The 72,089-nt window shown below is 40.4% G+C and overlaps 1 protein-coding gene across 1 annotated transcript; it reads left to right on the forward strand.

Annotated features, from left to right (window-relative positions):
• Positions 1-5,619: 5,619 nt before the first annotated feature.
• Positions 5,620-50,589, forward strand: insyn1 (inhibitory synaptic factor 1). Its single transcript, XM_080508126.1, has 2 exons — positions 5,620-5,706; positions 49,766-50,589. The coding sequence occupies exons 1-2, from the start codon at positions 5,635-5,637 to the stop codon at positions 50,585-50,587; spliced, it is 894 nt and encodes a 297-aa protein (XP_080364252.1). The 5' UTR covers positions 5,620-5,634; the 3' UTR covers positions 50,588-50,589.
• Positions 50,590-72,089: the final 21,500 nt, after the last annotated feature.

The following is a 72,089-nucleotide window of genomic DNA, read 5'->3' on the forward strand; positions in this document are numbered from 1 at the left end:
TTGCTGACATGTTTGGAGGATGTGTGTGGAGGATTTTCTTTATGGTCTCCCTACTTTAGCACAACCCCAGAGAAACTGGAAACAACAGCTAGCCTGACTCTACCCCAAGGACAATAACTCCTGGATATGTCTGCTGGTTGCCTGGCAACCTCAAGGTAATGAAAGGACTCCAGGACTGAACCTATCAGGGAAACAGAAACCCTGCTGTGTTTTGTTACCTTTTCTATACATATGCAATATCATGCATGATGGTGGACACCATATCAAATATTGTTTTGCAACACAGTAATAGAGTTTAATTCTTCAAAATGCTGGACTGCACCAAGAGGCTTTGGTAAGCCATGGAGGTAGGCATGTGTAGTCATACATTTAAAAAATGAGAAATTACAAATTAATCAGAAATGTTTTTATTTTTATTTTCCAGACACTGTTTTATTTTGTCTTTTGTTCCTCCCTTGGTCTTGTACTTAAAACTAAACAGGAAAGCGAGTGCCTATTCAAAACCAAAATGTACAATTTACTAGGCCATGAAGCTTTTGCTTCCTGACTGCATTGTAGAAAATAAATCCTGTGATTTTAAAGTGAAGTGAATCCACTGGGGAGGGCAGCTGAATAAACCAAACCAAACTCATATCTATTGTGTTAAAACTGATTAAGATGTAAACTTCTCGGGCGAAACACAATGCAACTGAAAAAAATAATTGTTCTCATAGTAGCAATTCAAATCACCACTCTGGCTGCTTCTCGATAGAAATGCCTCGTCAAATATGTGTGTATGTATCTGTAAGTCAATGTCTCTGTGTGCTTGTGTGTATTGCAGTTTATGCATCATTGTGCTTGTTTGTCAGCCTGTGTCCAATGAGGAGAGAGAAAAAAAACATTATACTTCCTATAAAGATTCTCTATAAATGACACACCACAATAAATCCAAAGAAGAAATATTAAGTGGAACCAATATCCTGCTGGACCCACTCCAGATTTATAGTAAAACTCACCAGTCAGGATGACCCAAGCATTAAAGAATATGTTTTACAGAGGGAAAATAATCCTATTCTGCTTCCAATGAAGGCCACATGAAGCTATCTGTGTTGTGCACCTGGGTGTTTCCACAGAGAGGTCATTCAGTTTACATGCTCTCTTTGAGGTAAAGCTGTCAAATACACTATGACTATCCAAGGCAAAAGTTAATTTTTCACCGTCACATAGGAAGAAAACAGTTGCTGAAAAAGTGCTACAAACTGTTGTGCACTTAAGAGGGAGCCTCCCATATGTGCAGGGAGACTAAGCAGAGAAGCTACAAAGGAAACATGCTCAAGGACACCTGTTTCTTGTTTGTGAGGCATGTTGTCTGTGCAACACTACAGCAGCCACGTGTAAATGAAAAAAAAAAGAGGGTGGGTGTGTCAGGATCCCTCAGCCATTGCTTCAGTCCACATGAAGCCACAGTGTGCTCTGAAGCCCGAAGATGACAGTTTGTGCGCTCAGAAAATGGATAGCCTCGGATGTGAATCGTTTCTTGTAGAGCCAATCACGATCAATTATTAATTAAGAAAAAAAAAAAAACGTTGAAAAAAAGAATTTACAAAACCACTAAATATTCTGTAAATTACATTTGACGCATCAGCATAATGTCTGATCCTGCATTGGAAACCACAGTGGACCCCCAGTACAAGTCATGTACATGAACTATCCACCTAAAGGTGCGAGATTTCCGGTGGTCGGAGGTGAAAGATTGGATCGTAGATGAATCATTAGAAAAATCTGTAGTCGTAGCACTAATCGGTGGCCGTCCATGTGCAAGGTTCACCAGACAGCCGAGTCGGTGCTCGTAAGCCTGTAATCAATACCGGACAGTGTGATATTTGAGGCGATCGTTGCTGTTGCTGCCACCTGCAACCTGTTTGTTTTATTTACCCGGGGTGTGTCTTGTTGTAAAATGACAGACCACAACAGGAACTGCTAATGTAAAATGCTAGTAGATGCTAAGAATTACTCGCTTCAAGCCCCCGTGACAACATTACCCTCCAGATTCTCCCCCTTTGCTGCTATTGGCGATTTCTTTCCAAATACATAAAAGCCATGACGCTGAGGTCCCATTCAAATGTTTTGGCGATTATGCGATCAGTCGATGGAATTACGCAATACGCAACCCATTCGGGCTGCGAGACAGCCTGTATTCATACGGTCTGCAGACATGATTAGTTACATTCGTCTCGTGTGGTGTGAGAGGCTGTGACTACTAAATATTGTTCAAATCGCACTGTGCGGCACAACACTTAACCTGAAACCTTACTGCATTTCTCTGTACAGTGATGCAGAGGAATGCGAGGGGCCTCTGGCTCTTCACTACTGAAACCTCCTTGAGGAAAGTGGCTCAAGAAGTTGATGTTTGAATTAGCCAAATCTTTGCATCACAGTCCTCCTGGAAGGGTTTATTCGAAGCCGTTGGTTATACGGATCCTGACGAAGAGGACAAGGTGGAGGAAAAAGTCCTCCCTTGCTGCACCTGTCTTTCAGTCAGATGAGGTCATCAAACACCAAACTGCTTTGTATATTAATGATGTAACAGCCAGAGATCTTTGGACACCCCGTCCCTAGAGAGTGCTCGGCTGGCGGCAGAGGAAGACTTCATCTAGATTTAAGAGAGAGATAACACCCCGGACAAAACTGTGACAAAGAGTAGATAGACAGTGTGAGAAGGAGATAGTGAGGGAGTGTCGACGCCGGCAGAGAGGAAAAGACAGGAGAGGAGCAAGGGGAGAGGAGGGACCAAGCGATAACACTGTGCCTTTAAAGTGCCAAGCTCCTCCTCCACAGAGCGGAGCGGAGGAGCCGAGTGGTGCTGGCAGGAGCCTGAGCCCCACGATAAACTCTGGCATCAGCTTCCCTTCATCCGGCAGTCAACGAGGACACAGTGAGGGTGCAGGGGCAGAGAGACGGGGACGGAGAAAGAGTGACAGAGAGGGACAGAGAGAGGGAGAGAGAGGGAGAGGGAGAGAGATTAAAAAACAGGCCAGTAGACAAAGAGGGAGAGGCTGTCATAAGAATCACACAGCTTCTTTTTCACAGCAGCGGTCCAAGCCTGTTCGGTCTGCCTGCTGCCTCCAGATGCGGGCGAGTGATGACGGGGGGGAGATGACGGGTAGCGGGTTTTTCAGCAGCGAGGTTATCTGAGTGATGGTCGCGGCGGCATCGCAATCCAAGGCAGGAGCTCCACTCACCGCTCTGGCTCTTAGTCATCCTCAGCCTCCTCTCTCCCTCCTCAGAGTGCTATCAGGGGCCATTCATCGTTCCCATCTCATGCCTCCTGCCTCCTCCTCCTCCTCCTCCTCCTCCTCCACAGCTTCATCCTCCACTTCTACTCCTCCTCTGATGAGCCACAGCCTGCGAGTGAAATAACCCTGCTGATAGAAGCTTCTCTCTCTGTCAAGACAGTAAGTAGGGGAGGACAGGGGAGGGGGGAGATAAGTGTGTGTGTGTGTGTGTGTGTGTGTGTGTGTGTGTGTGTGTGCGTGTGTGAGCAAGAGGGTGTGAGAGAGGGGGAGAGCTGGAAAGAACAGCAAGAGGAGAAGATGTAAGTGTGTGTGACCGAGGGACTTCTAAAGAACCTGCAGGTTGTGTGTAGCTTGAGGGATCCTGCTGTGCCTGGACAGCGAGCTCTGGGCATAGCAACAGCACAGTGGTGCACAGGAAAGGTGAGTAGGTGTGTGTCTCGGCAGGTGTGTGTGTGTGTGTGTGTGTGTGTGTGTGAAGGTGAGAGAGGCTTTCCACCTAGAGATAGAGAGAGAGAAAATTATCAACGCAGTTAGTTTCTGTCCATCTATGAGCCTTCCTCACTCGAGCGATGTTCCTTTTTCCCCACTGCCGAGACCCAGAAAGAGTGAGCCGCCGAGAGGAGGGCAGCATGGCACATAAAGAGAGATAAGTGATTGCTTTCCTTCCCCTCCTTTCTGACCAGGTGCCATGTGTGATTGGCCAGCGCACCCTGTGGCAGTGGCATCGCCCTGGATTTGGCGAGGAGCTCTCCCCACTGCTGGTTCTCCGGGGCTCCTTTGGGAAGCTTTCATGGGATTTATCTTGTCCTGCTGGATGGCACGGAGCTTTCTGCCTCTCTGATAGAAAAAAAAAAAAAAAAGGAAAAGCGAGTCCACTGAGAAAACATACACAACACGGATAAGAAGTAAAATAATTATCCAATCACAGCACAAGCAGGCAGACCGGGTTCCCTTAGCAACAACTGAAGGAGAGAAGAGAATCCTTTTCTCTTTCTGCTCCCTTGGTTTTTGGGCACACCCCTGTGGACTGCTGTGGGTCAGTGTTTCTCTTTTTTTTAATTCGAGAGAGGACTTGGAGAGCATCGTTGCATAAGACAAGCTGCCACCCGAAATTCCAGGGGAAGGTGTTTTTCTTTCTTTTTTTTGCTTGCTGGGACCCATTGTGTTTTCTTTTCTAATTGTTTTTTCTTAGTTTTTTTTAAATGTGTCACTGGCACCATGATTTTTTCTTTCATCCGTCCACATATTTTTCATCACAAGTCACGTTCCGCTGGCTTAGAAATCAATTCATGATGATCCCACGCCACTTGGAATGAGCTGTGTGTTTGGTGGGGGAGAGAGAGAGAGCGAGAGAGAGACTGGACGCTCTTTGAAAAGACCCACACCTACACTTTTCTCCCTTTTCATCAACCAGAAATGAAGGACGACGTGATTAGGGCATCATCTGCAGAGACAATGGATGTGAGGCAAAGTTTTTTCCAAGCAAGTTTCCAGTGAGAATCCCATTTTCTTTTCCCAGGAGGAGGAAACGCCACACTGCACAGAGGAATATTTCTTCTTCTTCTTTTTTTTCTTCCAACAGGATCTGACCTTCCTCTCTTAAAAGACAGTAGCACTTGCTGGAAGACTACAGTCAGAAGGCACATTTCTTACTACTGACCACCAATAAAAGAGACCACATCATTTTGAAAATTGAGCAACTACTGGAAGTTCTATTTTTCTATCAATGCTGGAAAAGGTTCTATATGACCCATTTTTCTGTTTCCCTTTTTGTAAATTAGTCCGCCATCATGTCACTGTGTTTCACAAGGCAAAAAGATTATAGAGGACGAGTGGAAGAAGGCAGAAGTGTTTTCTCCCAATAGACGGGCATTTTAAAACGCATCTCCAAAGGACCAATTTCAAATGTACACATTGACACATGTGATGAGTTGGCTCAACATGATTATGTAAGAGTTTCATGGCAGCTTGAGCTCATGTATTTTGCCTCTTCTTTTTCCATGGATTTACTGCGTTTGACTTCACCCATGCTCCTTTTCTCTCTGTTTTTGGACGCGTCTATCCGAAGGCATGGATGTCAGAGTGTGACCCTGTGCCGAGAGTACGGGCGAGGCAAGGTGTTTTGGCTGCCCAGGTGCTTTTAAGATGTTGAGGTCTCCCTGCGTGGCCGGGGCCCCTGTTCGGATCAGTAGCACTGAGGCTCCTTGTAGCCAAAGACATGGACCCCGACTCGGCTCCCCCACGCCCTCAGCCTGTTGGCCACTGGCCCCACGTCACCCTGTAAAGGATGTCCCTCAGCAGAGCTCCGGCCCGGGACACCTCTGAGACCCCCAGCCCGAGAGAACGCATCCGCAGCCACATGAAGATGGTGATCAACCAGCTGGAAGGAATTCTCACAGAGCTCAAGGATGTGGCCAAGGAACTCCGGGAGGTGAGCGTCAAAATGAGCTAACACACATTTGTGGAAGGGGATTCAGAAGAGGGGAATGTGGGGAGGAAAAGACGCAGGCAGGGACAGAAGTTGGAGCTGCCAGGTGGGTGTGCTTCTCGAGTAGGTTGCCTTTAATTAAGTGTAAAATTCCTCTCACAGCATGGAGATTCCGGTTAAGATTTGATTGTGATGAGATCTCACTTTTGTGTGTTTGTAGCAAGAACCTACTGTTAATAACAAGCCAAATGAGGCACATTTCCAATTAAAATGAACACTTGTGTATCGCTTTTGCAAATGTCTTTCGTGTGTTCAGTGGTGTCTTGTGCGAGGATACAATACATGTGAAGGGCTGCTGGAAGGCAGCAAAGCCAGGCTGAAAGGGAATCACAGACGCAGGCTTAGATAAGCTACAGGACTTAGTGCTGCAAGAGTTATATAACCATTTTGTTAAAGATCAGCCGGAGTCGTACTGTATTTTTGCAACTGCCATGGTAACACGGGACTATATATGTTTGTGTGTGTGTGTGTGTGGTTGAGGTTCATTTTCACTAAATGGTCTGAAGAAGGATCAGCAAAGAGAGACACTTGACGTGTTCCCATGTGCTTTATACAAATATGCATTGGTATGCATGTGATGGAGAGTAATCAGAGTATGTGCGTACACGTGTACAAGAGTACAGAATCTCTTCTGGATCTTGTCCCTGAAGTGTCCTCAAAGCTGTGAGCTGCTCTTGCAAAGCTTCTCTGCAGAATGCGATAAAGGCGAGATAGAGAGACAGAGACAAATGAAACCCAGAGCAAACAGTTGCGTCTGACCCATCCCACTTCCGCCGGGCCTGTCACATGATTAGCCTCCCACCTGCCTCTGATCAGGGATGCAGACAGAGTGTGTCTATGTGTTGGAATAAATGTGCTCATAGAGCAAAATGGTGGATGTTGGCGCATGTAATGACCTAAAGGAGAATAGAAAGGGGGATTTGCGGGGAAGTGGGCATTAACAGCTGGGGGTGAATCTTTTCTAACTCATGCAATCCCAATACAGGAATCATTTTAACCCTCCTAGTTCCTATTCACTACAGTCTACTTTATGTACTCGCACAGTTTGAGGGTGCAAGGGCACAACTCGCAGGGCACCTTCTCTTTGTTGAGCAGGAGAACCAGACTGGCGTGCAGGAGTGATTGATGATTATGGGACAACTGCAAGTGCAATAATGCAGGCTGTAGCTATTTATAAACAAAAACACTGGCCGTGCCTCTGCCAGCTCCAGTGCATATTACCATTCTTATCCCAGACCCCATTAGAGAAGGCTCTGCAAAGTGGCTCAAATGTCATTTTTTATTGGCACAGAACAATCCCACATATTGAATTGAAATGGGTAAGACCTCATGTTAGCTGCAGTGGCAGTCATAATGTGGGTATCAATATCCTGCAATTAACTGACCTGTGAGATAACGGACTGTATGAAAAAGAGACGACGAAACAGAATCGGTGAAGGGCCAGCGGATGCATGGAAGCCTAATGTTCCATAAAATCTCTCATTCTTGGCCACATGAAAGGCACACCACACGAGATAACAACTGTCACATAAATAAATGATGAATTGCCCTGTGAATATAACTGAAATAAATAACGTGGTGCAGCAGCGGTAATGACTGATTATCACCCACACGGTCTTTGGGGGACTGGAAATACTGCAGCGCTCCGAGGAGTTAAAGCTGACACGCCAAAGCACGAAACCGCCCCAAAATTAAGAAGTTCCATGTCTGTTACTAAATTTAACTTAACAAGACCACTTCTGTTGTTGGAGATTTCACATGGATGATGTCAATGTGCCAACCGTTCAAATTTGAATCAACACTCATGATTGAAAAATCTCATTTTAACTATTAGTCACTGCAAAACAATCTGTCTACATTCAATTTCTCAGACAAGAAACTGTTTATGTGTACTTTAGTGTTCATTTAAACTATTTTAAGCAGAAATAAGGTGAAAAACAAAAGACAAAAGTGCATCTTCTGCATTTTTAGGTCATTCGAGAAGAAGGAATAACATCTTCATATAAGTGAATTTACAAAGTTTACCAGTTTTGACTGAATATATATTTCAATCTCTAAGGAAAATCTTAACAAGGCTGAAGGGGTAGTTGTCATCCACAAAAGTAGGTGAAGCAGAAAATTGCCTAAATGAATTGTTTTTAGATTGATTTGCCCACTCATTGTTTCTGATATCTAAAGGAAATATATAAACAATGGTGCTGTAAAAAAAGATAACTTTGTACATTGTATATGAAACCATATCGTGCTAAACTTTTAATTTTACTTGTAATTTACATCTTTATCAGTGGTTTTAGTTCTAGTTGTTTAAACTAGAAAACAACTGCTATCAAACATACTGCATAAGATAAGAATCAAAGTTTAAAAAACAGACTCACTTTGACTGTTTCTCCCTAAATGTCTGCTCTCAGAAAAATAACACAAATGTCTTAAAATGGGGTCACTGCTGGTTTTTACTTTTTTAAATGCCCAGATTTATAATTCTTAGCCCTAAAAATCCCATCCCTCTAGAGGTAACAAGTAACATCTTAAGCACTGACAAAAAATGGGATCACCATCTTTACTAGAGACCTTCAGTTGCTCCGACAACACTCTGTGGCATCTAATTGAACCCTGTGGCGAACCTACTGTTAAAATTTAATCACTGTTATGTAAAAGTAAATGCCATGGCCTGTGTGGCTACTGCATAGCATTAAGAAACCTTTTAGTCAGAAAACTATTTTAGTAAAAATTCAAACTCTGCCTTTTTGAGGAACTTGACAGCACAACAGTAATGGTTGTTAAATCAAAAAGCAATAACCAAGGAAATGTCCATTAGCAGGTTTTTAGTAAAATGCTTTTTCCGTCAAATCCTCATAACACACAAGCCGCCCTGGTGTCAACATTAATACTGCACTCGTATTCAATCCAAAGACTTAACACGGACGGCAGACACCGGCACAGTGATTGGTTGTCTGACAGCCAAGGTTGAAAACCATACAAGCTCATATAGTGACCAACAGAAACTTCACAATCCATGACATTTTCTTCCACACCACCTTGATAATTATTCTGTTTCATATATCCCGCACCATTGAAAGAGAGGCATGCAAACAGTTTACTGCCCATGTTACAGCACAATCTCAGGCAGCAAATCTTCTTTACATGTCACAAGAAAAAATGTAACACAGAGCCCTGGCAGTTCTTCAAGATTGGTCTCTTCTAAAGCCCATTACTGTCAAACGCAGCTTGTCTTACTTGTGAATCCCATTACAGGTTTCGTGACAGCTAAAATGAGAAAGACCTAAAGGAAGGACATTGGAAGGTAATATACTGATAAACTACTCTATTCGTAACATCATTACTGGCAAGAGTGTGGCAACTTCAGAGGAAATAATTCATTTAGATATCGTGTCAACCTTGAATTTCTGGAAGTCTGAAGATACAAAAGACAGGAAAATGACATCAAACAACGAGCAACTTCCTTCGAGACAGAGCTGGGGAAAAAAGGGAATTTCATTGGGAAAAAAATGGCAATTGTGGAGTCACAGATACATAAGTGTACTCTTGTTAGGTTATTAAATGGACTCGGGCCGGTAAATTGATAGAATTTAATGAAGCACTAAAGGAAAACAGAGGCATAGGGAAAAGCAACAGTATAGTTGGTCAATGGGGGGTGCGCAGGGAGCTGCACATCTTTACATCTTTATATGAAACCAAACAGGAATGATGGAATATTATCATGTGGATGTAGTTATTATGCAGAATGATAGCATGAGCAGGCGATGCTTCATGTCCGTGCCCCTCTAAAGACAAATGAACACAGGAAGGCAATCAGGACTCGCAGAATTAAAGCTCCAAGAGAGCGGACTGAATAAATGTTGGACAAAGAGCAATTATCAGTAACGGAGCACAGCATGTCCAGGACACTTCACTCTATGCGTCGGCCTTTTGGTACAGTATCTGTGTGCATATGCTTATGAAGTGTTGGAGGCTGGCTTGAAGAAGGAGGAAGAGGAGGAGGACAGCGGTGGGAGCAAAACACAAGTGTCAAGAGAAATCTGTAAACTCCAAATGTCAGCATTATTTGGGAATGAAGTGCAGACTAACAGCTCCATTAATGAATGCAGCCAGCAGGCACTTTGAAAATGATATATTTGCAAATGCTTTGGAACGACAAAACAAAATCATGTTTTCACTTCTGATTCCAGGAGCAGAGCTACTGCCTGGTGGAGTTAGGTTTTTGTTGTTGTTGTTGTTGTTATTTTGAAGGGGATGACACATGCTCAGCAAGCCCAGTTCACCACTAAATAGCAGACGCACGTGGTTTATTCAATTTTCTATTCATCACCCAATAGCAGCTGTATGATCTCACTGGCCTGGCTGTCAAATCAAGGCATCTGTGTTAAAATGGAATCTGTCAATAAAAACTGCCATGTAAATGATGCTATAAGGCTAAAAGCTATTCTTTCATGTGTGAGGCGAGCTCAAAACGTTGCATTGTGGGAAGCTTGGTGAGGAGAGTGAGGTATCCAAACACCTGGCCACAGATCAATGGAGCCTTATGGGGAGGCCAGCAAGCTAGCGGTGTCTCCTGATGGAAAGTAGTCATGACACACACACACACACACACACACACACACACACACACACACACACACACACACACACACACACACACACACACACACACACACACACACACACGGCGGGGTAGGGGGTGGTAGGGGAGAAGCCACCGTGAACTGAATCTATTCCAAACCCAGAGGCAGCCCAGGGGAGACTCAAGCCAAAATCAAACAGACCTTTTTTTTTTCCCCCTCTGTGGGGGCCATATCCTCTCCTTACTATGTTCCCCCTGCTGATGCTGCTGCTGAGCAGGGCAGGAAGGAGAGAACTGCTTCGCAAGAACACTTTAACATTTACCCATGTGGGGGGCTCTCACAATCACAAGCACTACTACACACAGAGTAGAACAATATGAAGGACACTGGACTCCTTCCCTTTATGAGAATTGCTTTTTCTTTCATCTTGAGGACATCATGATCTTAATAAGAAATTATGGTATAGACGAAAAGATATTTATTTTCAATAAAACAGGTTTAACCTCATAACTTCAATTCATAATTCAGGAGATATATATATATACACAGAGAGAGAAGAGAGAGAGAAATGTTCTGTTCTGATGGGTCATTTTTCAACAACAACCATTTTGACTTGGTAGCAGTGTTGTGGGTTCACTGCCCAACTGAGCACAGCCCAGTGATCTCAAATGAGAGCAACCCAGTCTGTTCTCAACTACAAAATCCATTTACTTTAGATCAAGGCTGGATTTGGCCACTTCCTCCGACATGTGAACATGGCGACCAGCTGTCCCAGTCAGGCCGGTGGTACATGCGAGGCAACACTTTAACTACACACACAGAGGAAAGTACCCTTCAACCTGACATACCTGGGCCACAGGGTTTCTTCTCATTAAAAGCCATTTGGAAGAAATGACAAGTACCCGCCCTGCTGTGTCTGTCAATTTGTTCCTCCTTGTCTGACCTCTTTTGTGTGTGGAAATTAAATTCCTAAATTAAACTTAGGTGATGCACCTCGAGCTGAGTTCTCTTTGCTTAGGAAAACAACAAGAACAAGGCACCTCAAGCCTTATCTATTCTTTGTCTGAATACAAAACACCCTTCCATCTTCCACACCTGCGTGTCTGTCTTTGGCTGAGCTGAAAATATATTTATCCGTTCCCGGACGGAATCGGGGGCTCAATTATTCACACAACTGACAAATTGCTGCTTTGGGATTTGAAGCACAAATGTCCGATCATCCCCATTTGAGCTGATTTCAAATTCTGACTTGGCCACACTCGAGGTAAAAACCCACCACGACCTCCCGCTGCTTTAATTTAAAAAGCTGACCAGCATGCGAAGGTAAACACTATTAGACCTATAATTCCTGGAGCCCCATATTAAAAAGTAAGCAGTATCAAGGAATGAAAGATGATCAAAGCAGGGAAGGAGTACAGGTACACAACTGGTTAAGACTTTAGCGGCATCTAACCTTGAGAGCTGTGAAGAGAATAAAAAGTGCACCAGGCAAAGCATTCCCTTGAGTCTCTTTTACCTAGCTCTACCGTGGAGCTCCAGCTTCTTTAAGATGCAGGCCCAGCATATTGACTAGCCCATCATGCCTGTAAGACCCACTGGATTAGCAAGCCCTTTGAGCTCTGCCTCCCTCTGCGAACCCTACACTCAGCACAGACTGTAATGAGGGCTTTAGGTGAGACCTTTGCTGAGGTAAACACTCCCCCCCAAAAAAATATTGCACTCCTTGTGCTCATTGATTTTTATCAACTAACACACCGACGGTGGGCTCGTTACTGATGAAGCAGGACAAGTTTTCTCTTAACATGCATGATTGTGATTCAGCCACAAAACATTGAGCTTGTCCCAAGGCAGGGATGGAACTGAATGGGATGAAAGAAGAAAAAGGCGGCGTTAAAGGCAGCGCAAAGAAAGACAGACTGTAGGCAAGAGAGAAAGAAACCGAGAGGGTGAGATGAAGGGCGGATGGAGATAATGGTTTCTCCTGCTGCACGGAATTGCGACAGACTGGGTGGAACAGCTTAGATCAATTGTTGCAATTGTGCTCGTTCGTGGGCGTGTTTAGGATTGTTTTGGCCTATCTCTGTGCTGTGAATAAAACCAGTAGGCTGTAGTTAATGGTGTGAAAAATGGCATCCATCGAAGTGCACAAGCAGCCTCCCAGAATAGCTACATCATTTCATTGTGTCAACGCTTACTGTACGCAAGAAGGACAGCTTTCTCTCCATTAGGCCGTCAGACTGGCTGTCTCCCTCTCAAGGTGTGGAGACTTGTTTCAACCACAAAGTGTACAGGAGCACTTAAGGCAAAAAAAAATAAAACAATTATATGATCATGTGATCTGATAGTGAAGAGATACTATATTTTATATGATTTCCCTTTGCTCATAAAAGTGGTCAGAGCAGCGTGGGCCATTGCGATCACGAGCATCGGAGCTTAATCCAGCTAAAATCTTGGGAAGTGGGTTTTACTGAGGGACGATCAAGACGGTTATTCTGGTCCCACAAGTCATGGGGATACATCATGAATCAACCAAATGAGATTTATCATTCAACTAACAGAAATAGATAACACTGGGCATACTTGTAACTACCAACTGTGTCCAATTATTCTGAAAGATTTGGACAAACTGGACAGGAATCTAAATTCTAACTGACGGTATGAAGCGGATGCTCTCAATGGCCTTTCTAATTGGTGCTATACCTTTGATTATGGTGACCTTGAACAAAAGTATGTCACTGGTGGACTTTCAGTTTATTCTGTGCGGTGAGAATCCTTGCCAAAAAAAGGGTGACAAGTTTTAACAGAATGACTCACTACTCTGACTCTAATTCTGGTATCTCTCAAGTTGCAAACTGGCGAGAGGGGAGACAGCCGAGAAAATAGAGACGGAGGGGAAAGTGTGTGTGTGTGTGTGTGTGTGTGTGTGTGTGTGTGTGTGTGTGTGTGTGTGTGTGTGTGTGTGTGTGTGTGTGTGTGTGTGTGTGTGTGTGTGTGTGTGTGTCATAGTTAACATTTGTTTAAGCCTTTAGTGCTTCGTGATGTGTTTTGGTTTTATCAGCTCATAAGTCTCAATTTAATCATTGTGATGAATATGTGAATATTTAGCTTCTCGACTTGGTAGTTGTGAGCATTCGAAAACAAAATGTGTCACTGGTTATAAAAGCAGTGGAATATAATCCAATAAAAAATTATATTTGTCAATAATTCACAGTGACTAAAACACATAAATGTTCAGAGAAAAAATGTTCAAAGAATAATCATGTTAGGAAATATCGTTCAGCAACCCGAGGAACCAGGGTTTTAGATGTTATTGTGCGTTTGTGAAGAAGGAAATTCTCCTGAAATGTCAGGTTTGTAAATATGTAGTTCCGAAAACACTCCAATGCGGTAGTGACACATGGTGCTTTGCTTCCTGTTTACTTTGTGACAAAGTACATTTGTGCCAAGTTCTCTTATTTTCCAAAAACAAAAAACTGCACTGTGATTCTCTGAAGAAGGTGTCAAGAGTTATACATTAGAGCGCCGTTGGGACATTTATTGCTAAGCACATTTCATGAAGCATTAATTCTGTGTGTGGTGAAAAACAGCATACGCAGAGGACAAAATGGGAACACGACACCATGGAAGTATATTACTTTTTGGGCCTACCAAGTTTGATATCATCTTTTGGCTCACTTGCTTCATCTTGTTTCGCACTAGTTTCATTGAGCATGGTGGATGAATTCAGGTCTTTCTGTGCTTTGCAAAGTGTTTTGAATGCTCTCTTCTTCATGCTGTGAAAGCAGTTTCAGTGGCAGATGTAGCCTCTTAGGTAATTTGGAAGTTTTGATAGGAGCACATTTGTACCAAGCCTCTTCTGAGTGGATTGACTTTAATATTTTTTCATCACTTAAGAAGACATCCAAGTAATTGATAATCTTTAGTTTGTTTTACAGGGCACAGTTTGGCCTTCTAAAAACAACACGATCATATCACACCAGCATTGGCCTCCGTTCACTGGATTTCATTTTTTTTTACACCCACTATTTCTTAGTTTATTTTTTTTCATATAAGGTTTGAGGAGTACAGCAATGTTTTTGCTGAAAAGAGATAGTAACAGGTTACACCCCATCCAGCATCCAGTTGACAGAGGAAAATATAAAAAATGCTTTAACATACCCCAACTTATTGACTTAAAAAAAAAAAAAAAAAAAAAAAAAAAAAATATATATATATATATATATATATATATATATATATATGTAGTGATCAAGCCTGTCCTGTACCTGCTCCCAGTCTGTGGAATAGCCTCCCCTATCAAAAAAGAGCTGCTGTAACCACATATTAGTCTAAAACAATGTTAACGAAAACATCTCTTTGTCCCATTTAAACTCATCTATCCTGTTTTTCATCAGGTCATACCTGATCATATTTGATCAGGCATCAACTCGTCACCCTGAACAGGAAGCCCCGCCCACAGCCCTTGCCGGTTTGCATTGTATTGTTTTTGTCTTTTCCAAACGGCTTGACTCTTCCATTAAATGCAATGACAAAAAGCAAATGGAAAAGACAAAGACAAAACAGGAGAAGCATTGACGAAATGAAATAAGCAAAGACAAGATAGAAAAAGAATATGACTACCTTTGTATACCATTTGTATTATTAATTCTCTTCATGTTTCCACATTTATTTCCTTTTAATCTTGGCACTCCTGTGATTCCTTAAAACACTTCTAAAAGGCTATTTATTCTTCTAAAGCTAACTCAGAAGTTGATTGTTCTTAAGGGTCCAGCTCGTCCTTACTCTCATCATATGTAGCACTCTCAAGCAGCTTGGGAATAAAATGGTTCCTTTTGTTTTTGTTTGGCTTGCAATGAAATAAGCGCAGGGAAACCTGAAGTGGCGGCACACAGAAAGAGGCCATCACTGGCAAAGTGGGAAACATCAAAGCCTCCATCTGCATGTGCAATGGTCAGACTGAAGTATAGCTAAGCCTGCAAATGACTTTGAATATGCAGTAATGTTTCTGTGCCTCCACAAAATGTTATAAAACTCAAGAAAACAAATGTCAAAGTAGGACCATTGTATTCTAAGTCGGGTACTTTTGCCATTTGAGCACCAGAATGAAAAGTAATGCTAAACATTTCTCACTGGCCTTCAGTTCTAATCTACTCATCTATTACCAAGTAGACAAGGATCAATCAATCTGGTGATGACAGGTTTCCATGTGTGTACTGGGGCAACAATCAATCACGGTCCAATGCGCAGCTTGTCCTTGGATATATCAATCCGTTTACTGATATCAGAGGCCAACAAGTCCATGTCTATCATGGTTTACTGAGCCCACTACTGAGTTCCAAACACTTCCTCATAACCAAATAAACCTCTCCTCAGACTCTGCCACGCACCATGACCTGTGTCCCAGAAACTATTTGCTCTCCCAGTCCAACACACCTGGAGGCTTCATGCCTGTTTGTGTAATGTGAATGGTGATTCATATTTGGACCAACGGATGAGACCAGTGATAGACCATAGACCAGGAATGTAAAACTTCTTTGTTTAGGCTCGATGTCCAGCCAACTGTGCTTTCAACTTTGGTGGGATAGTAAAAGGACATAACATACAATTGCCATTAAAATACCAACCCTGCAGCCTCAAAAGGTTTATGTAGACAAATTGCAGTGTGGAAGTCGTGCCAGTGATTTTCTTTTGACTAATGCGTGAAGAAACTGGTCACATTCCAAAACACAGGATTTCTGCAGTATATAACATGCACGTTTGCACAAATTCCCTCATGGTATGGATTTGATGCAAATGCTAAACAACCACCATTAAGGTACTGAGTTTTTACAGTCCTCAGCTACAATCGCTGTCATTTAGTTTTGGCTTTTCTCTGTTGTACTTAGATTACTAGTCTTATTGATACAGTGCAACCCCCTGAGGACACATCAGGAGCAGTAGTCACTTTTGTTTCAATATAGCAGTTAATGTATATATAGGCATTTTGATGTTATACACATTATTATACACATTACACATTTGATGGTCTTTCATTTGGGTCCAAATCCAAAGCTCGTTTTCTCTTCTTAAAAATAACAAAGACAAAACATGTGAAAACGTGAATTTGAACATGCAGACACTCACAAAGATTGAGCCAAGATAAACAGGGTGGTACAACACCTGCTCACTGATGAAGACTCGTGCATGCTGGGAGTTGAGTACATATTAGGTCAGGAGAAAATTGTGGGCATTGATTGTGTTTTTTTTGTTTGTTTTCTGAGCTATTTGTATCATGTCACCAATTATTTTGGCTGAGTGGTTAGTTGCTGGCTTGCATATTGCACGGGGACGGCATCCAAAGGGAAGCCATCTATCCAACATGGAACCAGGTTCACGCCAGGAAGTGTTGGTGGAGCAGGTGCTGAGGCTGCAGGTGAACAAGTTGGCCATGGTAACAGGTTATACTTCCAGTATGAACATCAGCTCATTTGCAGTAAAGAAGAGTCCTTTATTATCTAGTCATTATTCATCGAATGTGTTATTAATGACATGTTAGTGCACATTTTACTAGAATCTCTGCTTTCCTGCAAAGAGAAGCACCTTTGGTATCAAGTTATAGTTGTGCAACCAGAAATATGAAACTGTACAATGTCTTCAAACACCCCCAATGTTTCTGGAATCTCCTTCTGCCTGTTCTTCTTTGTGTCATTGCTTCGCGCTGGCAGTTCACACTCTGTCAGTGGCACGCCATGGATGGCTGCCACCACGACCACTGTCAATAGCACGACAACATGCTCTCTAATGCAGGGCAAGACGAAATAAAAGGGGCACCGCAGAGAGGACAGGCTAATTATTCAGACACACAGGAAAGCGCAGGGAGGGGTGGGGGTGGGGGGGCATGTCAACAAACTCTTCGAGTGATTAATCATTTCTGTCATGAAAGCCGTCACCTGTACAGTTAGCAGTTTGTGAGTAAGACGATGAAGATTTCTGACTTTTATGCAAAGTAGCAAGGGGTGAAAAAATGTGTGGGGGGAAAATATAATAAGACTTTTTTTGATTTGCTGTTGTTGTTGAAGATATTGACTGAAGATGGAACCGTAGGGTGATACAGGCTGCAGGGGACTATGTGCTGCAAGGTTAGGATTAGAGAAGAAAATACGAGAAAAATGCCCATAATTATGTATGAAGATTGTAAAGAATATAGGTGGTAAACATGCAATCACAAATTGTCAAGGTTAACAACTTCTTTATCAGGATCTCAAACGGTCTCACTTGGTTATTATTAGGTATTAGTTGTAGTTGAATGCTTCTAGCATTACTTGGTCTCACTGGCTTGAGGCTACACTTTATATGGGTTTTCTTACAATAAATGCAGTAGTGAGACTATTCAAATGCTTATTCTGCTGTCAAAAGGAGATCAAGCCTGGGATTTACAATAGGCCTCAGACCTACCTTTACATGGCCTTATTTTGAGACCATGCTGCTGTTTCTTTTTGTTCGATGAAGTTGGATGGAACAGCATAGAAGAAGAATTCTTGGCTGAATATTTACATATGATTAGATAAAAAAAAAAAAAAATCTCATGGTTTCAAACATTGCTTAACAGAAAACACATGTATTCACTAATTTTACCATTACAGCCACAATGTTAATACATATTTAGTAAACAGTTTATATAAGAATTGTTTGTGGAAAATTCCTTCATATCAGTTAGTTGAAAGCAAAACTGACTCATGAGCCATGTTATTTGTTTTGTACAATAAAGGAATAAGTAAAAGTCAAAAAGCAAACGTGTATTACGTGATAATGAATTGGAAAAATACATTCTGTGAGAAAATAATGTGAGAATTAAAAAAAGAGATGCTGTAAAGTAGATTAGTTGTAATCCCAATACATCTGCATATGGAATAATAATGACGATAGACTATTCAGCAAGACCAAGCCCAAAGCATGCAAAATTAAACGCATTTCTGGTGGGTGATTTATGAACAACACCATGAGTAATGTCAAGAGCAAAAAGGAGTATTCCAATGAGGTTGGTGTGTGCTTTAGACCCTGTACATGAGAACCACCTCCTGGAAATGATTTCATTTCAGTGCTCACCATTGACAATGGAGCTCTGAGCTCGCATAAACTCAAAGATAGGGAGTCGGTCATGTTGGCGGAGAAAGTTATTAAATATATTGCAAAGCAGAAAAATTGTCAATTTGGCAAAAGAACAAAGATAAAGAAAGAAAAGAAAAATGCAATATGGGAGATTAGGTTTCGAAAGGTCAAAATTTGAGGGACAACACAGAAATTAACTCATGTTAAACTCCACGAAACAAAAATTGTGGCGAGCCAGCTACGAAATATTTTTCACTACAATAAAAGCACCTCTGCTGAAAACTGGGCCTATTTGTGCATCCTTTTCTAAAAAACAGATGCAATGATAAACAATGCAAAGCTTCCAGATGAAGTAAATCGCATCGCGTAATGCACATTCGGCAATTTGAATAAATCATATCTTGCATGATCTGGAGCACACGCTCGATATGTCATGTTCATAAATGCAGAAATGCCAAATCGTTGTATGTGTTGCATGTCAGTCGATGCTTTCCTCAATGCATCCTGGTGATAGATCATGTTTGCAAATGTTTTAACACGTACAAAGCCTCAGCAGATCAGGCCTTGTGTGTCATGTTGGCCTAAATAATAATATTAACAGGTATTAATCATTAGTTTTTAAAGAAGTAAAAAAGAAAACCTGCCACTGACACCACTGAAACAATAACAGTAATAAATGTTGACAAGTCTAAAAGGTGAAGTTGTTTGATGCATGAATGTTTTCCGAACCGTTTTGCATCAAGCACTCCAGCTATCAATGCATTAAGTCATATATAATTTAGTTTTGTAGTTATGTCTTCAACAATTTATGAAAATAAAAGAACAACTGTTATACATTTCAGAAATTAAAGGGCTGGGTATGATTAACTTTGAAACAGTGTCATGGTTAGCCGTCTTGCTTTCACAGCGAGAAAATCTAAATTTCCAATCTGAGTGCCCTTTAATTGTGGAGTCTACATTTGTGGGTTTACTCTGGGGAGTCCAGTTTCCTACTTCAATTCATATGTTTGAGGTCAATAGGGAGATTCAAATAATGCTGGTAGGTGTAGAATTTGGCTGGTTGTCTCTGTGTTCTTGTTCCAATGACCTTAAGAGGATAAATTGGTATAAAGGACGTCCAGGTGTTCAGGTTGCCCCTGATCTATTTTACCTCAAGTGTTGAAATCAGGCAGTGTATCACTGCATACAAAAAGTGTGGAAGAATTTAAATTATTTTGATCTAAAATGGTCCAATCAATTGAATGATCAAATGAAAAAGTGCAGAGAAAAATGTTAATGTTAATGTTGATAATTACTACTAAAGTAGTAATTATCAATCATAGGAGTTTACATTTAAAATACAGAGTAGAGTGTCAAGATACTGGTTTGTGTAAAGATTCTAAAAAACTCCATCAATATTTAATCAATAGTTATATTCCTTTACTCTGCCATGCTATGATGCTGGTTGCCAGAGGGACGGTGATGAATGGCATCATGCCACCAGTCCTATTTTAACACAGACTTTGTAAATCTGCTATGCTATGAAATGATTATACTATGCTCTCTTTTTTATTCTAATATATTCCTCTGCTGACAGTACAGGATAATATCAAATTCTAACCCTGTATTGATTGTGTTACTCCATTCATACCATTCAGAACCCGTCTTCAGTGTTTTCCTCTGTAGTTTATAGCAGCTATTCATTATTACTACACTGCTACGGCAATATGTACTTTATTCATTTAAAGATAGATATCATCAGTGAAGGTCCCTTCAATACTAATCTCAATAATAGAGATTCCTGTGAGGATGGCCACCTTGATACTTATCCATGAAGCCTACTTCTATGAGAAGATGAACTCCAAACTTTATTGAGATGAATGTCTGATTAATTTCATGTAATTATCACTTTCGTCATTTTACTCATCATCCATGTTACAACTTCTTAAAGATCATCCAAAAAAAGATTCAGAGTTACAGGCGGTTGGTTAGCATGACCAGGATAATGATGAGGCAAGGTAACTTCATGATAGTTCCCACTCGATGTGCAATAAGCAACCAAACATCAGTGTGTGTAGTAAGTACGAAATACCAGGCGAGTCTGACGACAAAGGCCTCTCCACTGTCCTCAATCCAACGATGACTCACAATTTTTGTGGCGACCAGTGAAGAGCACAGATTATTCCCCGAAAATGAGACGGCAGGAAGAATGACTTTAGGGATGAGAGACGGTGCGAGCAGACTTTCATTGACAACTTGCTATCACACAATGTGTGATAAATATAGGTGGGAAAAATGATAGAGATGAGAGACCATGAATCATTAATACTGCTGTATTTGTATGTCCTGAAAGGTAAAATGGTAAATTCATGATTCAAGTAGGCAATGAACTTGGTTAATGTGAGGTCCAGTGTGAAGAAATAAGATTCACAATTTGTGTGCGACCAAGAACTTGAAGATAATAATGACTGCAATGACCCTCGAGGGGCAAAATCTTCTGTCCCACCCACACAAGTCATTGAGTCTCGTCTCCAGCTTGAGGGTTATTACAAATTCAACATGCATATGTGACTCTAAAAAAAGGCATATGACTAATTGACGAACTGTTTGAAGCCAAACAAGGGCAGACTATAGATGAAAAGAGGGAGGTAAAGGAAGGATGAAGCAGAGTGGCGCTGCAATGACGCCCTCCACACAGTATCAAGGTCAGAGCTGGAATTATAACTCCTAGAATCAGCTGTTCATGTTGGCAAAGAGGGCAGAGCTTGATGGAGTGGTTTGCCCACAGTCAGGACTTTCAGAGTCAGGTGAGGGTGAAGACACGCAGGTCATCCATTGTTGGGCTTGAGTACGGAGGCTTTTGTCAGCACAAAACAAATAGGACGAGGATAAAGCGCGGCGGGGCGTCCGATGTCTGTCGCAGTCTGCACTGATGTATGTGTGTATGTGCAGGGAAAATGTTTAGAGAACCAGAAGATGAAGTGGAAAAAGAGGCAGCATGAAAGAGACGGAGGGGAGAAAGGAGGAGCCGGGGAGGGATGGAGAAAAAGGAAAAAAAAAAAAAAAAAGAGAGACAGACAGAAAGGAGGCTTATCTCTTGGCCTGCAGACAACAGTTCTTTTTCAGAGCTGGAGCTGTGTGCACGGTGCCGAGAGGCTGCTGGTGTGTTCCTCTTCGGGGTGCGTGAGCCAGAGGGTCAGCAGTTCATCCAATAATTCTATGGCTACGAGTCTGTCGCAGGACGAACGACAAAGAAAACCAAAAAAAAAAAAAAAAAAGTAGGTCTAGCTATTTAACACCTGTCACTCCGGCATCTGCACAGAGAAGCTGACTGGAGCGGCTGTTAGTCAAGGCATATTTGCGAGGGTTCACACAGGAGCATGAAGGATTTCTCCTTTTCCATCTGTTTGTTTGTTTGTGTTTTTGGACTTCACTTATTTAACTGGTGTTAGAATTTCACAAATCCTTGGCCCCTCAGAAGCATCCAATCCATCTGTCTTGCATCACTATTGCTTTGCAGAGTCATTTGTAACAACCAAAAATAGCTTTGGTCTACATTTAGTCAATGACATCTTGTGTGACCTAAATGGAGGAAATACTAAATGGGTTGGCTCGTAGCTAAATGTGGCTGCTGGAAATCTTTAAAGGGGTCCGTCTTTAAAGAACATGAAAAACAAAACAAATGAAGAGTAAAATTGACACTTGACACAAAAAAATGCTCATCTCCTGGAGAGCTTCCTTAATTTGACATATTGCGAGTACAGGATATCAATTTCCAGCTTCAGGTGAGGGAGTATTGATCAGAAATGCCATTTCAAGGAAGAATGAGGGAAATAAAAGAGGAAAGACAAAGCACAGAAAAAAAAGGCATCTCAGAAAGTACGAGAACTACATTTGTATTGTAATATAAACCACAGCTGCATTTTCAACTACGCTTTGGGGGGCAATATTGCAACGTATTAAGTATCCTAATGTGATGTGACTCAAGACAAAACACACAAATAACTATAATTACAAAAAATACTGTATTAATACTTGGAGGGTGATTTCACTACAAGACACAGAACGGGTCCAGTCAGGATTGGACAAACTTGGAACAGCTTGCCATTGTTTTCACCTTGTTGGTGTTATTTATAAGATGTTCTCTGTATTGGTTAAAAGGGCAACGGGGGCCTAGAGGTAAGGAGAGCAAGCTTGTAACCAGAATTTTGTCACTACAAATCCTATTGGTGCAGAGTCACTGCTGTGGTCCTGACACCCCTAACTGCTCAGGTTGTGTGAAGAAGGGCACCAAATCAAACATGTGGTCTGCAGGAACCACTGTGGCAGTCCTGGAGGTGAGCAGCAGCAACATATTCTCACTCTCCTCAGAATCAAATACTAATAATTGCCTTTTTTTTTTTTTGCCATTAAATTCCACATTCAAATGCAGGTGATTTAGTTGCATTTATTCAGGTTGTGGTTTCAACCACCCCCTATTCCTGAGAAGCCTATAAGAAAAAAGTGGGAATCCGTCCTCGTTCTTAGACTTACCAAACCATTACAGTGCACATATAAAAGCAGAAACATTTATTATGGAAGTCATTTGAAGTTTTCTGTGATATCTGAAAAATGTCTGGGGGAGTCGTGGAATCTAGACCAGGTTGGGAGCTACTTTGTGAAATTATTCACCAAAATGACAGATTAGTTGTCGTTTTACATATTCTCATTCATTTTAGTTTTTTTGTGTGTTCTCAGACTGTTTGGATGGATAAAAAATTGATATTGAAAGTGCTGGTAAGCCCACTAATGTGCAATGAGTATAACTATAGGTGTGTTTTCCAGTGATGGAACTGCGTAGATGTAAACAGATGGAAATATCAGTGAATCCTTGAGTAACCTTTATGTGAGCCGGCATTACAGAGTGACACTTTAAAAGCACGTAGTGCATACGCTACGCAGAATCATGATGCGAGACGCAATAACATTTCCAATTCAATTAACGAAACTCTGAGCAAGCATGTAAGTGATAGACAAATTTCAATGGAAATGAAAATGTAATTTCCGTACTTATCACACCATTTTGTTCAGATCAGTGTACTCCCTTTTTTCTACTTTGCAGAAAAGTCCCACAGTGCTTTGTATCCAGAGCTGTGATACCATTATGATGCCGCTCTTTGATTTGACTGAAATAAAGGAATCTCTTCGTTCGATTAATTTCTTAGGCAATAATGTTTCAACCGAGCATTTTAAGAACTTCTGACAAAGTATTAAAAAGCAACTTATCATCTAAAGATAAATAATTTTGGACATTTTGTTCTACTTTTCAATGTCCAGAAAATCCTGCTCGCATCAACCTGAGTCCATGTGTCTCCAGTGTAATTAAGCAAAAGATTGAGAGACATGCGAGGGGGATTCTGGTTTCAAATCTTTTTTTCTTTCTTTGTGCTCCACTTTGACACAAGCAGGAGACAGCATGACCTTTGCACATAACATAGCTGTGAATGTTAATCTCACACAAAGCTTTCCCGCTCCACTAATTGATGCCTGCAGCAACAACATATAAAAAACTGCTGCTTTGACTCCTTCCTGTGAAGATTTAGCACCCCTCCTATATGGGGGGGGGGGCGCCTCGGAGAAATTTGCACCCTGTCAAATGCCCTCTCCCCTTTTTGACCAGATGCAGCCCCTTTCAGACACCTGGAGGAGGGCGACACCGTTACCTCTCCCTCCATCTAATTGCACCGACACAACATTGGCAGTCAGGAAATGGTTGCACAGCCAAATTCTGCGGGAGAGGAAGCCGAGACTCCACGCTCTGAAATTAATTTTGACAGTCCCAGCCTGATTGACAGATTGCTGAAGGTTGGCTGTGCTCTCTGTTCGCCACAGGTAGAGGGGCTGCTTGCCCCACCTCCACAGGGGCTCCAGGGAGGTTGGCTTTGGGATTGAGAGGTGGAGAACAGCTCAGGAAGCATTTAGTGTTGGATTTGAATCTGGCTATAACTGTTGGTGGTCAGGCAATTAGATATACACAGTGCAAAACACAGCCTCATGCTGTTCTCAACCCACTCCTGCCTGCCTGCCTGCCTGCCTCAGCACTATACATATGTATGAGTCTAAACTCCAGAAGAGGAAAGAAGTAGCAAACTACCCATAAGCTATATCTATTTTCAGTGTTGAATACAGTTTGTCGTAATGGGTTGCAATGTCGCGGTAGACTATCCCAATCACTGACATGTGTTGACTCTTGTTTAGCCCTTATATTAATAGCTTTTACATACAATTTTGTTTAGCCCTTATATTATGCTTCTACATACAATTTGACATACAATTCATCACAAATCACATTTATATATCGCTTTCACATGCAAAGACTGCAATCTGCTAGTAATTATTTCTTAAACTAGGATGTTTAATAGTTAATTGTCATTTTTAGGGTGAGAGTGTTCAAATCACGTCGATGGAGAGTCAAGTCAATTGAACCATCACCTTGATCGTAGGGGAAAAGAGATCTATGGCTTGTTGCTTATTGATTTTGGCCAAAATACTATTGGTGTAGAAACTGCTGGAAGTGTTCGTCTTAATGTAGTTCATATATGTAGATCTTCCTCTTTGTTATAGTTAGAACAAGCGTCAACTTGTTCTCAAACTATTTTTATTATAGATTTGGCAATAATTTACACAAATGTTTAACATGTTTTTTTTACTATTAGTAAATATTTTCAGTGTTTTCAGCAAACAACCAACACCACATATTAGAATTTTAGAAATTAATGTAATTGGTACCAATTTGCTTACATTTCCCACACTAGGGTGTTTAATGACCCTTTTGTGTGAAATACATATTTAAAATCACCTTGTAAAGACTAAGTTTATACATTTTATTTATTTATTTATTTATTTTTTCAATTTCCTTTCATTCATACAACCAATTCATGACCAATGCTCATGGTCTGCTGTGGTGTTTGCTGCAGATTTTGCAAAGTTTTCTACACTTGCTCACAGAAATAGAAAACAGAAATCTGTAAATGTTACTTTTACTCTACTTTTTTTATGAACCAGCCTAACAGAGGCAGAGGCTACATTATTGATCTCCAACTCTAGGACACGAGTGGATATCCTTGAGGAATAACAAACTTTGTTGCAGTGCTAAACCTAACTTTGTTGAACGTCGAGTGAATCAAAAATCACTATTGTATCAAGAGTCTTTAAAAAAAAAAAAAAAAAAAACGAGATCTGGTGCAGCCATGCCTTCAAGGATATCGTTGCAAGATCTGATCATTTAATAGATAATGTTTAGACACTGCAATGTCAACAGTTTTGCATTCTAATGAGATGTGCGGAGGTAAATCTGGAGCACATTATCGCAGAGCAACTGGCTTCAAATGTTCTGGATACTAAAACCTCTGATCCATGAAGATGCATAAATTGGATTTTATTTTCTACTCATGTACATATCTCAATATGGGTGTCATTTATCTTGGATAGACAAATAAAACAGCAGCAGATAATTTCAGCGTGATCATCATAAAGGGCGGGAGGTTGCCTCGGGTATCATCTCTTTGAGGGGCATTAAAAGGCAAGAACAGGCTTCCAGGGAATAGAACAGAAAAGAGTGCTGGCGCTGCTAACAACATCGTCACTCTGCCCACCCACCCACTTCTTACCCTCCTTTCACACCAGATTGTCAAAATAACTGTCAGAAGTGCTTCATGCCTCAGAACTGTTGGAGAAATTGCTGGCCTTTGTGGGAGGTGCTGTGTGCTCACAATATTGAGGACATTAAAGAAAGAAACAATCTGGAATAGCAGCTCGATTTAGAAATATCATTTATTTGATGAAAGGTGCGCTGCAGCAAGCCTGAGCAGCTCCTCACAGAAAGACCTCCATTTGAAGCAATGGAGAATATTTCCTCAGTGTAAACTGTGCTGTAAACTTTTGTGACAGCGAGTGGTTATATTTCCAGTCCATTATTTACTTCAGTGGAATTCCTGCGTATATTTACTTTATTTGGTGTTAATAGTTTCCAATGAGAGACGGAAAAACATAATGCATTCAATATTTCACAACATAAACACTCTAGCCTGTTATCTAAATTATAGGAGGCTTGTTCCCACCCTGACCTCCCACTCCAATCGCCCCAATTCTCCCGTTCTCCCCACAAAGCCATCTATTCATGGTCCTTTATTAGGAGCACATCAGTGCCTTTTGGAGATCAGTGTTGGATATTTGGAGGCTGACAAATTAGATGGACTGCAGCAATTGCAGGAGGATCTGCCTTTGCTATTAGGCGACACTTAGAGACATTTTCAGAGCGATAATAGAAAGAGACTAAAAGCTGCAGCTGCACTGACACACTGCATGTCAGATCTGTGGATTTGGTCTTGAATTTAATCCCGTATCCTCTCTCAGTAATGACTAACAGTTATTTGTGAAGCTCCCAATGATGGTAGGTTAATATCGGCTCTCCACACACAAGAGCTCTTCAGATGCATGTTTCCATGTTTATTCATGCTGCTGATTAAAGTGTCTCTGTAATGCCATGCAACCTGAGACAGTGAGTTTTTATTAATGAGTCATCTCGGAGCTAAATCCCAGCTATAGAGTAGTACCGCTGTGCTGGTGTGAGTGTGGGCCTAAAGCGTCCATATAACATCATAGGAGTGTTATTAGAAGCACCCAATCCAACTTAGATACAGGACTGTTGCTCAAGTGCCAAAATAATGGCCAGAGGCAAAATATGAAATAAAATAAACATCGTTCCTCTAGCAAGTGTAAGAGCAGTTCAAACCCGGTCAGCTCTGCTCTCTCAGAAATGGGTGAGTCCAGTTTATTTATATATATATATATATGTATATATATATATATATATATATTATTATTTTTTTTTTCTTACTGGTTAAATTTAGACCAAGTGTCCTACGCTGTAGAGAGAATACTAATCAGGCCAGTGAGAAGCCAAAGAGAGCTGCAAGAGACTCCACTCCTGTATTCCTCCTACTTTTCAACTGCATTAAAGCTTTCAGCCTTTCTGGACACTGTACTGCTTAAAGTAACCCCAAGCATAGGCTTTACTGTGGCCCAGAGATAAATTGACTACTTCTCACACAATTACGAGCAGCTTTAGAAACACCTAAGGCATTTTAGTGACACATTAAAGTCACTTAATGGGACACCAATTTTCACCAAAGGACTGTCCAAATAAAGTGTGACGCATTAAATGAATATTTCATACACATCTTGATGGGATCTTTCAGGGACTTCAAACATTACCTATTATTTATTGCCCCACTCGCATACTGCGGTTTCCTTCCATTTTGCATTAGAGAGAGTGAATACTTCTCAGGCTCCATCTGTCATTTGTTTGATGTCATTAATTATTGAGAAAGTATAGTATATTCATATACATCACCGAAAGGTTGGTATTTGCAGGTGTTAAAAAAATTTGCATTTTGTATTTCTTGTTCAATCATATTTCACATTATGTACATTTTTAGTCCAATATTTGCAGCCGCTGCTGACAGACAGACATTTAACAGGACAAAATGGGCTTGTGACTTTGGTCTTGATACATACACCAAGAACCATCAACTGATCTATTTTGTATTATAATACCTCTTTTTGGATGGATGGAACCCTGTCCATGAGATGTAGAGAGTCTACAAGAATTTTTGAATAATGTTTCCACTCAACTCACCCATTACATGTAGCTCATCACTAAACACTACAGTTTCCGACTGAGCGTAGCAACCCCCCCCCCCCCACCCCCCTTCCTCTATTCCTTTTTTTGCTTTGGAAATGAGAGCAGATGCCAAATGAAACCACTAAGCAGAGCAGTGCTGAAATAAGACATAGCAAAAACCAGGACACACTTGGCGAATATTTGGAGCAATGTACATATTTTAACATGCCAACTCAAGTCATTCCCGGTCGACGCAGATCACGTCAGTGCCTGCACTGATTTCACACCAGGTTTGAGGGCAAGTGCACATTCGTCGTAGAGAGGGGCACTGCCAGCTAATCACGGGAGAAAAATAACACTATGTCAGAGAGATGGGACGCGGGTTGTCAAAGGGCATGGTCTCTGGCTTCTACTGCTTCAGTCTCCGTCCCCGTCTCTCCTATTATCCTGCTCTTTTAGTCCTTGAACTCCCCCGAGTCAGAGACACTCCACTCTGGGGTCTAAAGTCAGGGGGCTGGTGAAGATTGTGCCCACGTGTCAACAGACTTTCATCATCCAAAAGAGGGTTCAAAAAGATAGAATAAGGGCAAGACAGGGGAGCTCCAGACAGAAGAAAGAAAATTCAGGGTGCTTCATCATCCCCAGTGACAACTGCGTATAGAGGGAAGCAAAGTACATGTCTACTTACAATCTGCGACCTTATGCAGCGAGCTGCCAGGTAGCGGTCACCTCGCAGACGTCTGGCCAAGCCCATTTATTAACCCACAACAGCTGGCCCTTTTCCAGCTTGAACGACAGCGCTTTTAATTGTGCCCGAGCTTTATAGGAAAGGAACGCAGGGTGGTTCACTCTGATTATATTCTTATTCCAGTTTCCAACCACTCGAGAGACTCCGCCTGACAATAATCCACACACAACCCCGGAGAACACAAGGTGTTGTTTTACAATGCTGGATTATTTTTTTTAGGGGGAAATGTGAAGTGGTTTAAAAAAGCAAAAATGTTTTAAGGATACAAAGAATGCTTGCTTTTGTTAGCCTTAACCCCCTCCTCTCACAAACATGTACAGCAGACATGCACACAAACGCACACACACCTCGACTGCTGAATCCTGTCGATGCTGCAGAATGAACCAGCATCTACATAATACAACAAAACTAATTTCGCTGTCTCCTGCTGTTCTTGAGTCCTGAGAAGATGAAAATATTCATTGCTGTTGTCCTGACCACGGCATAATCATCTAGGATTTATGCTTCTTGCTTGTATCAAATTAATTGCGCATGGAGTGAGGAGGGTCGAGAGAATATCTTAGAGAAATGGGTTTCACCATGTCATTACACAATAGCATAACGTAAAACTATATTCCTTGTTTTCTTCTCTTTCATCCCAGCCAAGTACTCGCAGTTGCTGCCACCACTAGAATACAGAATAGCAGTGCAGGGATATGGTGCAGCATTACATATTAGCTAATTTCCCAGCTTGTCACTGCAGAATAGATGGAATGGAATTTACATTGAAATGATCATGTAAACCAACACATGATGAGGCCACTGCCTGAAGATTACCCCATGGATTTGAAGTCCTCGGCTTGTACAGTGGATGCTTAGTCCTGAACACTTAAGCCTTTTGATTTTTGGAAATAGAAATCTTCACTAACTGGGGAATAAAAGAGGCGAGCCTATGATGTACAGACTGGGGATGAGATGGATTGCCAAATTCTTGCATACCGAGTGTACCAAACCACAGCCCGCAGTTAATGAGCTTGTTGCTTTGGAAGGACAACAGCTACATGATAAGCAACAGTAGTGGTCTGAAGTGAAGTGTTCTGCATGGGCATAACTTTCTGTAATACACCTGTGTACATCCAGTTGCCAAGGTTACCAGAAAAATGCTTACATTGACTCTAGCACACTACGAATAGCTTGCATTTCAACATTTCTCATCCAAACACACAATCTACATTTCTATGTATCAGGACGGGCTCAGAGGGGGGGTCATTATCATTGTCATTGTATTCTGCAACATTATGACAGTTCAAAGGTTTAGTGAGTGGATGAGGATTTATTGAGTGAAAAAAAACAAAAAAACCTACCAAAAACCCAATCCAAAATAGTTCAGTTTTATTTGCGTAGTGCCAAATACAACTGTCATTTCAAGGCACTTTTACAGAGAAAAACTCAATTCCACATGAGCAAGCATAAGCGACAGTGGAAAGGGAAAACTCCCTTTTGACAGTAAGAAACTTGTAGAACCAGGCTCAGAGGTGGAGGCTTTCTGACTTTCCGGTTGGGGTGAGGGGACAGGAGGAGAGAAAAGGATAGGACAGACGGGCAGTCTTTGCCAACCTGCTTGTTTATCCACTGAGGTATGAATAGAGCTTTTTCAAATGAAGGTCAATAATTTTATCCATCCCAAATAACACTGCCATCCAGACTCCATTGTCACTTTTTATACTCCGTCCCCTGATTTTTGCCATTGTTTCCATCATAATTATTGCAGCTACTAAAAGTCACCTTCTGGCCTCAGTGAAATAAAAAGCTACCAACAGCCTCCAAACACTCAAAGTATCAGTGGTTTCCAGGTATGAACAATAGCAAGGTTTTATGTCCTTGTTTTTGGGCAAAAGATAATGAAAACCGCATCATCATTCATCACTACTGCTTTTGCTCGGGTTAATACATGAAAATAGGAAATGTCAACTTGTCACAAATCAAGAGTAATTTATTACCGCTGATGGTTCCCATTAAAGTGGTGTGAAGGATCAACTAACCACACTGCACTTTTTAGCATTCACATTTGTAAAACACATTTTGAAGATAGTCTTCAGCATTTGTTGGAAAAATGAAAGCTCTTTAAAATGTGACACACCGATAATTAAGGCCTGCTTGAATTAGGCCACTGAATCAACTGAGTTATTTTTATTTTTATTTTTTTATATTGTAGGGTTTTTTTGCCAAGTAGTTGTAAATTTGTAGGGCTATATGCAGTACTATTTCACACATTTTTGTAAAGTTTTATTACAATGAAAATATAAAAGTTGTTAGGCTGAAACCATTCATTTATGTTTGAAATGGTCAGGATGGCCATAAAATTATCATAAATGTTATATATTGACCTCAACCAGCACTACACATACGTAAGTCATGTCCTATAATGGGGTCACCTACAAAGGACATGCTTTGCTGAAATAAATGAAAACAATGTCACCACTGTGCTGCAGAGAGGAATGACCAACTGATCATGAAGGAACAGATAGTGTGGATATAAAAGTAGAAATAGAAGACTGTGCCACATTTATAAGCCCAGAAAAGGGGAGGGGTTGACAGTAAACCCTGTAAATCCATTTGGTTTTTCAGACATGGATGGAGAACAGAACTGACAATAGCTTGAGGGGCCAGTGCTCCATGGAGTGAATACCAGAGCGGAGGAGAGGAAAAATAAATAAAGAATGTGTCACCTAGTGGGAGGAGGCACTAAGGCAGAATCTGTCAGAACTCTGCTGCTGTCTGCAGATTAGATCTGGGGCTATTTAAAGAGGGAACGCACGCCAAAGCCCTGACGCCAGTGTCCACACTGCATCCACCGCCACTCTGACATTACTGGCAGGCATCACCTTGTGACAAAGAACCCCAAAACAAAACATGAGGCATAGATGATGGCTACAAAGGAGGTAAAAGGACAGGGGCACATTTCCTCCGCCATGACTGGCCTGATCAAATTTGCACGTCATCTGCATTTGTTTAGCTTCACCGCATATAAAAACCCAAGGTCAAGCACGAGGGAATTTGCATGATGCTGTCAGAGATGCAGTTGTAGCTATCGTGCACATTTTAAGGGGCTATTGTTAGCCTGTAAATAAACCTACATAACCCTGAGGTTAGCTGTACATGCTGCCATTCAAATAATCACTGTTTCCCATCAGGATCAAACTAACATGAGCCAGCCTGGCAGTCAGTGTGACATGGCTTGTGCTGTATACGTTATTCACTGTGTGTATGACAGCGTTGCTTTTATCTGAAAAGGGGGAGAAAAAAAAAAAGCATTTGTGATTGATGCATGTGGGTGCATGAGTGTCTGCCAGAAGAAATGAGATTGTCTTGGTGCATGCATGTGTGTGCGTGTGCATATATTGTAGTATCGTGACTGTGGCTGTGTACTCTTGTATTGTGTGTGTGTGTGTGTGTGTGTGCGTGTGTGTGTGTGTGTGTGTGTGTGTGTGTGTGTGTGTGTGTGTGTGTGTGTGTGTGTGTGTGTGTGTGTGTGTGTGTGTGTGTGTGTGTGTGTGTGTGCGTGCATGTGTGTTTGTGTGTGTGTGTGTTTGTGTGTGTGTGTGTGTTTCTGTCCTCCCACAGTCCCACAGTAGATTGATTAGAGGGAATGCTGCTGGCGAGGCCCTGCTGTGTGTTTGGTCACATCGCTCTGACTCTGATGTTTCTCTTCTCAAATAAAGCCACATTAGTCCAGTCATGTTTGCCTCCCACACATGAGCCAAGGATGATGAAGCTATGTGCACCACCAAACCGCAAGGCCTCATTTACCCTGTGATACCTTCTCTCTCTCCTGCTCCCTCCATACTCTTGCTCTGTCTCGCTCTTTTCCTCCAGGCTGCAACATACCAACTCTCTGCTTCATACTGAGTCATTCTCAGCCAGTCAGTTATCTCTCCATCCAGCCCTCAGATTTCACCACTCCTTTTGTTGTCATCAATCAAAACTCAGCTGCCAGAGAAAGAAAGAGAGCGAAGCACTGAAAGATGTCAAAACAGTGGCCAACTAAGGGCTTGCACTTGTAGTTTGGCCCTGCTTTTACGCATGGACACGAAATCCATGGATTATTAATGAAGCCCCTTTTCAAATGTTTCCAGGAACCTTGTAAAATGGTGTGTGAAATGCGAGGAGCTTGCATCAGAAGGTGCCTTGGCAAACACTGGTTGTTGCGTCATGCAGCCTTGCAAACATCTACTGTACTGTAGCTTTTTGGGAAGATTTGATTTGCTGCCAGGCTGAAAGTATAGCGGAGACGGATCATAGAGAAATGCAGGTGAAGAGAAAGACGCCACAGAGGCTCAGTCACAGATATCCTCACGAATGTGCCGTAGGGATGGCTCGGCGAAGCTTCTGTACCATACCTCCACCAGCTAATTACATGCTGCGCCTGACTTTACACCTTCTCTTCCCTTGCCAAAGCCGACTTTATTGAAAAGATGAATACGCTTTACATAGAACAATACATCTCCAGTCTTCATTCTTTCCAATTTGTGTCAACAGTACAGTACAATTGGCCCGCAGTTTATGGACCGCCAATTTAAAGCGTGAATGCCAGAGATGAAGTCAAAAACAGGATGGAAAATTGCCTCTCCTGTCCTTCACCTACACTGTGCATTGCTTATTTGTCTGTGGTAATTGGCCCCTTTAATGTTCCTGGAGAATGCAGGTAAAGAACCACGCTGATTTATGCGTTGTATTTTTTTATTTTATTTTTTTAATACAACGGAGAGGAGCGGGAGCGTAGCTAAAGAGAGGATATCTGACACATGAACAATGCATGGTGCACTACACTATATTCCTGGCTGAGTATCCATGGGGTCCACATTTACCTCTGTGCTGTATGCCAGTTTGACAATTCAGCATTATCCTCCCACTTTTTGTAATGATGGGCACTGAGGAAGGTTACCTGGTGATGCATCTTTTGTCTGGACAGACAGAGTAGTAGAAAAATAGACATAGTGCACTAATATACTATCTGAATATATTTTTTCTTCTCATTTGGGAGAGATTTATTTACAACACAGCTTTTGTCAGAAACACTAATGTCTGACGTAGTGGTTCTTCTCCATACTATCAAGTTCCCCTGCCAATGCTGCCATCTATTAATATTAAGAGTCGCACACAGAAATTAAAATCAAAAGAAAAAAAATTGAAGATGATCTTTCTCCGCCGGGAACATGTACTGTATATTCTGTGCACATTTCAGGCAAGTAATCAATACGCTTTGAGCTCATGAGTGACATTTCAATAATTAATTTTAAGCAGTATATGCATACATATTGACTAATTGTTCTCCTAATGGGACAGTGGATAGAAATGCATCCAAAACCTGGAAGAGAAAAAGAGAAGTGTTCTCTGAGAGACTCTTAATGAAGAGTTGTGCCAGAACGTCTGGATTTTGATGAGTGATTTCACATTGAAAGTGTCTCATTTCCAAAGTAAAATGGTTCAAGTTCTTTCTTCTTTAAAGAGTATCTAGGTCTCAGATTGTGAGGGAAATGGAAATGGGAAATGTTACGTGTGCAAATGAAGACAGGAGAAATTGTGTTTGGAAGCAGCATCTATTAGTCAGGCGGCAGTATTTTTTGCAATCCTCCTTCACTTAAGTTTAATTATATGTGACATTTTAGCTTTGCAATTAAAGCTGAATGTTGCTGTGAGGGTTCTTATAGCATTCAAAGTAAAGGCACTGTGGACCTTATCAAAATGCAGCAAATGTCTTGCAAGCTTGCTGTTGCACGTTTGTGCTCTGTGTTAGCGCTCTCAATATCTTTCACTCACTGGGGAATGCACATTCAATAAAATAACACGCACAATCATAATTCACCCCCCCCCCCTCCCCCCTTCAGGGATGAGACACTAATTGCTTTATTGATAACTCTGACAGTCCAATGATAGCTGATGACTGCCTTCTGAAGTCATCACAAAATTTGCACACGTCAGCCTGGAAAACACAAATATGAAGTGGAGTCCGGTACAGTCGCGAGGTTCGGATGCCACTGTATATTTCCTCGCTCATATCACTACTTACTCCAACACTGCTGAGCTAAAAATAGGAGAACAGTTCAAATCATGACAAAGAAGGTCACTGCCAGACTCCCTATCTCTGCAAGGTCTGGCAAGGAGCCGGCTGATTGTTCATTTCTATTGTAAGCGGCGGCAGACTGTTAGGAAGATGTTATCGGCACATTATGGGGGAGATGTGTTGACATCTGTCACCCTTTTGATTGACTGCCTGAAGGAAATCCTTCCGTTTGCTCCATTTTAGTTGCTGTTTTACAAGAAGCAATGTGTGGGCGGGTGGACAGGAGAGTCTATAAATAGAGAAGCTGGTGATGGCGAGGGAGTGATGGAGGCAGGTATATGTAGCAGCCAGATGGTGCCTTGTGGGGAATGTCTCCCAGCGATTTTGTTTGCAAATAGGTCTCTGTAAAGTCACCGACTCCTCTCCTCCAACTTGCCTGCTGTTATAGGCAGAGCTTTAGGAACTGCCATATCAGATAAAGGTGCTGCCGACTCAAAGATGTCCTACCGCTTGCCGGCGAGAGAGTGAAAGCGACTCTCTGTGACAGGTTTTGTCACTCTCTGAGGCGACCGCCCTGCAGATTGTCACGTATAGGTATGGCAGAAACCTGGAAGCCAAGACAAATTGTTTTGGGAAAAAGAAGGAAAGAGAGCGAGTCATGTCAATATATGTGGCCTATTTCAGTCTGGTTGTGGACAAGGACGGGAACAATACATCACTCAAGATCTTGATTTTCAATACCCATCATTATGTGTGTCACAAGTCACGATGTTTTTGATAAATGAGCACTACAATAAATTAGATTTCCATTAATCAGTATAATTAAATATGTCACTTAAATTTCTACATGTAGCTATTACGTATTCTGTTTAAACTGCTGCATGTAATCCCACTTTGATATTAAAATGTCTGAATGTGAATGCGCCGTTTAAAAGCTTGCTCAAGCTTGGCCGTTGGGGTTTCAAACGCTACAGTCCCCTTTATAAAATGGTCATTTTAACCCCTTTATAAAATGGTCATTTTAACCCATGAATTTTTTTTTTTTTTTTTTTTTTTTTTTTTGTAGCTTGAGACAACACAGTGAACGTATACATGTCTGAGCACACAAGCAAGGCAAGTCGAAAGAAAAATAAATATAGCAGTCAAGATTTGTTTCATGTCTTCAGGAGAGGGATCATGGATGTGCTCCACTGACTGAGTGCAGGAGCAACATTGTGAACACAGTAACAGAAGCCAGGGTGATTTCACAGAGATATGGGCACATTTTCTGGTCCGTAAGCACTCGCACTACACCAGATAAAACTCATTTGGGTGTAAGAGCTCAAACAAACATTTTATGAGTACACAAATTTAATCTGCAATTATTTTTTTAATAGGCCTATCCACAGGTTTTTATATCTCCAAGTCTTCATTACTTGGGCTTCCCTTCTTCTCTACCATCTGTAGCCCAGGAGAAACTGGCTCATAATTAAAACCATGTGTTTGTGTTTTGTTTGCTTTTTTTTGGATGATCACACATTTAATGTTGAAGTTTATATTTACTGAATGAGGTGACACCTTGGGATAATGCATCACTGTAAATTATAGCATTTCTGTTAACGTTGGAAGATAAAATACAGCGCTTATTTTAAACGGCTCACTCCTCCAGACAGTGAGTCACAGTCAAAGGCCTGAGGGTGAGAAAGCTTTGTTGATGAGAGGTCAGAGGAAGAGGAAACCTGTTCAAGATAACAGAGTGGCCACAAATAAATGTCTAATGCTGCAAGCATGTGATAAATGGTGTAGAAAAATAAACACATCTTCAAACTGTGTAAGACATATGGCTCATTATGGTAATGAACCATACCAGATTCCAAGTCATGGTACTAACTGTGAGATTGGACTTGTAGTTCATCACGTTGACACTGCGGGTCGCCGGTATTTAGTGTTGATGTGCTTGCATGAAACATTTCCATGGCACATATTGCATTTGTGGCCTTAGCGGCGACTGAGAAGCCTTTGAAAGACACAAATTATGCAGTCTTGGCTTGCTGACGAGATGCATCTCAACATGGTCACAGTCTTCAAGCGAGATAATGCCCCATGTGGCTAAATGTGCATCGTTTTGAGATAATCCTAGGTGAGCAGGAAGGAAGAGGAAGGAAAATACCTCTCTATAGAAATACATTTCTGCAGACTAAGGCACTGAACACCATCCTCTGCGGTTCATGAGGAATGGCACGGCTGCAAACACTGCCTGGCTGATAATCGCCATCCAACCGCAGAGAAACGTAAAGGCAAACGATGGAGCAGAAAGGAAATGGCAATTGAACATACCTGAGATCTACCATCCCTGTCATAAAGCAGCAAAGGGAAGGCTGAAATAAAAATAAATTACATAAAACTTTTTTTTTTCCCTTGACTTTTGTATGTTTTCATTCTACCATGGAAGATGCCATTGTGTTTGTCGGGTAATGATATATGTGCTCACACATTAAAAGAAAATGGGAGCATACTCCCATTAAGATAAGTACTGCAGGCAAAGGAAACCTAGAAATGCCAGTGGCATATTGATTGCATGCTCTGTATTAATAGTAGGGGTAGCTGGTGCTCTGTCAGTCCCAGATAGCTTCTCCAGAGCTATCGTCCAGCAGCAATGAGCAGCAATGAAAAGGCACATGTGCTGTCAAGCTGAAACCTGACATTTGTGGTGCACTGAAACGTGCAACATGTGGTCATTTTGAACGCGCCAATAACACCATGGCTTGTATTTAACTCAAAACTTTGAAATGTGGAATACTGCGAGTTGTGATGGTCACTGTTATGTCAATATAGAGTGGCCATATCTTCTAAATTACAGCAGTGGAAACAGTCAGGGTTTCTTTTCTTTTCTTCCTGTTTTTTGATATCAATAATTGTTGTGAACCAGTGGGCATGAATAGATTGTATATTATCTATTTATCTATCTATCTTATGTTGACTGATTTCCATTTGCTTGGTTGCAGTTTCCAGGTATTTATACAATAAAAAAAATACTTTGTAACAGCAGAGAAAACAGTCTAAGAATTAATCACTTGTGGTGAACACAAGGATTTGTAATTAACATTGATTACTGATCAATATCCACATATATTCACCTATGTGCCAGCTAATTGGCAACATTAACTGTGAGCATAATGCAAAGTGCAACAGCAACACAGACCCCTGAGTCCAGAGCATGTTACTCAGCTTTACTGCTTGCCATAAGCAAAGTTACACGATTTATTGTTTCTGTTGTTGGCATGCTGGTGATGAATATGTCTTACTTCATCTTATTGCCTGTTTTAGATGCAGCTGAATTATGTGGGAGAGCAGATTTTGCACAGCGTGCCGACACTCGTACAAAAAAGTTACAACCAGTGCAGCAGATTCATGGCTGACATTTGAATGAAAGGAGGGACATAATTCATGGTCAATATATAAGAAAGTATATGATGGAAAGCTGTGGGTGTGGTCAGTACTGAATGTTGTTTAACTGATAAACTACTGATAGCTTTGTCTTAAGTATTAGTACTTAACTTAATTTGAATATTAATGTATGCAGGGATACATGAAGGAGACAAAGCTTTCCCAACAACTTTCATACAGATTTTGTCCCACAATCCTTCTGGTTATAAAAGTTGAGGAAATTTGAATCATGTATCAGAAGAAACTTCTATTATGGTGAGGAAGCAAACACAATGTGGGTGGAAAAATGCAGTGTGAAATGTTATCTCAAGGGCATGCACTGTCAATTATCCGGCCCAAACTCCCCTAAGCCTTTCCTTGTAGAGCCAAAACAGCCTCATGCTCCTTCTACGTTCAGAGTTGAGAGAGGATTTTACTCCCATAACCTGAGAAGAGGGCTTGTCAGGAAACATGGAGATGCCGTGTGGCCGGTGACGGCAAGGCAGTGATCTCAGCTACATTTGAAGACAAATTGACTTGCAATCTTTTAACAGGATAAAAATGTTTCCTGCGGGTCTTTGGAGCTTTGGCTACATTTACAAGCTGACTTAAGTTTAATTTTATTGAATTGACTTCAGGTTTACTCCCAACAACAATCATTTCTTTTTGGAGTCATTAGCTCACGCGTGCACTCATTTGTTTCAAGCATTACTGTGAATATTTAATGTAATAATCATTTATGTAACAGATTAAAGGCTAAAGTTCTAACTGAACTGAAGATTGGATTGTTTTATGACTGTTACATGCAGACATTTTTTTTTTCTTGTGCCTTCGAGTAACATTTAGTTACTCTTGACTTGTGGGCTTTATTGATTTTTCTACTATCAATTTTCTAGCATTAAACATCTCCAGGCTGAATAAGCAGTTTACAGAATAATGTATAATTTACTTTGGCACCACATTGCAATTGAGCTTGCTCTATGTGACGACACTGTGGCTCAGACACAAATGACATCAATAAGGATGTCAGGCGAAATGTCGCTTCTTTTACTTGCCACAAGCTTGAGCTGAAGTGTGAACAGCAAGCATGACTTCCTGGCATATGCCGACAGTGATGTCAACAGAAGAACATGAGTCACACAGTCAAAGGTGATACCTGGTTAATTAGGAGCAAACTTTGTGATGTAGGATTCCAGTTCAGCACATCAAATATCACTTCCTCTGCATGCCGCCAGTGTGTTTTACCTCTATTTCGTCTTCACAACTGCACGCTTGTAAGTAAAATGGTGTGAATATGTTCTCTGACAAAAGTTTGCCTTCAGGGCTGCCATTTGGCAACTTGGTGTGTTATCCCAGATATTTGGGGGCGTCCAAATCCATTTACACTTCTGGAATTGTGAAATAACACCCAGTGTCGCTGCTTTGCCAAAACTGGCATTAGGCAGTATCATCTGCACCAGCCCATGAGGACAGACTGCAATATGGGCTCATTGGAGGAATCCAGAAAGAAGGATTTTTAATTACAAAAGAGAGCAGGTGATAGCTTTTTGCATGGTAACTCCCGACATGGATCATTTCTCTCATGAACCATAAATAGAACGCTGTTTTGTTGGCAAAAGAGACTGGCTAAAGCAAAATATTTTGCTGAGTGGGTTTTCTTGCAGCTTCATCCTGACTTATGATAAGGTTAGTGTGTGTGTGTGTGTGTGTGTGTGTGTGTGTGCCGTACGTGTGTGCGCAAAGTGCAAATCAAGTCGGATGTTATGGAGAGTTTTTATTGGAGGCTATATTTCTCTGAGATATGAATATGTTCTTCGTAAATACAAAAGTGGAACAAAGCTGACAACGAGATCCTAAAGAGCTGCGCAAGTTAAATGTGAAAATGAGTCTGGGTGAGGGAGATGATTTTGCTGTCAGTCAGTCTTTTGCACTGTTCATAGCTTGTTCAGCTTTCCTTTGTTCCCCCTTTAAAATGACTTTGAAGTTGAGGTGTATGACAAGTGATTCTCAATAGCTGCTTCAATTACAAACTCACATGTGTATATCTTTGTGTGTTTTCCCAACTTTAATTACAGCTCAAAGTATCTTTTATTATTATTATTATTGCTATTGCTATTTACATTATTATTAGCTTCATTATTATTCAGTCGTGGATTGTGACTATTATTTGCTGGGTTTTAAAATGAAATATCCTTTTTGTGCAGACCATGGTCTGCTTAAGGCGAATACCAATACAGAGATGAGATTGAACCCTCTTTCTCTTTCTGGATATGGTCTCAATTATTGACCATTACCTATATATGAATTTATCAATATAAATGATGTGCACCCAGATGTCACAGCTCTTTTAGGAAGCCACAGTTGGTGGTAGTGTTGTATTTGTTTTTCAATTTTTTTTACAAGTACGACCCCCCCCCCCCCCCCCCCCCCCTCCCCCTAGCTTCTACCCATACAAACCTCTGCATCCTGGCTCAAAAAAGTAAAATATCATAAAAGAACAATTATTCCGTCTGCAATTTGATGTATATACATTTAAATGTCAGACAAAATTGGCTCTACAATAAGCAGCGCTTGATGCAAACAGGCTTTGACAGCCCTGAAAAACTGTTTATATAATGCTGAGATATTTCTATGTATGCCAGTGTTCACAATTCAGGGCCATAGTGAGAATTATGTTACGCATTGTTTTTTGTATCAAATTACATCAACCGTAGCTACAGTAAATCTCAAAAGTCTTTTCCAATCCAGACATTATGAGTAGTCATCACTACAAAACGGGTGTGTAGCCGCACAGCTGTATACTAAGAACCCTTTCTTTGCCTTCATGAACAGACTTGGTGCTTATCTCATGCGAGTCTGGCTTGTAGACAAACTTGCTGTTTGAGGTGTCGGGGTGAAGGATTTACTGCGGGATTGGGCTCAGCCAGCTCCCGTCGCGTGGCACTCTCCTCTCTGCCCAAGAGATTGTCCCTGTTTTTTCCCAGTATAGGTCAACTACATTTACCCTCTAACTCACCACAGACACACACACTTTGGCTGCACATGGATGAACTGCAATCACTTCTGACCTTTGCTTGCTCTCTACACCAAGACACCATGTTGTTAATAAAAAAATTTTTAAAAAGTCTACTGAGTCATTAAAAAAGGATCAGTGTGTCCTGGCTGCACTCACATACACCAAAACTAACTAAAGAAATCATACTTTGTTATTCCCTTGGAGAAATACCTTGTTTCTCCTTGCATTACTTGACAGTACGACCGAATCCAGCTGCTATCTGAGAGAAGGAGACGCAGTGAGGAGCCCTGTAGGGTGGCCATACAGTCTTTTCCCAGTCGGTACCAGCACTACGCCTTACAACATGCAAAAGAAGCAATGAAAACAAATGATCAGTCTGCTCTGCCAGCACCAACACATGCTGCATCTGCATCTGGAAGTCTGGGATCCCATTTTGCTCCTTCACCAGTTGTACAAGCCATAACCTCGCCAAGATGATGGAGTAAACTTCCCAAATGTGCCATACGGCTTGCAGGCGAGTTGGTCCGGTCTAATGACCTAAATTGGACTAAAGAGGAGGTTGATTTCTCAGGACTCGAGGACTGCGAAATCCACCTCTTTCAAAAAGCCCCGGAGGAATAAATGGGGCCCATTATTCAGTGAAGTTTGTAATGATGCTTTTGATTAGTGGGTTGTCAGGAGGTATTGGCCCTGCTCTCATCACAGTGTTGTTTAGCACTTTAAGGCCTCCATAAAGATGAGTGTTTTTTGAGAAAGATGAAAAAGCAGGAGGCATGTGCCTAATGAAGTCTCAGGCTTATAGCCCCTCTCATGACAGGATAATTACACCAAATGCTTCCAGCGAACACTTCAAAAGACACTTCATCCGGTGCCAACACAACGCAACACAACTCACCAATCAAGATTGCCTGACCTTAATCAGGTCCCTCCGGCTCCTCTTTCCTCCTCCTGCCCACTGACTCACTGGACTTTAGCAGAGTCAACTGCTCTCAAATCCCAATCACACTCAATAGATTTGGCCGGTACCATAAGATTGGTTTTCAGTGCTGTGGACATTGCTGCAGAACACAGACACGTTTTTCTCATAATATGTGGCAGGACGTCACAAGACCAGTGAAGACCAAAAGTATAAAACAGCAGCTTTTGCATATTTCACAGGTGAAGATCAGTGGTTGCCCAAAGCTACAGTTATGTGAAATGTGTCCAATTTCTTTTTACATATACACAATAAATAAATTAAACATAATATATTGTTACATTTTCTTGTACACCTGTTGCTTTGTGAGCCAACAGAAGTGCATTTTATTGATCTGACAGGCATACTTGTCAGCAGAAGATGTTGAGTCCTCATCTGAAACACACCTTACAAGCCATCTGCCAAGTAGCCCTTACTTTGTCTCACCTCTGTATTTGAAAGACAGGTGTAAATAAAGTGAAGCTATGGGTATGTCATAGTCCAACTAAAACCATCTGTCACAGAAAGTATCTTCCCAGGCTGAAGATTATTCTTTCCTTCACATGAAATCTTTGTTGTAAATGTAAAGAAATGGGGAATTTTTCAATCAAGAGCAAGTAGTTGTGCTTGTCAGTCGGGTCAGTATAGGTTTATGATTTATTTCAAGCAAGTACTAAGTGTTTTCTCTGTGAGAAACTTGGAAGTTGGTCTTAAAGAGAAAGGAGACACAGTGGAAATATAAATGGAAATGTATAAAAGAGTAGTGGAAGATAAAAGGAAATTCCATACTGGAAGTGGCCCAGAAAAATATACTCAGAGAAAAATATTTAAAAAAAGTGTACATACATAACTAAGACTAAAAATTGTTCTTAAAATGTTTTTTCAACAAAGATCTATGAGTCACTGAACATTTTCCTTGCAAATCCAGTAAAAATGTCCTTTCAGAGTAAGTCAGGAATGATAAATTAGCTTCTGGGGGGATGAGATAAACCATATCACTGCAATGCGAGTGGCTTTGATGCCCCCGTCTCCTCATCTTGAGGAGAACTAAATTGAGGGGAAATAAGGATAGGGTGAAGCGCAAGGACAAACAGCAAAACTGCAGGGGCTAACTGCATTAAAACAATATTTGTGAACACTTTACTTACAAAGTCAGCATGCAAGGCCATTTTGATAATTGCTGAGACTTCCTAACTGGCATTAACCGCTTCCAGCACTGGAAGTGCTGCATGGGGGAAAGCTGAAAATCCATAGTGACATGTTGAGAAAGAAATAACACTTAGATTTGTTTGAATGGCTCCACTGAACATTTCAAATTTTCCCCATGAAAAGAGGGGGGAAAAAAGCCACGCTAGACACCGGATCCTGCATAATTAAACAAGCACTGCAAACTTCTCCCCGTCTCCTCTGAAAATGACTCCTGGAAGAACGGGTGGCAGAGGAACAGATGGAGAGAGGCCACTTGAACACAGCGTAATGAAGTGATCCGCTGAAAATTCACTCATACAGTGGGCATTTTAAACAAACCCATGATGGCTGTGAGCTTTCATTTATTTTGGTAAGCCATACCCCATTTATTTTCTTGCATATGTACAAGCTGCATTGCAACAGCTGCTATATTTCAGAGGATTATTTTTTTCTTTTCATTTCAAGAAAAATACTTGAATACACAATAAAGCCTGAAAAGAAGGAAAAAAAAAACACAATCGGCCCTTTTCACTTGGATCTTTTAAAATGTTCAAAAAACATTACACCTCATGTTTTTACATTTGCTGATATTGACATCTCCATATTTTCATAACATAATAAGCAATAATGGAAACACATCAAGAACCTCATGACAATCAGCAGAAACTGGGTGATTTGATGATAAGCAGCCGGCTCTGAGAGCAGGAGCAAATGAAATCCCAGAGGAATCAAAATCCAATTGTCGACTTTACTTCTTAAGGTGTTTGGGGACAATTGTTTTAGAAAGAGATGGATTCAATAAAAGCATGTCACTACTTTGCACTCCTTATCAGTGTAGCAGCGGTGTATGTGTGCATGTAAGTATGTCTACCAGAATCCCATTAAAACACAACACAAGACAATCCCCGATGAACAACTGACAAACATTCTGTTAAGGTCAAACAGTAAGGCCATGATAAAAAAACAACAACTCACTTTCCTTGGCAATTGTCAATGACACGTGTATGTATTTGCATATAAAGCGAGGAAAGTGATCCGGTTACAAGTGGCCACTCGAGATGCTTTCTTATGCCAGGTGTGAAATGAATGACGTACTCAGAGCTGTCCACTTGTGATCTGATCACCCAAGACAAGCTTTGATACCAGTTTTGAACAAGACCTCAGAATAGCGGGGGGGGGGCTTGTGTAATCTTAGCGGGCAGCACTGGTTCTATTTCCCAAAACACCACTCCAGCTAAGAGGAAGTTGTTCAAGAGTTTTTACATCACTCAAATGCGCTGTGTTAGATTATCCTTGCCCGTCTTTTCCATCACTACCTTTCTGTCACAGTCAAGGCTCCGAGTGCCCTCTTTCACTCTGACCCTCAATTACCTGGCCAAATCATCTTGGACAGGTGTTGAGGTACAGTAATAAACCCTCGGCTGATGCTGTCGAGGCGGCCTCTCTTTTAAAGTACCTCAGAGAGCTCTGAAATGACTGAACTATGTGTTGATTAGGTGCAGTGACCACAGTTGACTCGTAGCTGCTAGCCGATAGTGTGCCGTGAAACAGACAAAAAGACCAAAAAAAAATGTAGAGTACCACTTATTGCCCTGTATGCTCCATACAAACCAGATCATGGTGCTCCATGTCCTATACTGCAAATAGATGAAATATCATCGAAGAGCTGTTTTTTCTTTATTGCAATCATTCCTTTGCTCCCAATGCACACACAAAAAAATCATGGATATTGTTATAGTCATCATCATACAGTTTAGTAGTTTCTACGAGACACCATTTATAGTGAAGAAAGAAAGTGAAGTTGTCAGCCGAGGCATTGGGAGAAAATTAAAGACTGACGCTATACTCAAATCCCCAGTACTTATATCCACACTTATACCATACATTACTGCTTAACTGTGTTGCAAATGGAGTCTTTTCAGTCACAAGGATATGCCATCACTGCATCATAAACCTTGCAGAGTGATGGCGCCATTAAGTCCATGGGGGATACACAGTCTGACTTTTCAGGTTTATCTCTGCTGCAAGATGTGTATCAAGAAGTTACCAGGAATATTTCTGTGGAGTGTGCATGTTGTCCCTGTGCCTGTCACGGCTCTTTTTCTGCACGACTGCTTCCTGCCATCATATGATGATCCACTTGTCAAGTTATTTAGTTTTGTAAATTCAGTAATTGTTGAAAAGTTCAATACAGAGTGGCCTTGCATTGGATGGATTCACCCATTAAAAGCTATGACAACTTCTTCTGGTATCTGGTTACATAATTTCTTCAATGATATTTTTGTGTAATATCAGACAAACGTCACTATTATTTAAAGACATCACTCAGCAAACAGGATCAGATTCCTTTGTTAAATCTTTGGTATGTTTAACTTTTCCTTTTTAATTTTCAATTGTGCTCTTCAGAATGTTTTTTTTTCTATTCTAAACACATTGATCACATTATTAAAGACTCGCCCCTGTTATGTTCATTCAGTTCATTCCATGGCTCCATCGTCGCACATTGTCTGAAAGAGACAACCAAGCACAAAGTTATGTGTTAATGTATGAGGCATGTCATATGTAGTGACCCCCACCAAAGAAAAATCTGCAGACATTGGCAGTTTGGAAAGTCAAATGACCCTAAATGTTCTCGAATGTGATATATTTACTTAACTGATGGAGAAATAAGTTTTATCTCTAAATAATTTGAGAAACTACCTAAATTAACTGGAAACTAGTGTTGCTGTTTCTCTGTCTTATCAAACTAGCAGGTCTTACTGCTATTTTTGAACATAGTTGATATTTTAACTGAACAAAAATGAAGGACAATTATGTGACAGATTATTTATAACAAAGCTTCATGATTAAAAAAAAAAATGAAATTAATTTATCTATTGAAGGCCTGATTATTTCCCTTTCAAATTGCTCCTTTATTTGTGCGGAGCATGCTCCTGTGAGATGAGCTTTACAGTTGAGGATCTGGGCTGGGCACATGATTTTATTTTTTCCAAATGTTCTCTCTTCATGGCAAACAGCTTCTCTTTGCTATTGCTATTGAGTCTGGTTTTGAGTTTCTGGAACCCAAAGGTATGCGATTGGCACTTGATTGTCAGTGTGATGTTGCGTGAAGACTCTATATTCTGCCTACAGAAATCGAATGATTGTTGAAAATGCTATTCCACAGCAGTGTGTGACCAGACTGGTGACCACTACGAGGAGGAGGCGCCAGGCTGGATTCCACATACAAAATACTGACACATTTATTCATTTGCAGACTTCAATCATCCAAAACACCAAAAACAAGAGCCAGCAGCACACAAAAGCTGTGAGAAGATTAGACATATTATTCATGGATGAACCTTATATACTCAGCTTTAATAAACAGAAATAGCACATTTTTATTTGAGTAGCATATATATAAAACAATGAATACTTGAAATGATTTTTTTTAAAAGACAAAACGGCTAAAGAAGACATTAATCCTTATGACTGTATGTTTTTTTTCACCAAAGGTTTTTTTTATATCACAGCTCATGGAGGACCACTTTGAATAGTTACAAGTTTCATTTTTTATTGATTTCTAATAGGATATAATTTCATCCAAAAAAAGGCATTTTATTGCATCTATTGCAGGATCCAGAACCTGAAACAAAACTTTAGTATAGTGACATTTTTTACTGAATGCAACTGAGCTTCCGTAGTGTTTAATTATTGGTCTGGTGTTGTCCTTTAGTGTATGTTTGTGAATACAGAGCTGAGGTGATTTGCAAATCCATTACAGTTTTATTTTATCTGTGTGAATGACGTCTTTCCTGGAGTTTGGACATTTTGATTCCTCCTAGGGTTGATTGAGGCCACTTTCAATTCAGTCAGAAACTAATGTACACTGACCTTGTACGTCAGAAACTATTACTTTGGAAGTTTTGTTTGACCTCACATTCCACAGAATTATAACAGACAAAGACAAAAAGCCCATTTTCATTTGACAGAAAGTTCATTGCAATAACTACCAACTAACCAATTGCCCTCCTGCTGTATTGACAGTTGTGAAGTACATATAATTGATAATTTAATCAGTGTGTTGAAAAGAATTGAGTAATTTGCTGAACTTGTGTAGTCATGCAAACAAAGCTATCTGGCTTTTCTGGCCCTGAGAAGCGTCTTACGTTCACATTTTCATGAGTGAAAGTCGGCAAATCACACAGCAAACAGGTTGAGTAATTCAAGGATTAGAGGATTCATGCAGCCCAATTCCCTCTAGGCCGGCTGCCAACATAGAAGCACGGTCCAGGTACTCATGAGCTGCACGATGCCACAACTGGCGATTTGCAGAGAAGCTCATTGACAGATGAGTCAATGCTGGCACATGCAGAGGTGCACAGCCAGTTTCAGATGCAGGTGGTTTGACTTAATAGTACATCCATGTCACTGAAATGGAATTGAAAGGATATATGAAATGCAGCTTTGAGGAAATAAAACACCCAATTTCCCCCAGACAAATTTAGGTTGAATGGTTTATTCCTTCCTAAATTAGTATGTGGTACGGTAAGTCTGAATACTTCATTTGGATTCAAGGATTAAGTAAGCAAATGTGAGTTTGCTCGTGATCATCTTGATATATTTGAGAAAGATCTTCAAACACGCAAGTGTCAGTTGGCATGTCTGCAGCGTAGACCACCTGAGCTTTTCACAGGCACATGAGCTTCATCTATATGTTTGTCTTTGCGGAATGCAATTTGTACTTCAACGTTTTACAAAGAATGAGTTAGGAGTGTAATTCTACATGCGGGGATTCGACTCGCAGACGTTGACACAACCATGCTTGTTTTGTAGTCATAAATGGGAGAAAGTAGCAGACACTGCAAATTCTATATTGACACGCAGGAAAAATGGACCATTTTCCACAATTGTGAGGGTGAAACTACACCTTCTGTTATTCTGCTGCTATTATGTTGCACACACGCACATGCACGAGGCAGAGAAAAAAAAGGATTTTGAAACACTGTGCTCAATTGCTGAATGGTTTGAGAAAATGTACCACAAGGTACGTAATGCTGAGTGTTTTTATTTCACAATAGGTTTTTGGGGAGAGTGGAACGTAATGATTAAAGGTGTTGAAATGTCAAGTATGGAGGGCTTGAGTTTTAGGGGTTGTCAGCAAACCAGCATGATTTCAGCTGAAGTGCTTTCTATTCATGAAGCACTCAACAGCGGAGCTGTTGATGACAGAAGCTTTGAGGTTAAATTTAAGGTAGCAACATATGAAATGCTTTTTTATATGTTTCCATATGGCAGTATATGGGAGTGTGTTTGAGGGTTTTTTTGTGGGCATTACAATAGCACTTTAATTAACATAAACATCAAAGAACAAGCATCAAAAGCACTGGGTTCAGGCTGCATAGTGTAAAGCTCTACATCCGTGAATGTTCGTCTCATTCATTCTGGTCGCTAGCGCGCAACATCAAGATAAAATGAATCAGGCCCTGGATTTAAGAGGCACAGCTTAAACCGCTCATCAGAGGGGCTTCTTCAGTTCCCATCCTTCCTTCCTTCCTTCCTTCCTTCCTACCTTCTGCCTCATAAAGCCTCTTTGATGAGTCGTACCTTGTCCTTAATGTTACGGCCTCATTGATATAATACTTTGACTTAAATCAACAGGAATGGCCTAAAATTACAAAAAAATCATTAAATTGTTTATGGATTAGTAGAGCAGTGGCTTGATGCAAAATCAACCAAGTTCATATGCACACAGAAATGAATCTTACGTGTATGGATCAAAATATCACAAGCTTTCTTGACTTATGCAGAATTAGACCACAAATTAACTGCAACTTAAATCAAAGCTTGTATTTTATCATAAAAAAACACCAACAGAAATCATAAATTCTCTATGTACATTGTATCTGATGCATCCCAGCAGAAATTCACATCATGTACTTTTGCATAAGTCCTGACCAAACGTTCAGATAGATAAGGAGAGGTTGTTGTGCCTGCCATTACTTTTGATACTTTACTTTACTACTCTACATTACTAGTAATGTAGAGGCCTCACAGAAATCCACAAGTGTTCACATCGTGGCAGGGCTAAAAGGTTAAGGAGTCACAAACATCACAATGATTCGGTCTCTAAATAGCACAAATATTAGCATTTCTCCTGAAGTTGTGCAGAGAATTTCCAGTAGCTGATCAGATATTTTAGCCTGAGGTAAAGTGGAGTTCAACTGACCCCTCGACAGAGTTTCAATATAAGCATGGTTAGAAGCAGCATGAGTTAAAACCTCTAATTCTGATCATTGGGTTTCTTCTGCACAGTATCATCAGTTAATCTCCTTTGCTTTGCCACCTCTGTTGCAGGTGGTGGGTCAGATCGATAAACTGACGTCCGACTTCGACTTTGACCTGGAGCCAGATGACTGGACGGTGGCAACAGCCAGCAGCACGTCCAGCAGTGAGAGGGGTTTGGGAGAGGCCTTCAGACTGGACTTCCTCAATGCAGATGTGCTGTCCGACAGCTGGGAATTCTGCAGTTATCTGGAGGCCGCAGGTGCGGCTGCCCGCCGTTCTTGCGAGCAACCAGGGGATCCGAGACAGGATCTGGGTCGTGGGACCATCCCCACCCAGACGCAGACCCCCACCCCACCCCCCACCACTGCCTCAGTCTACTCCCAGATGAATGGCGGGCTGCCCATACCAAACGGGCCACGTATTGTTACTCCAGATTCATCCAGCGAGGAGGCCAGCAGCTCCACGCACAGCCACAAGACCTCCCGTAACTCCGGCACAAGAGAAAGAGTCCGTTTCAGTGACAAAATTCTGTATCATGCATTGTGCTGTGACGACGACGAGGAAGAGGAGGAGCAGGAGGACTTACAAGAGGACAAGAGTGGCTGTGCTACGCCGGAGAGTGATACTGAACCCAGCCTTCTGGCCGGCTCAGTCGCCCCTAAACGTTCTTCCTCTGAGCACTCACTCCTCCATAACTGTCTGGACCCTTCCTACGTATACTCTCCTGTGAAGGGGATGACAGGAGCTCACACACTACCCAGAAAAGGTCTCTTAAACCCTGGCTGCCGCAAAAAACTGTTACGAAATAGCAGCACACAAACTGTCTCTGACAAGAGCACCCAAACTGTACTGCCCTATATTCCAACCAAACAGAAAACAAAGGACCACTGAGAGAGCCGAAGTTGATCATAAATCTCATGAAGAGGACTGTGCATTATTTAATATTAAATACATAGCTCATAGATTAATACACAAATAAATTAATTACTAAATAAATAAATGATATATGGGAAACCACTCGACTACCTAAAGTCATTCTGAGGCTCAGGGAAAAACAATGTTGAATGAGTTAAGTGAGATCACTGAGATGAAAGATGCCGGTGGACCAAAAGGTTTGTGCCTGTTCTAATGTTAAAGATACATTGGATGGACTCCTTCTGTGTAACCGCTGCAAACAAACAAACAAACAAAAAAAAAATCACTAAAGTCAGTTTCCACCAGAACGTTTCAAGAGCTCAACATTAAAAGTATGAAAAGGTTGTGTTCCTTCGTCGTGCAGGATAAGTCACAAAGAAAAGGGGGGGGGGGGGGGTGTTCTTGTTCCTACAATGTGGATGCAAAACGTTGCTCATTCTGTACCCTGAATCTGTATAAACAATGTCTTTTTTCATGTTCTAGTAATTTCAAATGTCAAGGGGATTATTGTTTCCAGCAGGGAAATGTATCTCGATGCATATGTCGAGCCTCTTCCTCTCTCTTTGATGTCAACAAATGACTCTGAGCGAAGAGCCAGAAAACAACACTATTTACCTGCCCTTGATTTTCTCATTGTGATCTCTTCCTGGTCTACTGCAGAAGTTGAAACACATGAGTGGCAGGCAGGGAAAACAGATATATAAAGTCATTTCAGGAGGTGCAGTTCACCGAAGTGACATTTCCATTTGTTCTCTTCCTCTTTGCCTGCCGGTGACGTTATTAGGCACAGGATCCGAGTTAAATAGCGTTCCACAAAAAAGCGCTAAAGGTTTTGTCTCTTCATTCAGTCACCCAGTGGGGAATTGAACTCAGCAGAGCAGCATTTTATTCACAGAACCAACGCCAATAGCCATTCCTGATCAATATGCTAGAGGGAGGTTGCAGCGAGAGGTCTCTCTCTCCCGTGTGTGCATGCCACTCTCCTGGGATCAGTGAACAAAAACTCACAGTCAGACCTATTTACTTACACCGAGCAGAACAAAAATTAGAACTGTTGCCTTAAAGAACTGACATTTCAGAAAAAATGTGTGTCCAAGAGTGAACGCTGATTGTGAAAGGAGAGACAGCTCCCTTTCAAAGATTTTTTTCTTTTCCCACAGAGCAATAATCCACCCTGGGGAACGGCTTTGTGAGCCTCGTCCCCTCACTCTTGTTCAGTTTAACAGTTTGAAAAGAAGAAGTAAAATGTTGCAGTCTTAGAGGGGAAAATCCTTACCCCTGTGGAGCTGACCTTTGTGTTTCTATGTGCCCAGTAAGGACTTAACCTTCACCAGGAGGCAGAAATAACTCCATTTACTCTACTAAATTGATCAAAAAATTGTTTAAAATAAGACAAACATGAGCTTTCTTATTATTCAAAGGACTTAAAATCAAAATGTGACTTATTGAGAGTCACTGAAATGAAGGCCGGTGCCAGAGTTGCGAACATTGATACGTACTTACTTCTCTACAGTCCAATTGGCCAAAGAGGGTTAGAAAGATTACTCGGCGCATTGGAAAAACACATGCACAAAAGCACATCGAGGATTTTGATTGTGCGCTCCTGTATAACAGATATAGCAGAGTGCATAGCGTGGGGGAATTACAGCTGTGCTGTTCAGGCAGCATCGAGCCTCAAGAGCCCGATATAAGGAAAGCAGAGTGAGCGCTTTTCTACCAGGCAGCATGGTAGGAGACACACAAGTCTTAATTAGCCAAAGGCTGATGTGCAATACATGCATATACCAGAAGTAATTTTGTGATTTCTATCCTTCCTTCCGCAACCCCTAATTTTGTAATGTTGTCTTTTGTCTTGCTTTGGCTCAGTTAATCCCAAGTACCTGTGAAGAAGGAAGCACTGAAGAGAGATCAATGGCTTCCTCCCCAAAGCATTGGCTGCCATTTCCTTGCTAGATTGGGGACCAACAGGTCATCACAGCCATTAGCATAAACAAACAAAGCTATGCCGCCACACAGGCAAAGCATCAATTACGGGAAAACAAACTAAGCCCTTATTGTGATGCCTATACACCCGCCAGACATTACAACCTGAGAAGGTTTTTTTTAATTTATTTTCCAGTCTAAAAATACTATAAGTCATATGCGCGATGAAATCACCTTTTTCAAAAATAGAGCTGTTTGGCACTGGTGAAGAATTCATTATCATTGGGGACAGATTTGAGATATTTGGACAAAACATTAGCCATGTCTCTTTTGCCAACAGGCTCATTATTCATCTCTAATAGGGCAGAGCTTTGTCCTCAGTTCTCTGTAGGACAAGGATGGGAGACATCCAAAGGTTATAAAAACCTGTACACACTGATGCCAAATCACCTGCCTACCTGGAAGATCATTATGATACTAACATATACAAAGCAGACCATGTCCATTGGTTTCTATGTGCACATGAGTCTCTTTCCTGCATTTTGACAGCCACTGTGCTCTCAACACTGAGTGAGCAGATAAGCAACCTTTTCAGACTTATAAATCGCCTCATGTTTAAATTCATATTTCTCTGTCATCGCAATTAATGGAGATCAATACAAATAGATGCTGCACATCCCCCTGGAAGTCATTTGGCCAGACAAGTCCATAAGACAAGATTAAACAAAATCTCTTTTAGAAGGCTGCAAAGTGAGTCATGCCATCTGTGTTTTGACATCGGTGATGGGCAAGTATTAGCTCACATCCCTGATCAATCCTCTAATCACAGCCAGAGGGACACCGTTGAGTGACTGACAAGCAGTGTGAAGCAAAATACTTTAAAAAGGTGATTATGGCACCAATGTACAAAAAAATATACACCTTCAACAGTGCTCTTGCCCACCCTTCATATATAATCACAACACTCCACCCTGTCCTCTGGCCTTTTGTCTCCATCAGTGAGCAGAGGAAAACAGATGACAGATCTCTGTTTTCTCTGCTGATTGGTAAAGGTCCATGAAGCGGAGAGCTCAATGCAGTCCCACTGATTACTATGGATTGGCTAAGGGCCAGGGCTACCTAAGGTTGATTTGTTTCATCTTTGTGCCATTTATTTTCTGCTGCTACGAGTGCAAACTATTTCTATTCTGTGTCCATCCTCTATCCCCTTGCTTGCAATTTCCTTTCATTGCACCCACACCACTCTCCATTCATGGTCTTGGAGGATTTCAGTCAAGTACAAGAGGTAGCATGATAACTTAGTGTATTGGTTTCTATTCAAGCAAGAGGAAGGTTCTGTTTCATGAAGCAAAAAAAAGCATGGCTCCCAAATCACAGTTCCACAGCTGGCAATGAGTGTAGTGGTCATAGTAGGCCAGAATTAGCAAGACCCAAATATGATACTGAACTTCAGGTGCACTGGACAGTTGGTGTGGGGTTATATGGCACAAGATGAAGAATCCACCACTGCATCTGTGCACATGCAGACATCAGTGACAATTGGCCACCACACAGTGGACCGAGCAACTCCCCGCACCTAAGGGATGGCCAGGCAAGGCCACGTCAACCATCAGTCACCATTTGATTGGGCCAGGGGAGTGATTAATGAAGAGCCATGCAACAGCCACAGATAAGATTAGACCTTCACAGGTGATGAAGGACAGGGCCCGTGGCAGCAAACTGGGGGCCGGGCAGTTCTTGGGACAAAACAATGCCTTCAGAGGACTTGGCACACCATAATTAAAGTTAATGAGAACCCTGTCACTTTCACATACACTATGGCATTGTGATTTAACAATCTGTCAAGAAGTACAAAGAAAGGTAATAGGAGGCTATAATTATTCTATGATGGGTCAAAGAGAAAACGTCCGTAAAGCTTTGATCAAACAAAGCAACCAGATCATTTTTAGTGCTTGTACGTGGCTATAGTTAGCACATAGCTAGAGAAGTGGTATCAATACACTTCCAGCAACACTTTAAAAAGTGAACAACCTTGACAATACACTTATTTTTGTGTGACTGTCACTTTAGAGTGACCCCCATGAGATGAAAAACTAACTGTAAAAAAATGTAGCAGCAAATGCTAAATGACCCAGAAACAGAGCTCAGTCCTTGCTACTTTACCTGGAGAAAGTAGAACACACCTGATCATGGGGACCATGCAAAAAGACAAAGGCAAATGTATCAATCAAATGACGGCTATCATTTTGGTTCAGAATAAGTAAGCAACATAATTTTATGTTGCAGAGCACTTCTCAAGAATTGATAAGCATACCCAGGCTAAAGAGAAAGTTTGCATTTTCATCACATTACCTGACTGATAATTGGAATACCTTCCAATGTGAATTTTAAATGTAGCATGACCGAGTAAAGCGGAGGAGTGTGGAATCATTGCTGAAGCAATTTCTGTGAGTGAGTGAAAAAGAGAGACAGAGAGAGAAATGATTGCGGCTGAAATGCTACGAGTCCTCAAATTGAACTACCATAGAAATGTAACCTTGTTGCATACCGCATTAAATTGCACACAAATGATGTGTGTAATGACATGCTCAGCTGAGCGAGGAATACATCAAGAGACAATTGAATTGGTCCAGAAAAATACACAATTACAGGAAGCATCACTGATAGACTGCAAGAATGGGTGAAGCATGTCTCAGGGAAACAGCGCGATGACAACTAGATATTACCAAGTTTGGGGTGAGTTTAGGAAGGAAGGAATCAATTAGAGTGAGCCGCTGTTAAATTAAATTTGCATTTGAAAGGTGGACTATGGAATACAAAAGCTGCTAAGTGCAGCTCTATGCATGTACATCTAATTCCGACGCACCATAAAAATCCAGGAAAAGCAGCGACGGCCTTTTTCTCCGCACAGCTGTGGTTTGGCAGCCTGTCAGCATTCCCATGGCATTTTACAGGTAAAGGCCAAGGTGGCAGGGAATTGCTGACAGTTTAGTAAAACCAACAAATAAGAGTTAAATGATGATAAGACAGGTGCAATGTATACGCCGAGTCCCCAAGTGCCCCTTATTTCACCTTACAAAGGGCTTTCCCCATCGCTCATATTTAGTACTTTCTCCATCCATTCGGCACCCTCACACACACACACACACACACACACACACGTCCACTTCCCTGTATTCATTCTTTCCAATGGACTACTCTAGCTGTAATGAGCTCTCCACTATGGCCCAGGAGGCTGTGACTGAGGTCTTCATCAAGAAATGCTGCAATTTGGATGGTGGCAAGGACAGGTAAGTCATTTTGCTATGGCTCCACTGTAGAACACAGTAAGGTGAGGAATGGTGCCATGGATCGTTCTCTCGCTTAATCTTTCAAAACTCAGAAAGGACCTTATTTAAAAAAAGGTTATATATATATCTGATTGTAACACTCACCACTGTTCTCACCTTGCTCCAATTACTTGAGTTTTTGGAGCATTCCCACCTTACTCTCGCTATAAAGTGGGTCAGCAGACAGAGAGGGGTGACTTCGTATTATACGCTGCTGTGCATTTCCAATACATTATAGCAGCGATCATTCTCAAATTACTGCAATTAGTCAAATGTCAGGAATGGTTTGCACACTCATGGTGGCTTGCTGACAAAGTAGCTCAGAGGTATGTCAAAAGATTAATAGCTGCAGGGTTTCATTAAGCAAGGTGCTGGAGAGAAACTGGAGGGATAAACACAAATTACAACTTCTGCCTGAAGTTTAGCTCATAATTAGGCACAGACTTCAAGAACAAAAAATAAGACTGCTATTTTCCTGTTGTGTAAACTAATCATAGATATTTTTTGAATTTTTTTTTTTTATGCAGTACAAAAGGAGAGAGCTGAGTAGAAATGCCCTATGACTTTAGCAATAGAGACCAAACTGCTGAAATGGTTTACCTGGTACTTCTCAAAATATCATTGAATATGACAATTCTCCCACAAATATTGCTATTTTATAGCAACTAATCCAAATGAAAACCGGTATATATCTTAATATATTTTGTGTTATCAAACATAACAGCATAGCTTCAAAAGTTGCGGCAGAAGCTCTTTCAACTGTGTCACTGCAAATGGCCATTAGGTACCACCATGAGCTTAATCCATATCCACCTAGAGCCCAATAACCAATGACAGCTGCTACGGACATTAGACAAAGAACAAAAAGCCTTGACATCAAATAATATGCACCAGTGTGGCTTCAGAAAGTGAAAATGTATTATCATCAGAGATTTTACTGCAGAATTAACCAATGAGATAGAAAAAGAACTAGGCTGCAGTTGTTTCAGTTGTTTTACAATATTTTCTTTATGACTTTCTGGTTTTTCACTCAATCAGAATATATAATATCCATTCTCCCATTAAGAAAAACCCAGTCTGAAATATAAAAAAACAAAACCAATCTGATTTATGAAAACAGTGCAGTCGAGGGAAGATTGGAGTAGTGTATAACTAAACAAAAAATCACCTTTGTGTTAACCTATTCCACAAATATACAATATCCATAATAACATATCAAAAGAAGTACAAGTGCAATAAAAGTGATGGAACAGGTGGGACATCCAGTGACATTTTCCTGACTGCTCTTATTTTCTTGACAATGCTTACTTTTGTTTTTTACTCTGCAGTCCACCCAGGTTGTCTCAAAGAAAGGCAGCAGATCCACGCTCTAATCTTTGATTTGATAAAACATTCCAAACGTGGGTGGACACGCCCACTCTCATCAACCATCAAAAGAGCTTCGGGGGCTCCTAAACCCTACGTTGGAAATCACGATGACATTTTTCAATTTGGGTCATCTCCATAAAGGATAGACGCTAATTTGTAATGTACTTTAGATTTTAGACACCTTACACATAAACAGAAGCGCCGAAGTGAGAATGGGCTAATATAGGATAGAGGGTGATTGGTGGTATGCCAAGCTGCATCATGAACAAACATCACCACTTTTCCATTAAAATTGATCCTGAGTGAGCAAAAGGCCGGTAATGTAGCTTGGATAAAAAGCAATCAGGCAAGTTTTAAGTTATGGTATCTTGGCCTTGTCCAAGTGGTCAATCAATGCTCTCTTTTGCTTGTGTCCTCAGTGCATCAGCATGGGCTATAAAGCCTGGAAAGCACAGCCGTAAAATGGCTGTGTGGGCCCTTCACTAGTCTGGTGTCTGGCAAGCTGGTAGCTGTTTCTGGCACCCTTGGTGTCGGACCAGGACTTTAAGAGCATGTAAAGTGTAAATCTTGCAGCTGACAGACTGATCTTTGCTATCTCCAGGCTGAATTTACCACCTTACACGGAGCTATAACAGGCCAGCTGTACCAGCCTCCCATTGCCATGAAGAAATGAGAAATTAGTGATGCCTCTTCCCTGATACAAACCCTGGTAATCCTCAAACGCAAGTGAAAATCCCAAATAGCAATCAGTGATTTAACTCTGCAGCTCTGTTTTGTGTTGAGATTTATTCTCATCTGATCCACGTGACTCAGTGTGAAACGCAGTCAGTGTGCAGGAGGAAGTGTGTTTAATTGACAGGACACTACACGTTTGGTAGTGAGGAGGATTCTGTAAGGATTACCTTCTTCAGCCAGTTCAACAGGTACAGGTTTACAGGTTAGTTTGTAGTTTTAGCAGGTGAAGGAACATTTACATATCAAATGAGTTTCATTGAGGTTGACCTCAGTAATTATAGTAATCATACAATGTTGTATTGAATCAGGCCTACTATGTCAAAATCAAAACATGAAACATTGGATTTTAAGAAGAATGGGGTGCTACATATATCTCTGCATTTTAACATGATTCATGCAAGCATTTTCTAACATATACAGGGTATTCAGAGACACCTCCAAATAAATCTTTTTTTTTTTTTTAAAAGCCCAGAGATTAAAGACAACTGAATGAAACAATGAATATACTTTCCAAACTGTTAAGCAGAAACAGATCTGCAGTAACTATTTTTAATTTCTCAATGAATTACCAGAGTCAGAGCTGGTTTTAGCTCATATGAAACACATGGTGCAATCTGAATGTCAAATATGGCCAGTGGAGATATTCTGGAAAAATGAGGTACTGAACACTGTTTTAAAGCCATAGCTTAACGAGAACATGTCATTATTTAAGACCAACAATACCCTATAATTACTGAACCTACGTGACAGGCGATTTTGTTGATATGGCAGCACTGCAAGATGTTTGTAGCAGCTATTAGCCTATTTGTATCACAATTAAAAGCACAATGCTGCAGGCAATGTTGGCGAAAACTGTCAAATAATGACTGGTCACTGCTGAGGGTTCGCTAACTTTTAATGAGGATCGAGCATATTATTGACAGTATGATATACATAACACATTTGCTTTGATCCTCTTACACACACACACACACACACACACACACACACACACACACACACACACACACACACACACACACACACACACACACACACACACACACACACACGAACGCTGCCATGGTTCCTTAACACCCATCTTGAATAACTAAGTATAATAAAGCTTAGTCCATTTCTCTGACATAAATCTTGCCAGTAGAGGGAAATTGGTCGTTTACATTTCAGTGTGTGAGCTCTAACTCGGTGAGAGTTTGAAAAAAAAAAAAAAAGCATAACCCCAGAATAACCAGCAGGAAGCGGCTAATGTCAACAGTGGATCAGTGGATGAGTGGATGAGGAACATAGTCATAAATAATGCAGAGTAACTACCAAAAGCAATATTATAAGGTGGATACTAAACAGTACCCCAGAACAATGGGGCAGTTTTTGGAATCGTCATCCCAGACCATAATACTTTATTAGCACAATTCAGCGTTGTTCCCATCCGTTCAATTTGGCAAATGTCTTACATTAAGAAGACGTAAATGAAAAAAAAAAAAAACATTTACTTGATATTTGGTTGCTGTTTCCTTGAAGCTGTTCACTTTGTACTGTGATGCACTGCTCTTAGTTTTGACGGTTATTGGTGTGTGAATGTGATGAATCATGTAAAGCACTTTGGGGCTGCTCTCAGTGAAAAGGTGCTATATAAGTGAAGTCCATTTACAATTTACCATTTATTCTGGGATCTAATATTCAGATTGTGACCTTTGAAGAAAACTAGTCACACTTCTCAGCTGCTCGATCTTCTCTGAGCCAAGTCAGTGTGAGATTTTACACTACAACAAGAGCAATCAGAGATTTCTGACGCCTGCCAAAGGTTGACCTGGACTCCGAAAGAATTTTTCCATTTTTCACCTCCGAAATTTAATGGAATCTTCCATGGTCAAATATCTATCTGTGATGAAAATTTCGACAAAATCCATGCTGTAGTTTTGACATAATCTTGCTCACAGACATACAGATAAATATACGCCGGTGATTTTATTGCGTCCTTGGTAGACATGAGTATGGCTTTGTAATGTTGAGGTCAAAGCTGTTGACTTACCTCTTCTCATTGAGGGGTGGTTGGGTCTGGTTTGAACCACACCAGATTGTTAACGGAAACACATCTGACTTATTAGTGTCTATAATTCTTTACCATGTGTAAAAGACACACAGGCTCAATTCTGAAAGTACTACTCATTGAGTCTCAATCATCTTCAAAAAATGGTATTTTCACGGTGGCTCAATGTGATGTTCTGGTTGAACCCTCAATCCATCAATCTATACCCTTTCATAATTCAAAAAAACAAAAACAAAACAAGAATAATGGAGCATCTCGTGCTGTGTTTGTGATCTTATTTCGTCTTTTAGCTCTGGGATTCAGTGTAAATGCCATTGACTGATGGAAGTGTTTAGAAAAAGTGATGAAGCTTGACAGCATTAGTATTGTCAACTCTGGAAGGCTGTAACCCCACAAACGAAATCGACCTTCCCCAGCAGCAAGCAGAACTCATAACTTCAATACAACTTCAATATAAGTGGCACTTTCGACATCTTTTAGTCTCACTGTGTGTATATATTATATACACACAGTGAGACTAATATATATATATATATATATATATATATATGCTGATTTATCACTGAAAAGCCATTATGGGTTTCACATTTTATGGTCATGCATTTGGAAGGAACAGTTGTGCAGTCATAAATCCTTTGTCTTCTAAACTTTCATTTCCCCCCCTGCCTTCCATTTTATAGAGGCAGCTGCTCATGAACTCATTCATTCATTCAGTCACCCAAAAAAGGTAGTGAGTTGAGGAAAGGAGATCCCTTTCTCAGGCCATTACCAACTATTTCCCCGAGGTGCAAACCCCATCACACAGTGTTTTTAGAGAGTGTGAGAAAGAGACTTGGCAGAGGAGAAGAATACATTTCTGCTTAATTAATCCCATTCCTTACTTTAGGTATTAAAAGCCAATGGTCTGTTTAACAACTTTCGGCGACACTAAACGGGTAATTAGTCACAGCCTGATCATTTTTCATACATTTTATGGGTATGTCCAGGGTGGGGTGTGCTCCCAGGAGGGTCATCACACTCGCCACCTCACTTATTCCACGCCCCCATGCCCCGACGTGGGATTAAGTCATTTCCTTTCTTCTCAGCCAGTTTCTGATCACGATCATATACTCACACCCCGGTAGTCCTTTCCTGCGGGTCCAACCACCTGCTCAGATAACATTGGAGACTTACATTTCCTCATTGTGGGGCAGCTAGAGGCAGAGTGGTGTGATGTAGAAACCATTTTCCTCAAAATGAAAGGGAAAAAAAAGAAAAAGACAGAATGAGAGTGGGAGCCCGGGCACAATCATTTATGGCACGCTGACTTATGCATTGTGCCAGCTGTTGCAGCCAGCCAATCCTAAAGCTGAACATGGCGTTTGTGACATTTATTCAAATGGTTGAGAAATTAGAAGTGTTTAAATGGCGAGAGCCGCCCATTGCCCAGGTGTAAATATGATTTTCAATAATGCTCTCTGTTCTCTAAATAGGCACAGCTGTTCCCACACACATCCACGATTCTGTATTGGAGACATAGTGCAGGACATGTCATTCATTTGTTGAAAGAACAGAGAATGAAACGCACAATCATCCTGGCAATAGCGTTGAGCTTGCCCTGTTAATATGCTTTAACAACCCACACATGCAAAGGCTATAGACAATTTCAATCAATCAACGGCACACATCTTCACAGCAGATTTGAGCCTACGTTTGAGAATTAAAACAAGCCAAGTCATCTTTAATCATGCAGGATAACATGGCGGTGCTTTCAGACCTTTCACTTTCCTGGTTATTCAGTGTCGGGACTTTGTTAAATTTTCATAACCACTTTACCATCAGTGGAAAACTAAAATACGCAGCACATTTCAGAATGCAAACTAATTGAAAATCACTTGACATATCATTCAACTCTGCACACCGCAAGCATTTAACCTAGATCCAGAGCTACTACCAACACGAACACTGCGGTCATCCTTAAGCCAATTGAACAATACGGCCTTCATGCATCAAGTACGTTAAACCCCATCAAGCACACGTCGCCAGTGCTAATGTCAAACCACTATGTGCCATATGGAGTAACTGCCGCAGTTACACTAATATTGGTCATTCCTCACGTCTCTGTCCATTTCACACTATCTGCAATTTTCCAGCACCAAGCATTTCAATTTGTCCACAGCTTTCCATGACATTTGTCTACAAATCAGTGACCATGACGAACAGTGTGCAGCGGTAAAAAAAAAAAAAAAAAAAGAGAGAAAAAAAACCTCCCACTTGCCCCGTCTACAAACACATCTACGACTCTGCACTTGTCATTAACCTTTAAACAGCCAGCAGACCTGTTTCTCGCTCATTCTGACCTGCAGGACCAGCGTAGGTGTAACTAATAACATTAATGACAGCTCAGTGACATTAAGGTGCGTGAGCAAGCCGTGTCAGGAGACTGGCATTCACAAGACTGAGACCCTGTCAGTGGCGCACTTAAATTGCATAATGTGTCAAAGCTGACCGTGTTTGACAAGTCTATTTACAAGACAAGTGTCAGAACCACCTATAACTGACTGGACGAGACAATGTTAGGCACTGGCAGGGTCTTGTGTGTGAAGATAGAGGTGTACTGCGGTCAGCAACGCTGGTTGTCTATGTAATTACAGAAAATGACAAAACAATAGCCGCAAATATCGTCGTGAAAATAGGAGCATGGTAGACACACAGGTTTGTTATTTAAAATCACACAAACAAATCTTGACTTTTTTTTAAAATGAAGGTGAAGGATCTCAGAATTGCTCAAATTTAGAAAGACCATTGATATAATATTAACTAATATACACAAACTATAATTTAAAGGTAATTGTTAGTGGATGTGAATCACATATGATTCTATATGAATGCTTAAGAAGGCAGTCTGGTCTTTGCTATTGAAACAACAAACAACCAAATTCACTTAAATGACCAAACTGTGAGTACAGAGTGTAAAATCATGACTTTTATCAAAACCTTTTGTGTCAAACCTTGACGCTGAAACAAAACCATTTTATGCATTGAATGAGGTGGAACAGTAAATAGACATGTCATTTGTGTTTCAAGCTTTTCCACGTTTAATTGATGGTAACAGTAAAATGTACTGTATTTTTATTAGTATGCAACTATATTATTAGTATTCAACACAGCCACTGTGTATTAAACTAAACCTTATCAAGACATTTAAATGGGAAATTATAAATGAACCCTTAGAAAATTTAATAAAAACTGACTATGGTCCCATATAGTTAGATTTCTTTAAACAGTCTACAGAGATATATTTTTAGATAATGTTTCCGTAATAAATATATGAAATGAGCTTTATCACCAGCGAAAGTCATGTGCTACACAAGTATAAACTTAACACGGTGGGCAAACATTTCTTTTACATTTCTTCGTGTGATACCCGGCGGTTAATAAGATATAACATTTTAAATAAGGGAAATTTAAATTGAATTAATGTTGCAACGTATTTGTAAGGACAGTTTGTGTTTATGTTGAAACAATAATAGAAATCAAACTCAAAGTGTAAATTGTAGCAGGCGATTCACAGTGGCCATGGTGTCCATAGCTGGACACAGATAAATTATTGAACGCTACATGAACAAAACTGCCTGCAGAACCATATACTGAACTAATATGCTGTCCCCAGTAGGCCTGAGCGTCTCCATGTAAGAAAAGTACCTGTTAAGTACCAAAAACAAAGAGAAGCAGATACACAGTTGGTGAGGGGAATCCCCCAATGACGGTGAAGCAGAACTTTAATAGATGACAAGACCAATATCTACACTATGAAATCAATTTCAATGAAAAAATGCATTTCAACCTACAATCCAGTTTTCCAGATATAGAGTCGGTCACAAAAAAGACAAAAGGATCCTTGAAAAGATCCGCTAGCAAAACCCCACAGAAGTCTCAAACATTTTGAAAGCAGACGAACATGCAAAAGCATCTTGAGAACTCTTCAATCTGAAGGTAACTTGAATGAATTTCAGCCATTTGAAGCAATGAAAAGAAAAAAAAAGAGAATAAGCCATTTCTACCTGAGTGGTTATGGATTTTTAAGTGTTTAGATAGATTGCGCCTGTTAATATTTGGTGTAGTCAATCATTGGAAGAGAGAAACAGTCTCTTTAAGTGCATCATTCCTAAATTAACAGAGCCAGCAATGGTTTAGCATCCACCATTATGAGAGTGTTTTTACACAAAAAGCCTCCCCAAAATAAGGTGAGAATGTAACTTTTTTTTCTTCCTTTTACACATTCCATGAGACTTGCTACAGAATCCCAAAATAATTATTAATCATTTTGGAAAACTGTCAGAGGCCCTTTTTGTTTATCGCTTTACAAGGATCCTGTGTTGCTATTAATCCTCTTCCCTTTAATTAACGAAACAAAATCATTAATGTCTCCTTTTTATCTTTATTATCATGTCATAAATCCCTTTAGCGACTGAGAAGCATGCATAATCGTAGGGAAATGGGTTATGATATGTGCTATTTCAGCTTGTTTTTTTCCGACTTGCTGCTGCAGTTGAACAAACTGATTTAGGGGTCTGATCTGGGACTTAATCCTAAGTGGCAGTAAATTCTCACAGTGGCACTTTTGTTTTTAGTTGTAGACCTAAGGTTTTCATAAACTTTTTAAATATTATCCTCATGATGATTTGGCTTTATCTTTTAGCTCTGTGCTCATTTTCTGTTTTGCATCCACATGTTCACGTATTGCTAACATGAAATCACTCCACGTGGAGTTGACATGACAATAAACTTCTAAAAATATCATTATTAGCCACAACATTTTAGATATGCCGTGCTGGTGTAAGTGTAGCTGGTTAGATTCTCTTCAGATTGATGGAAACAGATTTACCGAAGTAATGGAAACAATCCCTCAAGATTTAAAAACATAAAAATGTGAAAGCATGAGAGTTGGTCCAAACAGTGTGATATGACTCAACTCACATTATTCTGCTGGAAGATATTCTGGTGATAAGATTGGTACACTGTGGTCATAAAAGTGACTTTAATCTGTTTTCTTTCTCATTTTGATGCTCACCAGGAGTCTAGCCTATCTGTTCAAAGTTTGAATGTTCTCCCTGTATCTGTGGTGAGGTATTCTCCGGGTTGTCATCTTCTTGCCACAGTCCAAACACGTGTTTGGGGTCAATTGCTAACTCTAAAACTGCCTCTGGGTGTAAATGTGATCATCTGTCTCATGGATGGATGGACAGCCTGTGTAACTGATGTTAAATAAAGGAATTTGCACCATAATACAACCTGTGTGAGCAAAGGGTGAGCCAAGTGCTCACTGAAAGCCTAAATTTCCCAGTGTGACCAAACTTTCCATGAATCCAATTTAAACATTCTAAAGCACTTGAACAAACCAACCACCAGTCATTCCTTCCTTATAATGATGGATCATCATATTTTCTACATCCAGACACACGTGATAAACGTTCACAAAAAGAGTCCTGAAGGATTTGTTTTGCGGAGTGGAATCAATGGTCATGGACGTCTCGTGTTAAAAATTGATCTATAATTCCAGTGCTGCTTTTCTACAGCCGTGAAATGAAATGACACACCAGGCTGGTGAGCTGCTGGACTGCAAGAAAGTCTAATGAACCAAACGGGAAGTTAAACCATGTACACTGGTAAACTGTGATGCATTATTTATTGGAATAAAACCCACATCTTGGAGGGGAAATAGTGTGCCGCCAGCCTCCTTTTTTTTTCTCCCTTACAGACTAACCACACAAGTGTAATTAGTTGGAGTTTCTTCTGCACAACAGAATTAATAGTTGTATTTTGTTATCGGTAGGATTTTGAATATATTCCTCACCTACTCTCAATGGGGATGGGCTGAGTCAGCACATTTATAAAAAAATCTCAATCATCTTGTGCCAAGACTATTAACAGTACTTTGTTTCTATATTGTAAAATATAAAGTACTCCTGATAGGCCCAAATAACAAGATAACCCCATACTCATACTTTTTCTGACATTGATGTTATGGTGCAAAATGAAACATACGCTTGGGGTTTTGGAGAAGATCACACCGCACTGGGTAAAGTGAAACTTTTAGTTCTCCTCCTCTCCCGTACTACAGATCACAACTCAATCCTCCAACTGACCGATAGAAATAGTCCCCAAAATACAGCTGCACAAACAAGTCATGTCATCTTACATTTTTCTCTTTCTTCGTATAAACTACCCTCATTTCAACATTTACACAAAACAAATACATTTCCTCTTTGGATATAAGCACTGACTCAAATGGACCAGAAACGAAGAGAAAATGGTTGTGAGGGGAAAAAAAGAGAGAAATAGTTAAAGATTACCGTCTTTGGATTTGCAGAACAGCAGAAGAAAATTTGCTCCATTGCATGCATTAAGAATCAATCCTGACTTGCAGATGAGGGGAGAGTTTTCATGACAATGAAAATAAAAGCACAAAGAGCAAGGGAACTGCAGGAGATTACATGAACCTGTTTGTAAGAGAAACTTGGGTGGTAACTCCCTGCTGGGAAAATAATCCTGATGATATTCTGTAATTTATGATATACTGGACATTTCAAGGGCTGCAGTGTGAATCTGGACACAGCTGGTGTTGAGATAATAAGTGTAAGTTTTCCTTTTGTGACTGATAAAACCCATAATCAGCTTTTGTAAGATTGGCCCATAGAAAGAACAAATCACTTTTGTATCATTGCATAAATAAATGGTTATTCGATGAATGACAGCAAATAAAAAAAACAAACAAACCCTGATGTTATTTCAACTAATCCTAAAACCAATAATTACTTTAGATTGCTGATATGGAATGAAACAAAGGTTTTTTTTATTATTATTATTGTATTTGAACTCGATCAAAATGTGTTTTCTGCAGATCTGCTAAAGCCCAAGATAATATAATGAAAAGAGAGCCCACAACTATAAATGAGAAATACATCATGTTTGATTTTTCTGTTGATAATACATACTTTAAGTTTTGAGTTGGGATAAATGTGCAAGTTATCTGGCCATTAATTGGAGCATTAATGTGAGTGGTTCCAATATCCAGAGGGCAACTAGGGGTGGTGTCTAAAATAATAGCGTCAACATTAATAGCTCATAAGAGGCAGAAAACAGTTTTATTGGTAAGGGCTTTCACTTTCAGATCTCCCTATCCAAACTTTCAATAGTTTTCAAGTTAATGCTTTGGATGAAATCCATATTCAGTGTTCGGAAAAGTGGCTGTAATATCCTTTACATTCACCATCCTTAAAAAAAATAAAAGCCACCTGAAATGTCACTGTTTGAGAGTACTCATCAAAACATTATTTAAAAGAAGCAAACATTCTCTTCAAGTCTGAAAATGTTCCACAGTGAGACCAACAGGCCCTCTGAGACCTGAGGTAATGTTAGGTTCAAAACCTGTAAGAATGAAAAGAGAGACAACCCCAGTATCGAGAGCAATAAAGAGTCAAAACAATAAGTCAGCTTGTACAAGGACAGAGAAATGAATTCACCTCAGGAGCTGAAGTTCACCGATCTGCCACGATCTTCATTTCTCTGCCCAGTTTTATTCAAAGTTAGAGTAGGAGGTTACATTTTCATACACAGACAAAGCAGGTTAACACTGGTTTCCAGGCCTGTGTGTGTGTGTGTGTGTGTGTGTGTGTGTGTGTGTGTGTGTGTGTGTGTGTGTGTGTGTGTGTGTGTGTGTGTGTGTGTGTGTGTGTGTGTGTGTGTGTGTGTGTGTGTGGTTACACTTCTATATGGTTCACACAGTTGAAGCAGGAGTCTCAGATAAGATGTCCCCCGGCCCAGAGGCCAGAGACCTTGAAGAGTCTCAGAGTGGTACAGTTTCAATAATACAAAGACTCGTGCCCTTGCAGGTGTGAACCAGTGAACAGTGGTTATAATAGACATGCATGAAACAACGATAACTTACAAAATGTTAATTCCCATTATATCAAGTACTAATAATAAACATAAAGTACAAATTTACCTAACATTCCCTCCTGTTTATCGTTGATGAATGCCAAAATTTACTCTGTCACATGCTGCAACTTTTATTGTCAGATTTTCTACAACATGGTCATTTTCATAGCATCTTCATCATTTACACTCAGCAGAGGAATCATCATCAAGCAACAAATCACCATTCCAAAAGTTACCCATAATCTAAGTGAGTATCTCAACATCTGCAGCTGAGGTCATTGAACTGTCTGCCATGAATTATGTCAAAAGGCGTTAGTCCGGTTTCACCGCTTGGCATAATTCTCATACTCATTAACTAAAATTTTAATGGTTCAAGCACAACACATTGTCATATGCTGACAATGAGACAATGTCTAAAAAGAAATAAAATTAAAAAATCAAAAGTACCTCCGATCTAAGGCATCTGTTCCTGTCTCGAAAATTATTTTCCCCAAAAATTTTAATGTAAACTAAGTATTTGTTTTTCCTTAAACAGTTATTTAAACTGAATTTATTAATATTAAACAATTGAAGTTGATTTTGTTGGCGGTGCAGCAACATCAGATCAGGATCCACCTGCAACATCTCACATCAGATTAGACAGTTCGATAATTTTATTAATGATCAACCACCAAAGAAATACTGACTTTAAACTTCATTACTGATATTAGAATTTATTCTATGTGCTCCTTATTATCAAATTTCTTTTTGACGATTATCTTTTAACTCTCATCATGTTTTTTATTGCTTTTATATATAATTATTGCCATTCCCCCTTTTATAAAAGAAATAGAAAACATTATCTATTTATTGCCATTCCCCCGAAATAGAAAACATTAAATAATCTTTTACCTTTAATTCAACATTGCTTTTAATTTAAAGTATTTTCCATTTATCTCCTATTTTATATCATTATAAAACACCTAAGAGCATCTCTAGTTGGGTCACTGTGCTCCTCCTGTTCTCCTCTGTCAGCGTCTCTCATGAGAACTGTCCTGGACAAAACATCGTCTCGTGAGAAGGTCATGTTTCCACCTCGTGCTCGTCGTCTGTGGTATTTCTGATGTCTCACAACAATCTCTGCAGAGAACCCACGGTCTGTCCTGAACTTCTTATCAGGCAGGTGGTGTTCTCTTTGTACCACAAACAACGTCTGAGTCTGTTGAGGGACTGGACAACGATGGTCAACAGGATAAGAGGCTGAGGTGACAGTCCGAGGATGCATCAAAAGGTTTAATTATCATCATTAGAATTCAAAGGGAATGGCTTTGCCCGTCGCATTAGTTTGACTTTTAACAGGTAAAGAACCGTAAGACTAGCTATTTTCATATCTCCTGGTTGGTTCATTTATTGGTTTATTAACTTTGTTCATACACTTTTTCCTGTAGAAAGTTGAATCACTAAATTTGGAGTTTGAAAGTATTGCCCTGGTGGTGGTCTGTTTAAATTGCATCTGATGGTTTATTATTTGGACCTTTATTTCAGTTCTTTGATATTAATTGTTTTGAGACCCACAGGATCTCTTTCTGAAACTTTTACTCCTAGTAAGTAAATAAGTAAGTAAAATTTATTTATAAAGCGCTTTTCACAGATAAAAATCACAAAGTGCTGTACAGGAGAAAAGGTAAAAACAACAATATAAAATGTATATACATGTGTAAAATTTAAGTGACACTAGTGAAAAAATACCCATCAACCAAAAGCTCTCCTAAATAAACATGTTTTCAAATCCTTTTTAAACGAGACGACATAGTCTGCCAGGTAGACGGTATTAACTACAACCTGTTCTGTTAGTTCTTTTAACTAAACCTGCTGGTTGGAAGTGATCACTTTAATTTAATTTAATTTAATCAATTTATATTAACCATGTTTCTTTTCATTTATTTTACTTGTTAGATTAAATCTACATCAGTTAAAAACACTATTCTAGAAAAATGGCTGGTAGTGTGTTTGATCTGGTTTGGTTTCTTTCGCTGTGTTGAGGCGGTTCCCACAGGAACCACACTAAGGCAAAAAGCATTATTGCGATTGCTACGACGGTTAGGGTCCGGAGGACCACACAACCGTTTGACTTTGTCATTACTGCTCAGTTCGGCTTCCGCTAAGTCACTTCACGGCTTGTAATGGTTCTTCTGCTGACTTTCAGGTCTACCCAGGCTCTAAACGTCTGAATCCACCCTATTATCAGTCTTTTGCTCGCTAGGTGGGGTCGGAGACTCAGCAGTGATGATTTTACAATGTGATAAATGTATCTAAGTTTGCCTTTCTGCTATTTTGAATATGTTTCCACTAAACCAGCTCTTCATGGACAAAAGCACGACGATTTTTTTATTTTATTTTATTTTGTTCCTAAATTTTCTGATACCTTCTATGTGAATTTGTTTACCGAATGGCTTCCATTATCGCTGTAAATTGTTTTTGCTATTCCGTATGTTGGGATTATAATTTTTGCAAAGTGCTTTTGCTAATGTTACAGTATCTGGATGTTATGTTGGAAATAGTTCTATCCATTTAGAAAATGCATCTATTATCACTATTCTGGTTTTGGAGATTTACCTCCTTTTTTGTCTTCTGTTTTATACAGATTATACATACTGCTCAAAATTTTTTATTTTTTTATTATAATTTTTTATTTATTAGTGTACCATCCCTCCTGTTGAGGCATGGCGAAGCCCATGGCTCAGTAGGGAGTAGGTTTTCCTTCTGGTCAGAAATAGATACTCTCTTTCTGCTATGCTACATTTTTTTATTTTTATTATTAATTAATTAATTAATTCATTTTTTATTCTATTTTTCTATTCCAATATTGTTTTTCTGTTTTGGAACCGGGTTTTGCATATCTACATTTAATACTTCTTCATCTACTCCTGTATTCTGAAGATAAATATCTAGCTCTTGGTTTAATTTTACCACTTCTTTGGCTGGTTAATCTGCAAATACATTGCTTTTTGACATTTGAACCATCTGTGTTCTTTTTACATGATCTATAAATATTGTTAAATCTGATTTTGTTAAACGCACCTTTTAAATCTGGTCAAGGATGTACGTTTTTGGTAGACAGTCAAACTGTCATGTCTCGCATGATAAGATAGTTTGTTTTGAAGTAATATCACAGACACTGTGTGCAGTACTTTCAATGTTAGTGGGTGAAACAGCACCAATGAAGCCTGCAGTGCTCCACCGAGGCTGCTCCTCCCACCTCCTTGTACATACAGAGGCAGTGCATGTGATTTGGGGTAAATGTTTTCAAGTGATTAGAAATCCGTTTATGATGTGTGTCTTCCCTCCTGTTGAGACATGAGATCTTCCATGTCCCGTTATAGCAGCACATCATAAACTATCCAGATTATGCCTGATAATCATTATTTTGTTTATGCAAAGGTAACAATCTATTATCTTAAGAAATTGAGAATAATTTTATTAAATTTTATGTTCGTCATTACGTTGAGAGTTTCCATGTTTGTAGTCCAACCTAGCGCCTCCACAGCCTCTCATTCCTCCACCAGCAACGTCTGGTAGAAGCAGAATGGGATCGGAGCTGTGGATTTGTGTTTTCATTCAAATTCCTCGGTCTCCATAACAGCTGTTTGATAAGGAGGAGCTCTGATTCATGCATATACACCCAAAGTATTTGTTCAAGGATTCCTTTATTGATTCATTTATTTCATCCATTTATTTTATTCAGTTAATTTATAGATTTTTTAAGTTTAAATTCCAAATAACTTGATAAGTTTATTTCCTCACTAAACACACTAAAGTAGTCCCGAACCAATTTTTTTTTTTTTCTTTTGCAAGTGCGATCTCATGGAGAGAAAATGTCTCATGGACCCGCTACTTCCTCCTTGAAAGACAAGCTTCTAGGGCAAACCTGTTGTTCACTCCGGTCTTCCACTAGGTGTTCTATCACAGGAGTAAGAGCAGTTTTAGATTCTCCCACAATTTCACCTTATGAGTCAGCAATAAGAGATTACTTTTACTCCCCAGATAGATCTCAGTCGTCACCGTTAACCGATCGTCTGGGTTTCGAAAATAATTTCTCTTCATACACACAGTCCTTTGGTCAGTCACAGTCACTCGAGTACTCTTTGTTTCTATTTATATAGCGCTTACCCGCGGA

The sequence above is a fragment of the Blennius ocellaris genome (assembly GCF_963422515.1).
Source record: "Blennius ocellaris genome assembly, chromosome: 1".
NCBI classification, from domain to species: domain Eukaryota; kingdom Metazoa; phylum Chordata; class Actinopteri; order Blenniiformes; family Blenniidae; genus Blennius; species Blennius ocellaris.

What these genes read in the sequence shown, in the direction of transcription:
- insyn1 (XM_080508126.1), top strand. Translation starts at nt 5,635, where the DNA reads ATGAAGATGGTGATCAACCAGCTGGAAGGAATTCTCACAGAGCTCAAG. An exon ending in TGGCCAAGGAACTCCGGGAG is followed by an intron (nt 5,707 to 49,765) that starts GTGAGCGTCAAA and finishes CCTCTGTTGCAG; the next exon opens with GTGGTGGGTCAGATCGATAA.